This window comes from Pinus tabuliformis, chromosome 1_2 (genome assembly GCF_031772625.1).
Source record: "Pinus tabuliformis cultivar Carrire ecotype Pingquan chromosome 1_2, CPIR1, whole genome shotgun sequence".
NCBI classification, from domain to species: Eukaryota; Viridiplantae; Streptophyta; class Pinopsida; order Pinales; family Pinaceae; genus Pinus; species Pinus tabuliformis.
Genome location: NC_142298.1, coordinates 221,695,061 through 221,767,149, shown reverse-complemented (window position 1 = coordinate 221,767,149; position 72,089 = coordinate 221,695,061).

The window sequence follows — 72,089 nt, the reverse complement described above, 5'->3', positions numbered from 1 at the left end:
TCATTATGCGAAAATGCCTTTCGGTTTGAAGAATGCAAGTGCTACTTTTCAGCGGGCAATGGACTTGGCTTTCGCTAATGAGAAAGATGTATTCTTAGTGGTGTACCTTGATGATCTGACTGTGTTTTCCAAATCAGATGATGAACACTTGCATCATTTGAAAATTGTCTTTGAAAAGTGCAGAAAATATGGTGTGTCGCTGAATCCCAAGAAGAGTTTATTTGCAATGGATGAAGGTAAACTCCTTGGGCACATTATCTCAAAGGATGGCATTCATATTGATCCAGCATGTGTGGAAGCAATTCAGAAAATTGACTTTCCCAGGAATAAAAAGGAGATCCAATCGTTCAATGGTAAGATGAATTTTTTGCGTCGTTTTATTCCTAATCTTGCAGAGCACCTTAGAGAAATTACAAACATGCTCAAGAAGGACAGCCAAGTGTCATGGACGGAAGAGGCGGTGAAATCATTCAATTTAGTTAAATTGATTCTTTCTTCAGCACTGGTTCTAGTCAGCCCAGATTATACTCAGGATTTTATATTGTTTTCTTTTGCTTCGGAGCATACTATGGCAGCTGTGTTAATGCAGAAAAAAGAAGAGCATGAAAGACCCATTGCTTTCTTCAGCCGAACCATAAGAGATGCTGCTTTGAAATACAACATTATCGAGAAACAAGCCCTTGCCCTTGTTAAAGCACTCAAATATTTCCATGTGTATATTCTGCATTCTCATATTTTAGCTTATGTTCCTAATGCTGCTGTCAAAGATGTTTTGGTTCAGACCGACCCGGAAGGAAGACATGGCAAATGGATAGCGGCCTTGTTGGAGTATGATGTGGAGATAAGGCCTACTAAGCTGATTAAAGGTCAGGGATTGGAAAAATTGATGGCTGAACCAAATTTGCGTCTCTTAGACATCAATTTGATCGCTGCCTTGTCCGATGAAAATGATTAAATCTCTTCACTTCAGGTATCAGAAATGTTTGTTCTTTCTCCATGGTATTCAGATATCATATATGTTCTTCAAAATTTGTCTGCACCGCCTGGGATGGCTAGAAACAAAGCAAGAACTCTTAAGTTGAAGGCTGCTAAGTTTTGTGTTTTAGATTCTGCACTTTATTGGAAGGATCTTGGTGGCGGTTTGTTAAATTGTTTGGTGGAAGAAGAAGCAAAACAAGTCATAGAAGATTTCCATAAAGGCGATTGTGGTGGTCACCTTTTTTGGAAAACAACGGCAAATAAAATTTTGAGAGCTGGATACTATTGGCTGACATTATTTGCTGATGTGTTTAGGGCTGTCAAGAGCTGTCAAGAGCTGCCATAATTGCCAGATTTTTGAGTGGAAACAAAGACTACAGCCGTTGCCGCTTAAGCCCATTGAGGTGAGTGCTCCTTTTTAGCAGCGGGGGCTAGATTTTATTGGTGAAATTCATCCTTCTTCTTCAGGTCAACATAGATGGATCCTCACAGGTACAAATTACTTCACAAAATGGATCGAAGCAATTCCCACCAGGCAAGCTACGGATGCGGTAATAATTTCATTTCTTGAGAATAATATTTTGTCTCTTTTTGGTTGCCCGAGTAAGTTAATCACTGATAATGCAGCAGTTTTTAAGTCAAAAAAGATGGTCGAGTTTTGTAATAAATATCATATTACTTTGGGACACTTAACTGCCTATCATCCGTAAGGAAATGGATTAGCTGAATCTTCAAATAAATCTTTGGTTAACATCATTAAGAAAATGCTGGAAATGAACAAGAAAAGTTGGCATAAGAAGTTGGTCCTTGCACTCTGGGCGGATCGGGTGAGTCAAAAGAAATCCATTGGCATGTCCCCCTTTGAATTAGTTTATGGAATCGATACAGTGTTCCCTACTTCTCTTGCAGCTCCGGTAGTGAAACTTCTTCAAGAGGCTGGTAGTGAAGAGGATCCAATGCAGCGAAGGCTAAATCAAATGATCCACTTGCAACAGACATGGGAAGATGTTTTTCAGAACACCTGTAAGTTGCAGGAGCGTATTAAAAGGATTTTTGACAGAAAAGCAAAGGAGGATACATTTCAGTTGGATGATGTGGTGTTAAGGTGGGATGCAAGAAAGGAAGAAAAGGGCAAACACCGCAAGTTTGAAAATCTATGGAAAGGTCCTTTTAAGATTGCAACATTTCGAGGTCAGAACACTTTTCTTCTTAAGGAAATGAGCGGGGATTATTGTCCAGGAGGGCCGGTCAATGGTCGGCTGCTCAAGTGGTACATTTTCTGAGTTTTTCTGTTGTCCTATTAGCATTGTAAATACCATTTCATTTCAGTTTCGATGCAAGTGTGTGATGTGATCATTTCTTCAGTCTGGGGCCCGAAGTGAAGGCCATAATTCTGGGGAAAGATTTCAGTTTGAGTTCAGTTTGTCGAGTCGGTTAGTTAGTCATATTCTTGAGTCATTTGCAAGTTAATTTTCAGTCAAATAAATTGGGTCAACATATTGGATTGTTTGTCGAAATCATGACTCCATAGCCCAATGGATGAAGGCACTGTCTCGCTCTCCCAGAGATCTGTCGTTCTTGGCATCTCCAAGGAGCCACCATCCCCATTGGAGCCAATGTTAGAGTCGGTCCTTACAGCCCTCCGTCAGAGATCTTTTTGCTTTTGCATATCATTTTTAGGTGTCTTGCTCGTTCCACTTCGTTGCATTTCGCTAGGGGCATGCCATTGACTGACGAGGGGGTCTGGTTGTCTTGTGTTTCCTCATGCTTGTCCCTGCAGGGTTAGTAAAAAATTTCTCAAAAATCACCGAAGTACATGATCATTACATTCATTGTCATAAAAGATTAGTTTCGTAAAAAATTCTTTAGTCCTAGAGTCTAGGGTTGTCAGTCCTTTCCATACACATAATAAAAGCCCGCAGGCCATGAGGTTGGTTTCAACTCATTTAATATTTTTCTCAGAAAGCATTTAAAACATTTTTAGTCCAAACTCTGTTTTGGAACTAAAAATTGTTATTGTAAATAATTGTACTTGTTTCATTTCAAAAAGCTTTAGAGCAAGCCTCTAATCTTCTCCAAAGCCAAAATGCCGGATCCCTGCAAAAATCAACAAAATATTATCAGTCCAAACCTCAGAAAAAGCAAGAGAAAGTCAAAAAGTAGCTGATTATATTAAAAGACCAAAGATGTCAAAGTGCCAAACATTATAAAGTGGGTTATTGAATCAATTTAAATCAAATCTGATTTGGTAAGATATTTTGTTCACATATAAAAGGGGAAACAAGTCCATTTGTTCAAAAATTCCCAAGGAAAAATCGTGTTTGAATTTGTGAAGGCCGAAACCGTGTTTGCATACTTGTGGATAGCGTTTGGAGGTGTGTGCTACGCGTTGGATCTGTGCACTACGCAATGGGCCTCACTGGCCAGTGTAAAAATATACAGGCGCTACGCACACAGGTGTGCGCTACGCGTTGGGTTTGGGCGCTACACACTCAGTCACAGCGCCAATTTTTTTTTGTTAATGCGTCCAGATCTTGCCAAATCGACTCCAAAACTTGCAAGTAGGTGTTTCATGGTTGCTCAGTCAATTTTAAATTGTTCGTAGTATGTTTGAGGTGGGAAATTTGATGTATTGGGTGTAGAAAAATGAAACCCTATGCTCATACCAAAATCATTCCTTAGGGTTTTTAAAAAAAACATGTGAGTGGCTTTGTGAAGATTTTCCCATTCTCCATTGGTGAAATAACTCATTTGTCAAGTTTTAGCCAACATCACCAAGGGTGCACTTCACATTTTTTTTCATTTGTCAAAACTGTCCTTGTGATCAAAACAGTGACTGTTTTATGCCAATACACTGAAAACAGAGTTATTACCATTATGGCTTGGTTCTTATGATGCTGTGGTAAACATATGTGGGTTTTGGGTATGCATTGAAATTCTGATTTCACCACCCCTATATCAACATACATATTGCAGACATTGTGTTTTCAAAGCCATGTTAGACACAGATTCAGTTTATGAGCAGGAGAATGACAGTGATTCCACAACAGAGGGTAATGTGCCACGGAGGCCTCGCAGAGGTGGCAAAGGTGGTAAGCATCTCAGGGAAGAGCCCACTTCTTTGGTTCAATTGCAGGCTTGCCCGCTTGCAATGGATTGTTTTCGCTATCAGTCATGCTATCACTATTGTGAGCTAATTTCACAAATCCAGCATCATCGTGAACTAGCTCGCTTGTTTGTTCTACATTTACATGATGGCCATGTAAATCTTGTCGGAGTTGATTTCATTTTGTCACTGGAGACTATTGCAGAGGCCACTGGGATACCAAATATTGGAGAGCAGTGGAATAAGCGTCAGCAGTTAGAGAAATCATACTATGAGCCATACATCAAACCCGGGTATATGAGGCATTTGAGCAGGGTATTTCCTTTCCAATGCCTGAGTGATCACTTTGCACCTTTGATGAAACTCATCATTTGGTATTTCAGTTGTGAGGGCAGATTCTCACGTCTTTATGCGTACCATGTCCGTTTGTTGATGCATTTCACAAGGGTACGTTTGATGAACATTCCATACTTCATGTTTCACAACATAGAGAGGATGGTTGTCTTAGTACAAAAGAAGACCCCAGCACAGCAACATAGAAGTATTTATCATTACGCGCTGATCAAGATCGTAGTGGTTCATCAGTTGGCACAGCAGGGCATTACTTGGGAGGATTTTATTTCTCGTGACTTTTTCACAGTGCCACAACCACCTTCAGATATAGTTCATGATTAGGGAGAGCCTTCACATCGTTTGACATTCCTGAGATCGAGCATGTCAATGCTCTAGCATATGTGACATATCAGCGAGGCCACAGGGCCTTATTTATAGCTAGACGACGAGTACTATCTCCACATGGTGTGGAAGGGGTCTCGCCTTCTTCTTCAGTAAAGGTACAGGTTCAGGACAGAGGCAAGAGGTCAATTTATGAGGAGGGCAATTCAGGTGGTCATGATGTTGATGTTGCATTGAGTGATGAGGATAGGAGCTCTCCTAGCTCGAAGCTGAAAGAGATCATCCAAGAACAGAAGGTCGATATTGACACCTTGAATGAGAAGCTACTGAAGGCAGAATGTCTGATCAAATACTTGGAGCATCGCAATAAACAGCTAGAGGATGAACATACACTTATTGAGCTGCGACAAATCCGTGAAGACTGAAGGTTGGCCTGTAAAAGACCTGGTGATTTGACACCTGTTGAGAGGCAATTTTGGCTTGAGAAAGTTAATCAACATCTGGAGGAGTTGTTGGCAAAGGCCAATAGAGACAAAGACATGCTTCGTCACATGAAAAATCATTATTGGGCTCGCATGCATGTCGGTAAAGCAAAAATGAAGATTTTGAAAAAGAGGTTGAGCAAAGCACTAAAACGGCGAAAGAGGCTAGATCCACTTCGAATTTTGGCCGAGGCTTCGCTGGCTGAGCATGACACATGATGGAGGGTCTTCGCTCCGAATTTGAGCAAATTCGGAGAAATTTTTGTCATTTTTAAATTTTTGGTCCCAAAAATAGTTTTTTCCGGTCTATGAGTAGCGCGTCGGCACGCTCGCTTTTGATTGGGACACTTGCTGGAGGAAAAATTTGTATTTTTGGGTTTGTCATGGTAAGTTATGCATGCTCAGTTATTGCTGAAGCATTTCATCAAGTTCTGGATGATCAAAAGGCCTAAAAACACCATGAAAACCACCTTGTTGCCACCTTTTGCAACAGCAGGAAGTACTTCTGGGCAAATGCAATTTTTAGGGGGCAAATGAGCTCCAAATTGGGAAATTCCACTTGGGCTGGATAGTAGACATCCAGAGCTTTCCAGCCAACTATTGTGAGCTTGATTTTGATGTCGGGAAGTGCCCCAAAAATAGGCTGAAAGGTGCGCTACGCATAGGAATCAGGGCGCTATGCATAGAGGTTTTTGGTTCAGTTTTCATCCTCCAGCTCAGGAATTCGGCCAGTTTTCACTAGTTTCACTTCTTGATGTGATTTTTGACCCAACATGATGTAATTTGATGTGTGTAAGGTAACATGGCACTTATTTACCTTCTTCTAGATGATTCATTCACATATTAGCAAGAAATTAATGTAATGAATCGGTTTCCTTCTTTTTAGAAGCAGGTTGTTTTGGTCACCTAGATTCTTGCTCCATGTTTAGAATTTGTTCAAACTGCTCCTAGAAGGAGGAGATCGACCCCTAGAGGTTAGGGAATGAGTTGGATTGATCTATATATGTAAATTTTTAGTCAGTAGCATAGGTTGGACTCTTGGGAAAAGCTTAACACTCTATTTTACATTCACTTCTGCATTTTTGGCAAAGGAAAGACCAGGGTTTTGCAGCACTGTTTGGGATCCTTGTGGCTTTGTGTGTTGATGGTGTGCTTCTTTCTGTAATTGTAAGTTGTTAATGTGTATCATTTTCATTCTTTCATCTTCTGCAATTGAACAAATGAAGTGTTAAGGTAGAATCCATAGATTGTTATGCTCTGCCTTTAAGTTTGTTTGATTTTCCATGTTTTCGTCTATTTAAGGAGAACCCTTGAAAGTTTCTTACTCGCCTTAGCTTCTCACCAGTCAGATCTAGCCATTCATTATCTTTAAAGCATCAAGACAATCGCCTACCTCGCCCCAAGTAGACCTCTGCAAAAACTGTGTCTCATCCCTGTACCCAAAATTGCCTTTTCCTTTGATTCAACAAAAACCTCAAAAATCAACCTCAAACTCCTTGTACTTCATACCTAGCCTAGATCAATTGCCAATTTAGTCATCTCGAGCCTCATTGATCACATTTTGCCGAGATTGACCCGGAGAGAGCCCTCTCCTGTCCTTGTAGGGCTAGCTACGAGGCTGAGCGTGGTTTGATGTGGACCTAGAACCTTGTCTTTTTAGCCTGAGACAAATCTAGGCTCTAACAGTGATGAACAAATTCTTCTAGTTCTAAGCATTCGGTGGCAAGATCTATACCACATTTTTAGGGATGGCCTACAGGGCACTACCCAGAATTTCCTAGAACTTTATAGAGTCAAGTCTCAAGTGATAGCAAGTCTAAAAAACCAATACTCAAGAAATATCTTGACCAGGATATGCTTAATGCATGATGCACATTTAATCAAACAAATAGTAAATATAGAAGCTATAGGTCATTAATTCATATATGATCATAAACTTTTGAATTTCATTAGAGAATCATCAAGAAGACTCAATTCCCTCTCAAGCTAACTGAAACAACACTTTTTATCCCCTGTATACATTAACCATTCCGTAAGTAATCAAATCATGAACACGATCCATAGCAAGAGCACATCATATAACCATGCATATAACTAGCATATAACCAACATAGAATCTATGACAAACCAACCATAATATCAACATAATAACTATTAGAAGTGCTCATGAATCACAATAATAAAATAACTTATATTAACATATGCAAAAGGCAACCAAGCCACAAACTTCCACGTACCACCCGACCATAGATTGGGTTGAACCAAATCTTTCTTTCAACCAATCACCCCCCTGGAATATTCCAAGCATTAATGTGGGATCATATGGGTTAAACCAAAATAGAACCAACTAGGGATTTCATAGGCCAAACCACCTCAACACTCAACCACAATGATTTCACCTAAACTGATCTAGATATCACTAACATTAAAACAAGATTGGATGCCTCTGACTTCCTTCACCAACTTTAGAGGAGTTTTCTTATCTCCACCCATTCGTCAAGAGTTCCAGGAGAAATCCCATCTCCACCCTTGACCCTTGGGAATTTTCCCGAGACCACCTCAAATAGGATCCAAGTCTACTGGACATCCAAAGCTAAATCAAATAAATAACCCATTACATCATGGATAACCAAGAAAACGCAAGGTAAGGATGAAACCACTGTCAATCTAGGAAAATCCCATGCCAATGAAAACAAATAACCAAAGAACCACATGTATGCACCATGCATCCAAATCTCAACAAGGAAATTACACATGCAACCTATGTTACCTGCAATGAACTCCAACTATAGTTGTTGATCCAACCTTATTTTCCATCATCCTCCAATTCCTTGCTTGTTATTTTCTTGATTCTCTCCAAGTCCATGTGAATGCTAGGATGCTCCAAGAATTCTCTAAGTGTGCAAGACTGTATGGAAGAAGAGAGCCAAAAGCTAAACTGACCAAAAGTTGTGAACTATTTCTCTGATGCATTTTTATCATTGATGTCTAATCTCTTCCTTTCCTTTCTCCCTTTTCTTCACTTTCCTCTAATTTATCTCTAATTTCCCTTACATGTATATTTGTGTCTCTTCATCTCCCTTTTTTCCTATTTTACTTTATTTCCTTAATTAAATGTCATTTATTTCCTCTTTGTCTTTTCCAATGCCTTTACAATTTCCATAGCCATTATTAAACCACTAGTGATGCCCACTATATTTTTTTCCCACCATTCAACTTGGAATACATGTCCCATGACCTTGGTCTTATTTTATTTAGATGGAAAATCAACCAGGGGTTGTTACAAACCCCTCCCCTTCAGGGGAACACCATCCTCAGTGTTTGATGACACTTTTGAACAAAAAAATATACTTCCCATGGAGCTTTATAACACAGTTGGATGTAGTATTTACAATAAACAACTGCTGAAACCCATGGCCAACATGACAAGCATAACAAACATACCACTTATTTGAGATTTATAAAACAACTTGATGTGGTATTTACAATGACACATACACATAGATATATAGACATATAGATATATAACAAGAGTATGTATACAACATAACTTTCATATAAAGCTTACAAGATAACATGACTGACCCATGAATGCCTATGCTCCCGAAATCACTCAAATGTGAATGATCGAGTTCTCCGATGATCTCTTCACTTTCTCATATCTCTATATATACATAAATTAATTAGTTATCTAGTTACTAGAAACCTAAAGATGCCAGTAAAAAGGGAAATATCCGACTGACAAAAGGCGTTTTAATACTAGAGCATTTTTATACATAGTGGATGGTTTAAGGATAAGCCCACAAGAACCAAATGTAAAAAGAAGATGATTTTACGGAAAATCCTACGAGAAATGCGAGAACCTTATCATGAAGAATAATTGTACAAGAATAATTCAGAACGTACATAATATAGGCCCACCATGCTTGCTTATGGAGTTGGTACATGATACAGATACTCTGTAGATGGTGACCAATGTAACTCGACATGCAGAGGCATAGCATAAAAACACAGATAGTATGGTGATCCAAATAATTGAGGTACTTCATCATGATGTCGTATAATATCACCATAGTACCATGATCTTAATTTACAGGCTGGAAATTGATTTTCCCAATGAACAAAGAATATTTCTATACAAAGGCACTCCAATTGAAAACAAAACCATGAATTAAATTGTCTCATGACCTGATTTATTCTCTCAAATAAGTCATCATATCTATTGGTGGAACATGATCCATGTATTCATCACGAGGGCATAATTTATACACTAAAATTTTGAACCAAGGCAACCAGTATAAATTGCAAACTGCATCACGCTCAAAGAAAATTCTTATTGTTCACTGAGATCTTGTAAACTACATTAGATGATCAAAATATTCATAAGAAACCTAGGAGTCCTCTATGCAAATATATACAGTACGAAACATGGTTCTATATATTATAACACTTTGATACATGACCTGTGAATTTAGGAAATAAGTAATATATGGAGCAGGATTATCCTTTACATTTTCTAAATGCATAACTATCTTCTCATAGAAAACCCATGGAAAATTCTGAATTTTGTATATAAGCCTTTCTTGCTACAACTTTGTATGACAATATGTACAAACTGAAAGAAAATGAAGAGACTGATTTAAAGAATTGGTTTGAGATCCTGCATGAAAGCAACTTGAGAAAGAACATCCACAACCTTTAATATCAATTTGTTTGACTTTATTTGCTCCTTCTCTAGTAAGCAAATATGCCAGATGAATTTTTTTCCTTTTTTATATTCAATCTCAAACTCAAATCCATCTAACTGTACAAACCATACTAGTATCATGTTGTTGCCATGCTCAAGAAGTTTCGTTTTCTGCAACATCCCTTTCATATGTTTAAGATCATTTCTAACAGTAAAATGAACATACTTTAAATATAAGTGATACATCTTGATACATTTTTTACTACTAAAATTTCTTTATGAGAAGAAGGATATTTAAATTAGTCTCAGAGAAAGAACTCGATGCATGAGAACATAATGCTTCCTTTTCATGATGCTTTTGTAATAAGACACTAGCCCATGTTTCATGAGATGCATTTGTCTCAAGAATAAATGGATAACCTTCTTGAGGCAATTTAAGAATTGGAAGATGCTGAATTTATTTTTTATAACTTGTACTACTGATGTCCATCTTAGAAGTCCATTCTACTCCTTTCAAACACTTATGAAGCACTTTAAAATATTTAGCCTAATTTTCATAAAATTGTCTGATATAGTTTAGACATCCCATAAATCTCTGCAACTTCTTCTTTTCTAGAATCTCATCAGGAAATGCTAATAATTCTTTTAAAACATGATCTTGTAAAACAATTCTTCCTTGATATAGCACTAACCCATGAAATTAAATATTTGTCTAAGAAAATACAATCTTGGATTTACTTAGAATGAGGCCATGATTAAAAATTCTTTCAAATACAATCTCCAGATGTTTCTTATGTGTTTTAATATCTTTAGAACACATGAGAAAATCATCAATATAAATAATAACAAGATTCATATCTCCAAATATATCTTTCATCCGCTTTTGGAATTCAATTGGAGCATTTTTTAGATCAAATGGCATGACTTGCCACTGGTATTGACCATGTGGAACAACAAACCCTGTTTTATATGTCTTTTGTTGTTATACCTATTTTCCAGAATCCACTTTTAAGATCAAGGTTAGTAAAAACATTATTATCCTTGATCTTTTGAAATAATGTTTCTGTTATAGGAAAAGGATATCTAATAGGCATAGGGCTGCATTAAGAGCTCTGAAGTTAATTACCAACCTGGGTTTTCCATGTTTTTGTTCATAATTCTTGTGGACATTAAAAGTTGGACATGCCCAAGGGCTTCTAGTTGGCTCTATAAATTTTCTTTCCAATAATTCAACTATCTCCTTTTTGCATATTTCCAATTCTATAGGTGACATCTGGATTGATGAGCTTTTTTGTGGAGTCCCACCAAATCCTTCTTTATAAGGGAAATCTACAAAATATTTTTCTTGTGACCAAAAGGCATTAGGAGTTTCTCTCGTACATTGTAGTTTAATCTTTTCTTTAAGGTCTTTTAGATAACTTTCAACATTTAATTCTACATTCTTGATAGTCTTATGGATCTTTAACAACTTATCTACAGAAAGATCCAAATCATCATCTTGCTTTTTAGGAACAACAGACTTACATGAAGAATTACTTTTTACCTGTACAATTTCCCCTTAAATGTTCAATTTTATACACTTTCTTTGAATAATCAGAGGAAGATGCCTTCTAACAAAATCTTGACCCAATAATATATCACAACTAGTATCAAAACTATACAAAGAAACTGAAGTATGAAATCCTTCAATAATCAAAGGAAAATCCGGTGTAACAACTTTTATTTGCATAGGAGTTTTATTTACTGCTTTAAATTGCAAATTTGTTGGTTTCCAATAATATTAAGGAATAGCACCATACCTGGCACATGAAGATATTACACTAGTATCCAACTGAGTATATAGAGAATACTGCTTATAACCTTGAACTTTGATATCCACAGTAGTGTAGATTTTCCCTTCAAAGCCTTTGATTTATGGTTCTGGGATCTCTTCAAGAGATCTTTCTTCATTCTCTTTCTTTTCTCCAAGAAATTATTTTAAATATGCCAATTCTTGATTTTGTAGATCCAAAAGTTATTTTCTTTTCTTTGAGATTAATTCTTAATCACTTTTGATGCTAGTTAGAATTTCTTTCATCAAAATTTTCTTTTCTTTAATATAACCTTCAAGATCATGTATCTCTTTCTTTAATTTATCACTTTGAGAATCTTCTTCATAATCTTCAAAATCTGGTAATTCTTTAAAATTAACCCAAGGTTGCTTACCTTTCTTTATATTTTCCCCTTGCTTCCCAAATCATCTTTCTTGGCTCGACATTGTACATATTCTAGGATATGTCTTCTAAACATTTGAGACCGATGATGGAATTTCTTTGGAATTTGGCGGACAATAAACATGAAGGTTCACCATGTTGGGCTACGTGTATGAAGTATACTATTTTTCTAGAAGATCCAATTGAGCTTCATATCTTTCTTTTAGAGAAAATTCACCAAGGCAACAAGCAACAATTTTGGCTTTTAACGTTGCAATTTTTTCAGACAAACTTTGTATATTTACAGTAGTAAACATCTTTACAGAGAGATATTCATCTTCATCCTCTTAAGATCTAAATAAATTATATAAATAACTATTTACACCATCAATATTTACATGAAAATCAACATCTGAATCTGAAACAGAGAATTAATCACAGTTTGGGTGTGGAGTCTTCACTTATTCCCATTCTTCACGTTCATAAGTTGTAGTGAAGATATAAAAATGTTTAGACTGAAACTTTGATTTGTTTCTAGATGGAAAACGATAATCCGAATGGCCTTTCTTACCACAGATATAACAAGTACTAGATAATGGTGAAGACTTTCTCCTTTGGAAATACCTTTTCTTTTCCTGAAAATTTTTCTTTCTTACAATAGGAAAAGGTCTTTTAAAAAAATTTCTTCTTGTACTTTGAAAATCTTCACACGAACAATTTTTACCACGCTTTCTTTTTCTTTTAACCTTCTTTTTAGACTTTCCATATCCAAAATGATAAGTTCCAGCAAAATGATTACAGAACTGTGGAACAAATCCAAGATGTTTCTTGACATATTTTTGAACTTTTCTATTCATACAAGCCTTTTGAAGAGTAAACTCTATTTGACCTTGTAACCCAACAAGAGATAATTCTTCTATATTTATCTTTTCTTCATGAAGTATTAATCTAACTAGATCAGGGATCCTTCCTAGCATATAAATATTTCCTAAGGTAGGATGGATTGGGTGGATCATGAGACTTGTATAATAGATTTTTCATCATACATAAAGCATGGAAATATCACATAGGCCCTGACTCATAAATAGATATGAATAATGATATCCTTCTGTATTAATAGAACCATAAAATTGATGAACTACTGCTTTAGCAAGTTCATTAATAGGTTTTTCAGCACTGAGTATAGCTAATTTTGAGGATTCTTTTACTCTTTTCCACCATATTTGTAAATTTCCTTGGAAACCCCATGTAATTCTTAAAGCTAAATCAACCCATTTGATAGAAGGATTCAAATCTTTCTCAGTAGAAGCCCATGCATTCCAATAATCAATAGCATTTATTACTTCTTTCCTTGGCTTGCAATCAAATTATTTTATTGGGCAAGGATCAGAACAAGACTTAACATTTGTATTACCCACATTTGATGATGTAGTTTTAACCCAATCTGCCCATGTAGAAGGAACATATGGTTTTCTTCTTTTATGATCGGAAGTACTTCCTTCTTCAAATGTATTTATGGATTTTTTTTTAATACAACTTAAAATTTTCTCTTGCTAACCCAATAGTCTTTTTATATTTTTCAAGTTTGCCTTCTTCAAAACTTTTTAATGAAATGGAAGAAGAAGGATCATAAAAATCAATTTTTTACAATTGTTCTTCAATTTCTTCTCTATCAATACTTGGAGATATATGTACATATTCGGATTGAAAACTATCTTTAATATCTTTCATAACTTCTAGAATAATTTCAAGCTTTTCAACATTTTCTTTCTGTACAAAATCTATCTTGTCATGCAGCTTGATAATATGAGTATGTACATTCAAGACTTCCTGATTCAGTTCATCCAGGTTTTGTGCAATGCAAGTGACTTGGTAGTTTGTATAATTTTGTAGTCTAATGTTTTCCGAAGATTTTTGCTCATTAGGATTTTTGAACTGCATAAAATCCATATCACCAGTAATACTACCATCTTTTGAATTTTTCTCAGTATTTCTTGGATTAAGTCTTCTTTCTAGAAGTTCTCTAGAAACGAGCGATGAAAATTTCTTAAAACTTCTTGATGAGACTAATTCCATACACTCAATACAACCTATATGTTATCCAATAGGTTCAATTACTGGTCTCCCCAATCTTTCATATCTAACAGTAAGTGTTAAAACTCTAGGAGACGTAGTAGCTTGACAATATTTACAAACTTTAGACTTGTTTTACTTATGTTGCTTTAAATGAAGATCTAACATATTTAAATTATTCAAATTCGGAGAAAATGTGGAAATTTTCTCTAATCTTACACGATGTGTAACTGTTTTTGACCTTTGAAATCCGATAACAGGACTATATGAGTTTTCTGCCACTTGTAGTCTTGTTGGAACAGATGTGTCTGCATATTTTTGAGAAAGAGGATGATACTCAGCAGGCATACTAAGCTCGGAAAAACCTAAAGTTAAAGGTGTACAATTTCCTGGACCTACCACCATGCCTTCTTGTATTGCACAAGAACACAATTTAGATTAAGGGCAAGCATAGTAGTAGACACAAATCTATAGCACACAATAGTTTGAAGTTGTGCTACATCAGAACCTTGACTCATGTCATAGCCACTTATTTGAATATAAGCCTTTAAAAGTTCATTAATAAGTCTATTAGTTAAGGAGACAGAATATCTGGGAACAACTGATGACCAGGCTTCACCATTATGCAAAGGTTCTTGAAATCCACCTATTAAAGCATCTTGAAATTTTATGCCTTGAATCAATGACACAAGCTAGACAAGAAACATTCAATTGAGGTCTGTTTAGAGGATTTATGCCAAATTGAATTAGTCCCAAATGAATATATTTCTGCCCATGTTCTAACCCCCATTCAATATCTTTAGGATGAAGTAAGGGCACTTGATAGACTTATTATTGACATCAACAAGAATTTTCATAGAGAAATATCTAATAAGATTTATTGCTTTAAAACCAAATATTGATAATCAATAAATCTTATGAGATTATATTTTGGTTAAAGTCCAATTAGGATTAGTCTCAAATTCTTGTGGAACAATATGGACGTCATATATTGGACCCTTTAAACTTGAACCAATAAGCTTATATATCCATTTTCTGGAAGATTTATGTGTTTTAACATCAATAGAGAAATAAAATCAGGCAATTACAAAGTTCAACTGCTTATTAAGCTCTCAATATCAAGCAATATAAGGACCAGGAAACTAGGAGAGAGAAACACTTGGTTTTAATGACACTTTATCAACTCACCAATAATCAATCTACATAACCTCTAACCTAAACATGGAAACAAGCCTACAGGCTCCCTATACTCAACAATCAATATGCCTACAAGTCCCCAACAATTAAGCTATTCTTGATACGATTCCTAAGTTCACAATTAAAATCTCATAATAACCAGAGAATGTTGTAATATTTACAGAAAGAACCAAATCATATTTTGGACAAAAAGCAAGAATGATAGTAACTTTGGTATATATATATACAAAAAATCATATACTAAACACGTTTTCTCAACCAGCAAACAAGGAAGGATACAAAGCTCGCATCTGATCAACCATCTCCCATGTAGCTTCATCAGGCCCAAAGCACTTCCACTACACTTTAACCTGCTCTATTGCTCGTTTCTGGAGCATGAGTTTTTTTCTACTGCTATATGCATTGTGGCTTTGGCTGGAAATATCCCTTTAGTTCCACCTGCAATACAAACCAATCAATCACATGATCAACATCTTGCACATATATATTAAGCAATGAAACATGGAAAACATAATGGGCTTTCACTATTGGAGATAGTGCAAATTTGCAGGCCATTGGTTCAATCTTCTCTAGGATCTCAAAAGGCCCACAATACAGATGTGCCAACTTAGCACATGGCCCAATCCTCAAGGATCTCCTCTTAGGCTTGATGTGCAAATACACATGCTCCCCAACCTAAATCTCCTTGAATGCTCTATGTTGATCTACATAACTCTTCTTCTTGTCTCGTGCTACCTTCAAATTACTTCTAATACCTACATGTCCCGCTCCATCTCATCCAACATATTCAATCCAATCACTACCCTATTCACTAGATCACTCCAACTAATAGGAGTATTACAAATCCACCCATAAAGAGCCTCAAATGGACTCGTTGTCAAGGATTCTTGATACCCATTATTATAATCAAACTTCACCAGTGGAAGATACTCATCCCACTTCCTCTACAAATGCATGACATACATCCTCAACATATCCTCAAGAATCATGTTAACCCTCTCTATCTATCCATCTGTCTGTGGATGATAAGATGTACTGAAGGTTATCTTTGTCCCCAAGCCTGCAAACAACTCCTTTGAAAAATTGGAAGTGAACTTGACATTTCTATCTGATATAATCGTCTTGGGAATACCATGCAATCTCAGTATCTCTGTGATGAAGATATATGCCACCTAACTAGCTAACTTAGTAGACTTCACTACAATGAAGTGAGCTTCCTTGCTCAACATGTTAAGCACAAACATGATGGAATCATGTTGTCTCGATGTCTCGGAAAACATGTAATGAAGTACATGGAAATGAACTCCCATTTCCATTATGGAATCAAAATAATTTGCAATAAGCTAGTTGAATTCTTACACTCTAGTTTCATCTGGTGACAATCCGAACACCTTGCAACAAACACAGCCACTTCTTTCTTCAAATTTGGCCAATAGTAAAACTTCTTAACAAATTTCAAATTCTTCTAGCATCCCGGGTGGCATGAATATGACTTGACATGAAACTCTCTCAAGATAAGCTTCTTCAACTCACCACTTTTAGGCACGTAAATCATGTTCTTAAATCTAACCAATCTATCGGTCGTGAGATGATGCTCCTCATCCCAATCACCTTCACCCTGGTGTTGCAATCTATGCTTCAATTGCTAGTACTTCTCATCATGTTTCCTTACATGCAAGATCTGCTCCTGCAAATTTGTCCCATAAGAGTTCACAACTGAAATATGGTTCACTTGTACTCTCCTACTAAGAGCATCTACAACCATGTTCCCTTTTCCCTTAATGTACCACTTGATCTCAAAGTCAAACTCATTGAGGGTAGAAAACCATATAGATTTCCTGAAATTTAGATTAGGTTGGTCAAACAAATACCTCAGTCCATTGTGATCACTTATAAAAAAAACCTCCTGCTTAGGAGATAATGTCACCACGTATTCAATGCATGAATGATCACTGCCAATGCAAGATCATGAGTCACATAGTTTTGCTCATGCTGATTCAAGTTCCTTGATTCATAACAAGCCACCGATCCATCCTGTATCAAGACTCCACCAAGTCCTTCCTTACAAGCATCTATACAAACCAAAAACCCTTTATCAGGATCTACAATCTTCAAGGTCGGAGCATTTGTAAAAAAATTCTTCAACTGCTCAAAACTAACTGCACACTCCTTAGTCCATTCAAAATTCTTCCTTTCCTCTATAGAGATATGATAAGATAACCGATATTTGAGAAGTTCCTAATGAACCACCTATAGTAGCCTGCTAGTCTCATGAATGATCTAACCTCATCCACATTCCTAGGAGTTGGCCACTCCATGATAGCTTTAATATTTTCTGGATCCATTTCCATCCATTCCTTGGAAACAACATGTCCCAAATAATGAATCTAGGTTTGAAATAAATTTCACTTGTTGATCTTAACATACAACCGATGCTCTCTCAACAACCTCACTACCACTGCCAAGTGCTCTACATGCTCTTCGTCATTCTTTGAATATACCAAAAGGTCATCAACAAAGACTATCACAAACATATCTAAATAAGGGTGCAACACACTATTCATCAAACAAATTATGGCGATTGGAGCATTGGTAACACCAAAAGAAACCACCAAAAACTCATAGTGCCCACACCTTGTATGAAATGCAACCTTGTAGATATCTTATTCTTTGATGCGCACCTAATGATATCCTGATCTCAAATCAATCTTCGAAAACACTGCAACTCTCGTCAATTGATCAAACAAATCATCAATCCACGACAATGGATACCTTTTCTTGATAGTCACTTTGTTCAACTGCCTATAATCAATGCTCAATCTGAGAGTACCATCCTTCTTCCTTACAAACAAAATTGGTGCACCCCAAGGAGATACACTTGGCCTAATGTATCCCTTATCAAGCATTTCTTTAAGCTACAACTTCAATTCCACCAACTCCAAAGTACTCATCTTGTACGATGCTTTAGATCCTAGTGTTTCTCCGGCATCAAGTCAATAGAAATTTCCACCTCTCTATGAGGAGTAAACTCCAGAATATCTACAAGAAACACATCTTAAAAATACTACAAAATATGATATCCCTTTAGGACTTCCTCATCCTCAACCTCCTTCCCTTTTTCACTAGAAATATGAATTGCAAACAACACACATCCCTTCTTATAATTGCACTTTGCCTCCATAGTTGTAACTATTCTCATTGATATAGGATTTTTCTTTCCCTACAAAATTCTTCTTTCCCCATCATCATCCATACACTCAATGTCCTTGTCATAGCAGTCTACCTTGGTCCTATGAATGAACAACCAATCCATTCCCAACAGCATGCTATATTATCCCAAAGGAAGAACATTTAGATGTGCTGATGTAGACATACCATTAAGCTCAAATGCACAAGATCTCACCCACTGATGAACTCTTCTCTTGGTTCCTGTAACCAATTGCACCAACCAACAATTTTCATGCACTTATTTACTCAATCAACACTGATCCACTAAGTAAGTACTAATATAGCTATAATTATATATAGGATCAATCAAAATAGAAACAACTTGATCACAAAGCTTTCCTTCCATCTTGATAATATATTCCCAATGTTTTTCCTACCTATTATCCAATGCTACATAAATCTGGGGAATACTCTAGCCTACATCCCCAACTGTCCATGCATCCTGAGCATTGTATATCTGAGGCTTGCCACCCTAATGTGATGGACAATATCTCCCGTGATGTTCTCCACCACAAGTCCAACACCTCAAAGGTTTCTTGTCATCGCCTGTATTCTACTTCTCCTTAGGCTGAGACCTGTCCTTGTTGGGTTCTTCATTTTGAGGGTTAATTTTTGGCATGTCTCGATGTTGACTACATTTTGACCAAAGGTGACTATTGGGAAGTCACTGAGAAGATAGCTAGAGGAGGAGAAGGGACCTGCCAAAGACTAGTAGTTGCAGAGTATTGGCCAGAGAAATTAGGGCTTATGCAGTGGCAACCGAGCTAGAAGGTTCACTAACAGTCAAGGAAGCATACACAATCGAATAGCAGAGGCAGTTGAAAAGGAGGAACATCTAAGGGAGAATCAACAATCCAAGCAAGCGAAGAGATTAAAAAGGCCAAAGGAAAAAACACAATCAGAGGAGAGGAGATAAGGGAAGCGAGGAAAGTATCAACATGTTGTCACAGAGCCCATTGAGCCCGCCATATTCCATACTATTCTAGTTATGTATTGCCTTGTCTGGTATCTCTAGAATTTGCTCTGTTAATGAGGCTCTGAGCTGAATGTATTCTTGTGATGTTGTTGAGCCTAATGAAAGAAGAAGTTGCAAGGATATATGAGAGTCTTCTTATGTGACTTTATGTTCCCTTTTAAATTTTTTGTTGTGAATGTATCTGCATAGTACTTGTTCCTTTGTAAATGCTTAATCTATTATGGTTGTATCTTTGATAGTCTTGTTTTGGGTTTATTGAGTATTACTAGTTCCATGTGATTTGTCCCTATGTTTAGTTCCATCGCCTTACTTAAGTAAGGTTGCGACACTCCTCGGGTGAGATGCCTTATTCTTTCTGAGTGAGGTGAAAATTTTGGCGCTACACTAACCTACGAAGGAAATTTTGTTGGCCCTTGTGCCTGAACCAAAGGTCTCAACTTGTTCATCATTTTTCTGCCAACAAATGGTTCCACTGAAACTTTCCAAAGGGCTCTGGAATATAGTGTTGAAGATATTTAAGAAGGATCTGCAAATTGGTGGCATGAACAAGTAGAATGGTTTATTTCCCAACAATCTTAACTCTGTCTTTGAAGTGACAAGGGGCTGAATGAAGAAATTTTGTACACGGAACTTGCAAATGATCAATATGAGATATTCTGGTGCGAGTTCCTAGAGGAAATCTACAATTGGTTTTGGAGGCTGCATATCAAGGAAAAGACTAACGGCTAGAGAAAAATCCTCATACCTAGACTCAAGTTGATCTTATTTAATTAAATTGGCTTGAAAAAAATCTAACGCGAGTTATTGACTTCTGGGTGTAAACCACTTTAGAGGGGTAGATTATAGTGTTTGATGCAGAGGGCCACCAATCATTCTCTAAGGATGAGGTCGTGTCAAATCAAGGCTGTGAGGGAGACTGATGAACGAAATCGCATTGCCGATTAAAGTTATAATGGTAGAAGAGAACATGTTGGTGTTCTAGAAGCTACCTACGACAGCTTAAAGCCTCTGTACTTGGGGAAGGAACTAAATGGGGGGAATTCTACCTTGACCGAGAGCCATGAAACTATTAGCAAAATGGATGCAGATGGTTTTTGGAAGGATAGAGATATGAGAGCTCAAAGGATGGAACATATTATTAAAGAATGGTAGGAGAAATATTTTCAGGAGATCCATATATAATCGAAGAAAATACACCAAGCGAGAGTGGTTTTGAGTAGTCTGAGGGCGCAAGAAATAAAAGGGAGCCAATTGAAATTGCAGAGTGATGGAGTTGACACTAGAGTGAACCCTAGCCCAATAGGAGAGGCTTAGACTATTGTAGTAATAGAGGTTTAGAGAAGCAATAGAGAGTCCGCCTTGCCATAAGAGATGGGAATGCCAAATAGATCGAACCATACAGGGCCTGAGGAAAGCCCAAATGATGACATGCACTTCACTATGAGAATATTATTTTCCAAAACTGACATGTCTCTAGTTAGTAGTGATTCGTTTCCAAAAAACTCAGGTAGTACCTCCCCCACCCTTCCCCTGGTACTTTATAACAACCCTAGTCATTTTTTGTCTAAGATAGTTAAAGTTATCAAGGTCCACATTGTACACATTGCATACAAGTTTGGTCTCTTTATTGCTAGAAATAATAGTTGCAATTTGGGTCCCCAAGGACATCACAACCAGGTTCTCAAGGATGTGTACTCGTTCCGTCAGTGCAATCGTGTATGGCTAGGAATATGGCAGGATCCTTTACTAGATATCCTGAATTCTCTAGGAAAGGGAATTAAAACGTAGAACAACATTGGTATCTGTGTGAGGCCATATGGAGATCCCTCTAGACTCTATATGTGTAACACCCTCCTCCCACATTTTCCCTAGTTGACTGGTCTATTGGGGTAAACATGTGACTAGAGGCTACTATAATTTGATTCAACCTCCTTAGTGCCTTTAAGGAAGTGGAATTGTTGGCTTGATGGGCCCTGACCTAGGTTCAACATTAATTAGCCAAGAAAATACTTACACTACTGGCCCTTTTGGCATCAATCTGTGGAGCTCGGACTGAAGTCTCACTCGAAGCAGTATGGGGGGATGCAGGAACCAATTTTTTGCACCCAGAGATGGCAGTGATGTCACTTTATACCCTAACCCTTCCTTCACACAAATCGATAAGCCTTTTAGGGCTTATCGATATAGTTCCCTTAGTCATCCTTTTGATCTCCACGAAGGTCTATGACTGTCTTTCACGTACCCTAAACAGGTGATTCAGACACTTACACGTCTCTGTAATTACTATTAATACTGTATTTACCCAGATTAGCTTAAGTAGTGGATAACTTCAACATGCATTATGATTATCTTCATGTAAACATATGTTCCTACTTGCGTTCATATAACAAAGTAAAACACATAGATTTGCGCATCAATACAACATTAGATCATAAACCCAGTATTCAACATAACATAATCACATGCATTCATAACAGAAGTAAAATAGATCATAGACAGGTAATTCCAGAATAATTCTCTTTATTGACGTTTAGATCTCCTTTATAGACCCTAACTAACCTGCGCATATAGTTGCAGGGGTCCGCGCACTCAACTGCAGAATTATACCCTAGGCCTTTGCACACACAGCTGCATAGCCTCTCTCCTACGCTAAGACTCTTCACTCTTAGCTCTCACAGACCCATTACATCAATGACTCTTCAAAACATATTTGAACTGAACTAAAACTCTGCCTTAGACTCTTCTAAGACTTCCCTTTTTATATAATCCCATGGCCCATGGACCAAGGGTGGATCTCATAAATCCGACACAAGTTACATAGATTAAGGGTGGAAACCCTTGATGACTCGTTATATCTTTGTGCTTTGCGACCACAAAATGTGGAGACTTTACATTGTTTATACAAAGCTTGGGCCTTTAACCTTGAAACTTGGGCTTTTAACTCGAAAATTGACCCTAGGGCACCTGTTCCCAACAGGCCCCCAACACAAATTTGGTGAATCGCCCCCGAGTCATTCGGTTGGCGGGGAGATCTTGTCGCGAAGACCTCCCAGCTCCACCTGTACTACTACAACCTCGACAGCACATTGCATCGCCGCCTGCTTAACTTGCTTGATCAGTCGCTCCGTCGTTTATCCTGCACTATCTGCTTGTATTTTTTGTTGTGTTGCCTACAGACTAGCTAATTTTCCTTCAATGGAGGCCATGAGCACATAGGCTTCATCTATCCAAGGCCCTAATTTGGCCTTCAGTAGTGCCTCCTTGTGCTGTGTTGCGTCCACCTGTTCCTTGAGTGCCTTTGCTTCCTGTAGCTTCGCTAACCTCTGTGTGATGGTGATAGTGCGCGCCGTTGCTTTGACCTCATCATACTTGTGTTATAGTTCCCTTGCCTCTGTTTCTAGCGGCACGGTGATATATAGATTTTCAAGTTGCGGTCCTTCAACTTTGCGGTGACCTTCAGTCTCTCGGATGTTAATGTTCCTCGGGTCCTCGTCCTCTTCTTTGACAGTCCCATTGTAGCACTCCAGTGCATGGCTGAGCTGGGTGGTCCAGTCCTGTTGAATTAAGTCCAAGGGATCCTCTAGTACTCTGAAGAATGCTGCCTTAACTTCTTGCAATGCCTCGTTAATACTTTCAAACCCATCCTCAAAGCTAAACGTCATCAAGAATCCCTATCGTGAAATGTCCCATTCTTCAGTGCCATGGTGGAGTTCTGCTTCTAAGTACTAGTTCATTGGTATTACATCTAAAGTATGACAAAAAAGATGCACCCATTCAAGCTGAGGCTCCACTCCATAAACCTTAGTCCATTTGGCCAGGTGATAGCGCGAGTCATTCCTTCCATCATATTTCCTTGTTAGTTATACTTGTGGGTGACCAAACCACAATCTCATCATATTTCATGCGCTAATCGTCAAAACTGTCTTTGTGCGTACGCCACCATCTCGCGGGCATAGTGCGTAGTGCCCAATCTAAGGCCTGGAAGTGATGCTTCTCTCGCACTTCCCTCTCAAATGTATCCAAAAATTTATCAACTTCAGTTAAACCATAATAATAAGGCAGATTCCTTACCTTTGATGATACACAGCACAACAACTTGGTCATCATATTGTAGCGCAATATAGATACTTCATGCAGTCGGTTCGGCCATTGTTCCAACTCCTCACCTGAATCTGAAGTGCAAGACCTTTTGTGGTCTCATGCAATACGTCCATCCACTGTCGGATTCACCAAATCCTGATCTCGCGCCGTTATCTTATAAATATGGTCTAAATCATCCTCGCTTTCATAATCACGGAACGATTCAGTATAACGCGGTCCTTTTGTAGGGTCCAGGGGCACTACTACACAGAGCGATTTCTTCTCAAATATCATCTTCCGCTTCTTCAATTTTATTACCCCATTCATGTCAGTGGCCCAATCAATCCCAAGGAGCTTAGGGTAGGGATTGCTGTCATCCACAATATTTATCACTTCAAAATCAACCAATGTGCTCGCGCCCTCAATATCCACTGTGACTCCCTACAATATTCCCATGGGGATAATTTTATGTTGATTTTCCATCCTTAACTAAATCAGAGACCACTGCAACACAGATCTCCCCATCCTTTCCCATGTCTATTTAGGTAGCACATTTGCATCCGACCCCAGATCTAGAATTACTTGATCCATCTGATACTCTCCTATCTGCGTAGTGAGCCTCATCTCACGCCCTGTTCTTGCCTTATGTTTAACAATATTTGTGACTACGTGTGGTCCATCAGGAGCATTTTATTTCCCGACACACTTATTTATCAGTTCCTGTAGTCCTTTCATAGCCTTTCTGTCGCACAACAGCTTCATACAGGGTCTCCAAGAAAGTAGTGAGCATGGAAGGGTCCATCACTTCAGTTGGCTTATCTTGACTTCCTGAGGTAGAGGCCTCAACAAAGCTCTTCTTTGCTTCCATAAATGTTTCTCATGCACACTTTAGATCAAACTCGACCTCCTTTTCTGGAGCTTTGCAAACCCATTCACTTCCTTCAGACTGCTTCCCCTTATCTTCGCTAGTTGTCATCCCACTATGCAACACAATATTTACCTTGGGATCCTCTTCGCTAGGCTTAGCTCTCATCATTTGTAGGTTCTGAGTCGGCTATGGAGGCTTCGACCCCTTTTCATGTATCTTAGCTAGCAATACCGGGCAATCTTGAGTTTAATGGTCAAACTGAGCACAATATCGACATGATAAACACGTCAGATTTAGGCAGTCTTGCGCGTAGTGTCTCAGTCCTCCATAGTTGTAACAAATGACATGTCCTCGACCTCTACCTGGTCCTCCTCGACCTCGGCCTTGTCCGCACCTATGATATTTACCTCGCGCTCCCCCAGCACCTTGGTTTGGAGGTTGGGTTTGCTTTCACCCTATATGCAGGTGTTCTATCCATCATCAACTCGTAACTATGGCAATTGCACTCATAATGACCCACTGATTGACAAAAGTTACAGAAGAGCTGTTGCGGTGTCTGTATGAATTTTTGCAGCAAATGTAAATTGTCTATTGCATTTTTCCTAGCTACCTGACAGATAGCACACCATAGCTCGGGCCCTGCACTTGGCCCTGCTTGAGCCTCCGGCCTTAGAAGCATTGGTCCTCCTACTGCAACATAATTTGCGAAGACTGGGAAGTGATCTTTGTCATGCCCCTCACTTTTGCATTTCAGGCACAAAACTTCTTCGCGCACCTCTAGCTGGACTGTCCTATCCTTCTTCAGACTCTGCATTTCTAGGCAAAGGTTCTGCAACTGTGCATGAATCTGCTGAACCCCCAAACTAGCATCTTGCATTGGCGTCTCAAGGAATCTCATCGCAATTTCCAGAGTTTCTGCCTGGGTCCCAATCTTTTGCTGTGATAGCGCAACCCTTAGATGAGGCAGGAGTGAAGCCACAAACCATTCGCGGTGCTACCCATCTGTCAGATTCATGTTAGCTTCACGGATTCTACACTTCAATCTATGATCTAGATCCTTGGGTGTCTTGCCAAGCTTCATCATGATCTCTTTGAATCCCACAATTGGTTGCGCTTCAGACTTAGGTCTACTAAATTCTTTATTCAGCGCAGTCTGAATATATTCCAACGCAGATGTTGCATTATCAGTGCAGTACTTAATGTACCACGTTAGCTTGTGTTCTTGCAAAGCACTCACCATTGTTGCTTGCTTCATTTGATCATCTGTGATACCCTGAACTTCGCATACAACCTTCGCGATGAACCAAAACTGGTTCGAATCCTCATTTCCCAAGCCCTTGAACATAAGTAGTTTTACCAAGTTCACCATACTGAATGGTGGCGGTGGTGTAGGCGAAGGTGTATGCGGCGGAGGTGAAGATGGAGGTGATGTGGGTGGATGGGGTATTTGCAGGAACCCTTTCTTTATCAACTGAACAATGCTTTGCTAAGAATCCTATGCTACTTCCTCATCATCACTAAGAGGAGGTTCAATCAGTGGGCTATATTCAGGGCCTGTTTTCCCTCTATTCCTGAAGGTATTTCTACTTCGCGTAGCTCCTAACATCAAGGTAGCTGCATAACCTGCTTTTCACACAAAAGCATATTAATCCAAGTCTTTAAAGACCTTAAATACTTACCTCACAAACCCTTGAAGAAGTGGCACTCTACTTCGCTGTAACTAATTGAGGTATCGACCGCGAACTATGTCACGAATCCTCCTATGATATGATTGAGCCAATGATCGACAACGCGTGCGATCTTATCTTCAAAGGCTTCTAATCTCCACACTAACTTCAGGGTTTAGACTATTAGACGGTCAAGCCTCCACATTCCTTGGCCGTCTGCCAATTGCGCGATCCACTCATACAATTCGATCGGGAAGGAACAGAGGAAGATATCATGTATCTCTGTGTACAGATATCTGTCCAACCACTGTTGTTTTGTCAATCACAGATTCCCATTCTCTTGTGTTGTGAATTTGTGGATATTTCTATCTAACCAGTCTTCAATCTCTTTCTTAGTTGGATTCCAGTGATGCGACATCACACATTTCTTTATGCAGATCCCGGTCCCAACAATAGAACCATTTGTTGGCTTGATGGGCCCTGACCCGGGTTCAATTTTAATTAACCAAGAAAATCCCTACACTTATCTCCCTTTCAGCATCAATTCGCAGAGTGTGGACTGAAGTCTCACCCAAAGCAGTATGGGGGAATGCAGGAACCAATTTTCTGCACCCTGAGATGGCAGTGATGTCACTTTATACCCTAACCCTTCCTTCATGTAGAACGATAAGCCTTTTAGGGCTTAATGATATACTTCCCTTAGACATCCTCTAGACCTCCGTGAAGGTCTACGACTGTCTTTCACGTACCCTATACAGGCCATTCAGACATTTATGCGCCTTTGTAATTACACTTACTATTGTATTTACCAAAATTAGCTTAATTAGTGGATAACTTTAACATGCATTATGCTTATCTTTGCGTAAAAAAATATTCCTACTTGTGTTCATATAACAAAGTAAAACACATAGATTCATGCATCAATACAACATTAAATCATAAACTCAGTATTCAACATAACATAATCGCATGCATTCATAACAGAAGTAAAATAGATCATACATAGGTAATCCCAGAATAATTCTCTTTATTGATGTTCATATCTCCTTTATAGACTCTAACTACCATGCGGACACAACTGTAGGGGTTCGCACACTTAGCTGTGAACTTCTACCTTAGGCCTTCGCGCACAGAGCTGCATAACCTTTTTCCTACGCTAAGACTCTTTGCTCTTAGCTCTCATAGACCCATTACATCAATGACTCTTCAAAACATATCTGAACTGAACTAAAACTCTGCCTTAGACTCTTCTAAGACTTCCCTTTTTATACAATCCCATGGTCAGCGGACCAAGGGTGGATCTCATAAAGCCGATACAAGTTACATAAACTAAGGGCAAAAACCCTTGATGAATCTTTACATCTTCGTGCTACACGGCCACAAAATGCGGAGACTTTACATTCTTTATACAAAAATTGGGCCTTTAACCACAAAACTTTGGATTTTAACCCAAAAATTGACGCTAGGGGACTCGTTCCCAATAGGAACTAACATAACACAACCAATCTAACCTTCTACACATACCACAGAACCTACAAGAACCAACCAACCCTTCTAGGTGATCAACCCTTGCAAAAAATTAACACTTCACTACCCTAGAGGCTCAGTTTATCCCATGACATGGGCATGCATGCGACTGGGGCCCTCTAGTCGCTATCACAACATGGGCATGCAAGAGGCTAGGGTCTTTTTCAGCTAGTTCTGATCCTACAACCCAAATTCTGTACCAGTTTTTCAGGGTCAGGTCTCAGGCCACTGCCCAGAACTCCATGAAACTTTTAGGAATGAAAATTAATATTGAAACAATGATACAAATGAAAATACTTGAACAAATACTCAACTGGACCCATACTAGCCATGATAAGCATTTCATCAACGATGTCACAAATATGAATTCTACATGTCATAACAACAAATCTGAGCATAGGGGTCTCATACTTATATGAGAATCCCTAAGAAGAATTGATGCCTTATCACATTATATACATTATCATATATTAGGTCATATATTCATTGTACATTCATTTACAAATCAAAACATGATGAGAGCCATACATCATCACTGTTATACAACATGCTCATAACCAGCATATAACCAATAGAAATATCAAGGATACATCAGCCATAAATGTCTCATATGAACCAATACATTTTCTCATAAAATACCAAGGATAAATAGTTCTCATTAATGAATGCAAAATCCAACCTAGTATGGGACTACCACAGTCCACCCCACCCTAGATTGGCTAAGCCAATTCTCCCTCTATCCAATCACCCTAGTGCCATATTCCAAGCATGAATGTGGGACTTATTACCAAAATCAACCAGTTCTTGTCGAGGCTACACCACCTCACCCTCAACAATAGAATCAGGCTTTACCGCAATCCCCACCAGATCACTAGGCTGTAAACAATAAACATAGAATACTAGGGTTACCACAATCCTCACCAGATCACTAGGACAAAAACAAGTATGGATGCCACTAGATCTCTCCACCTACACCATGAGGAATTTGTCCATCCCAACCTCTTGGATTTACTGTTTATCCCACCATTATAGTTCAGGGGATTCCTAGGCCTATGAGGTCTCCATCCTCTGGGCTTTACTGTGTATCCCATCTCGGGATTGCTAGGGCCAATCAACGGTACTCACCACTGAGATTTACCATGTATCCCACCATTACCGATCAAGGTATTCCTAGGCTTAATCAAGGTGTTCACATTCAGGTTTTACCGTGTATCCCATCTCGGGATTCCTAAGCCTTGTGAATAATTTTGGGACCACCCCACTTAGCTTCGAGTCCATCCAACAATCTAAATCAGCCACATACAAAAGAATCCACCACACCATGGTTATCTGGAATTGGGAAGGCTATGTTGAAAAACACTGTAACCCCTTGCAAAACCCATGCCCATGACAACAAGAGAACCAAGAACACACATGCATAAATGTGCATACTAAATCTAGCAAGGAAATCACACATGCAAATTAATACTTGCAAATAATCTCGTTATAACTGCTAAATATTTCTCTTTCTTGCTTGATCTTTGCATCCTCTTGCTTTCTTTTCCTTTCTTGATCTAATGCTGAAGTGCTCCAATAAAACTCTGTGTGTCTAAGAGTGAGATAGAGAATAGAGAGAGAGCTCCAAAACTGAACTAAAAAACGGTACCAACTGATCCTCATAAGCATTTTTATTAATGAGGCCTCTATTTTCTTCATTTTCCATTATTTTCCTTCATTTACACCCTCACATGCAAGTTGTGACCTTTCACCTTCCTTTTCTCCTAATTTCCTTTATTTTTGTAAATAAATTTCCAATTAATGCCATTTTTCCTTTCCAAATCCTTTACCAATCCCTTAACCATAATAACTAAAATGAATACCCACTAGGATTTTTTTGGTCAACATTTATCTTGGAATAAGTGTCACATAACCGTGGCTATTATTTTTCCTTTATTAACTTTTATTACATGGAGTTTTCAGCAGTGTATTACAAAACCCTCCCCCTTGGGGGAACACCGTCCTTGGTTTTAATGACACCTACACCCAACACGACTACTGAAAGAAAAACATATTGTCTATGGAGCTTTATATCTTATCTCGATGTAGTCCTTACAATGATAAACCTGCTGAGAAACAAACCAACATGTCAACATAATAACATAACAATCATACTAACATGACCCCCATACCACTTATTGGAGCTTTATATCACAACTCATGGAGGTATTTACATCCATATACATATGTTCATATACCAAAAGCATCATACTGAGCATACACCAAAAAAATTCACTCAACAAATGGATAGAGAAGGATATATAGCCCACGTATGATCCTCCATCTCTTTTGTAGCTTCATCAGGCCTGTTGGGTGTGTGTTATATTCTTTCCACGACTAGTCGCATGCATGGGGGGTCACAGGGGGGAGGAAACCCCCCTTATTCATTGGGCCAGGCATACCGGGGGGGCTGTGCCCCCCTGTTGGGGGGTTTTGAAGAGGGTGGTAGTCTCCCTGAACGGGGTCTAGGGTAGCACCTAGGGAATTTTTTTTGGACCCTATATTAGGTGGGCGGACCGACCTATGGTTTTGTGCATGGGCTTTGCACATGGTTTTAGGCATGATGGTTTTCTACCCACGGTGTTTTGTAGATCCGGTTAAGGGAACTATGGTTATGTTCTAATCCAGGGTTAATGGATTGGGGTTTATGAATGCTTCGATATGTATATATATCTATTGTAACATTGAAAGAAACATAATGAAAGATCAATATGGTAGTCCCGGTTTTGGTATCCAGGGGAAAATCTCTATGTATTTTTTTTATATTCTCATCATTGTTTATTTTCTACTTTTTATAATTTTCCTGTAGGTAATTTCTGTACAGGGTTAAAACCTACAGGGCCCAAAGTGCTTTCACTGCACTTTAACCTGCTCAGTTGCTCAATTCCATAGCATGAGCCTTTTTCTCTGCAATATACCAGCATATAACCAACAGAAATATCAAGGATACATCAGCCATAAATTTCTCATATGAACCAATACATTTTCTCATAAAATACCAAGGATAAATAGTTCTCATTAGTGAATGCAAAATCCAACCCAGTATGGGACTACCACATTCCACCCCATCGTAGATTGGCTAAGCCAATTATCTCTCTAGCCAATCAACCTTGTGCCATATTCCAAGCACGAATGTGGGACTTATTACCAAAATCCCAAAATCAACCAGGTCTTGCCAAGGCTACACCACCTCACCCTCAACAATAGAACTAGGCTTTACCGCAATCCCCACTGGATCACTAGGCTGTAAAAAATAAACATAAAATACCAGGATTTACCGCAATCCTCACCAGATCACTAGGACAAAAACAAGTATGGACGCCACTAGATCTCTCCACCTACACCATGAGGAATTTGTCCATCCCAACCTCTTGGATTTACAATGTATCCCACCATTATCGTTTTGGGGATTCCTAGGCCTACGAGGTCTCCATCCTCTAGGCTTTGCCGTGTATCCCATCTCGAGATTGCTAGAGCCAATCAACGATACTCACCATTGAGATTTACCATGTATCCCACCATTACCGATCAAGGTATTCCTAGGCTTAATCAAGGTGTTCACATTTAGGCTTTACTGTGTATCCCATCTCGGGATTCCTGATCCTTGTGAATAATTTTGGGACCACCCCACTTAGCTTCGAGTCCATCCAACAATCCAACTCAACCACATACAAAAGAATCCACCACACCATGGCTATCTGGAATTGGGAAGGCTAAGTTGAAAAACACTGTAACACCTTGCAAAACCCATGCCCATGACAACAAGAGAACCAAGAACACACATGCATAACTGTGCATACTAAATCTAGCAAGGAAATAACACATGAAAATTAATACTTGCAAATAATCTCGTTATAGCTACTAAATCTTGCTCTTCCTTGCTTGATCTTTGCATCCTCTTGCTTTCTTTTCCTTTCTTGATCTAATGCTGAAGTGCTCCAATAAAACTCTGTGTGTCCAAGAGTGAGATAGAGAATAGAGAGAGAGCTCCAAAACTGAACTGAAAAACGGTACCAACTGATCCTCATAAGGCTATTTATTAATGATGCTTCTATTTTCTTCATTTTCCATTATTTTCCTTCATTTACACCCTCACATGCAAGTTGTGACCTTTCACCTTCCTTTTCTCCTAATTTCCTTTATTTTCATAAATAAATTTCCAATTAATTCCATTTTTCCTTTCCAAATCCTTTACCAATCCCTTAACCATAATAACCGAAATGAACACCCACTAGGATATTTTTGGCCAAAATTAAACTTGGAATAAGTGTCACATAACCGTGGTTATTATTTTTCCTTTATTAACTTTTATTACACATAATTTTCAGCAGTGTTTTTACAAAACCCTCCCCCTTGGGGGAACACCGTCCTTGGTTTTCAATGACACCTACACCCAACACGACTACTGAAAGAAAAACATATTGTCTATGGAGTTTTATATCTTAGCTCGATGCAGTCCTTACAATGATAAACCTGCTGAGAAACAAACCAACATGTTAACATAATAACATAACAATCATACTAACATGACCCCCATACCACTTATTGGAGCTTTATATCACAACTCATGGAGGTATTTACATCCATATACATATGTTCATATACCAAAAGCATCATACCAAACATACACCAAAAACATTCGCTCAACCAATGAATAGAGAAGGATACATAACCCACGTATGATCCTCCATCTCTTTTGTAGCTTCATCAGGCCTGTTGGGTGTGTGTTATATTCTTTCCATGACTAGTCACATGCATGGGGGGTCACAGGGGGGAGGAAACCACCCTTATTCGTTGGTCCAGGCATACCGGGTGGGGCTGTGCCCCCCTGTTGGGGGGTTTTGAAGAGGGTGGTAGTCTCCCTGAACGAGGTCTAGGGTAGCACCTAGGGAATTTTTTTTGGACCCTACATTAGGTGGGCAGACCATCCTATGGTTTTGTCCATGGGTTTTGCACATGGTTTTGGCGTGATGGTTTTCTACCCATGGTGTTTTTTAGATCCAGTTAAGGGAACTATGGTTATGTTCTAATCCAGGGTTAATGGATTGGGGTTTATGAATGCTTCGATAAGTATATATATGTATTGTAACATTGAAAGGAACATAATGAAAGATCAATCTGGTAGTCCCGGTTTTGGGATCCAGGAGAAAATCTCTATGTATTTGTTTTATATTCTCATCATTGTTTATTTTCTACTTTTTATAATTTGCCTGTAGGTAATTTCTGTACAGGGTTAAAACCTACAGGGCCCAAAGTGCTTCCACTGCACTTTAACTTGCTTGGTTGCTAGATTCCGGAGCATGAGCATTTTTCTCTGCAATATACACTACAGTTTCCACTAGAATTCTTCTTCTGGCTCCACCTAAAATACAGACCAATCCATCACATGATAAACATATTTAACATACTTAAGCAATGACACATGGAAAACATCATGGACTTTCACTGTCAGAGGTAGTGTAAACCAATAGGCTATTGGTATGATCCTTTCGAGTATCTTGAAAGGTCCACAAAACTGAGGTGCCTGCTTGGCACACAATCCAATTTTCAAGGAGATTTTCTTTGGCTTGATGTGCAAGTAGACATGTTCTCCAACCTGAAACTCCTTAAACAACCTATTATGATCTACATAATTTTTCTTTTTTCCCTGTGTTGACTTTAGGTTCTTTTTGATTACCTGCATTTCCTGTACCATCTCTGCCAAAATTGTTGGAAATAATACTAAGAGGGGGGAGTGAATCAGTGTTATCAAATCAATTATTTTTCATTTCACAATCAGATTTGTATATGCTACTTCATCTATGGGAAATTGTGTATATACACTATTGAGTCTGAAGAAACCAGCGTATATAAGAAAACTTAATATTCATTAATTGTTGATCTTTAATCAGTGCATCAGGACTTCATTAATCATAAGAACAGTAAACAAGAGTAGTAAAACATAACAGATCACCACACACATGGACACAAAGATACAAGGTGGAAACCCGATGTGGGTGAAAACCACCTGCTGCAATTCGTCTCTATCTTCTTTTAATTAGAAACTTCTTTTTACAATGATTCTGTATTGGTGCAGACTTATACCAGTACGCAGGCTGCTACCTGCAAAAGGCTACAACCTTCTCTCATTCTCTAGCTTCTTCTAGAAGGGAGCTACAACCCCCTTAGCTCTTGTACTAGCTGAGGTACTAGTACGTAGGTGTTGACCTACATAAGGCTACAACCTTCTCTTTTATTTCAGGGACCACGTTTCATAAATTTTCAGACTGGATCCATGAATAACATCAATCAAACCTCAAGTATATCTGCATCAACCAATCTCCTTTGCACTAAACAAAACTGATTCAAATAATCACTTCTCTGAATGTTGTACCCAGAAAATAGTAACAGTAACCAGACACCAATTCTGAACCCAAAACACTGCAGCAATAAACAGAAGTATCTAAAACATATTTCAAGAAACGTACGCTACTTCAATGTGTACAACTTGCATGCATACGCTTCTGAATTAAGGCCAACCAACGTATACACTATTCTGCATTACAGAACCAACGTGTATACACGCCTTTTCTTCGTTGAACCTGTGTACAGATCTATAAAATATAATTTATCCTTTTCACTTATTCAGACATAAGTCAGATTATTAGATTTATAGATCAAGTCATGCGCCAAAATAACAGATCAAAATCACACAAAGATACTACTATTCAAGCCTTAAGATCTTGATCCATCAATAGTACTTATCCTTCCTCTTGTGCTCAGGTTCCTCCTTGATTCAGATCCAACTATGCACCATAACCCAATGACCAGTATTTCAGATCTCGTTTTTCTTAAGATATTCAATGCTTGAGTCAATACCTTTGCCTAATGATTTCCTTCCCCTTTTATCTTAGACCTTACACAATACCATGGTCCAAAACCATAAAGAATCAATACCTTGGACCAAATACTTGGGTTCAACACTTTAGACGAGATACCATGGTCCAAAACCATAGGTCCAAATACCAAGGACTAAATACCATGGACCAAAAATAAGTTTTCCCACACGTACGCGCTTTTTTGTTCATGAAAGTGCATGCATACGCATACGCGACTTTTTATCAGAAATCCTGCGTGTACGCGACTTCGTCAAAGGGATCCTGCGTGTACTTCTTTTCTTTCATTCTGAGAGCCTGAACAATGATCTGCCATCTGAGTGAGTTTCCATCAAGGACAACACCTGTGCCATAGTGCCAAACCTGTGTCATAATGCCAAAAATATCCCCCTTCGGACTTGATGGCAACCCCAAGTCACTCAACGTCATTCTCTCACTTTGACATCAAGGGAAAAGGGTTTTACTCCCCCTAAAGACATGATGAAATCTCTGCTTTCTTATGTTGTCCATGCTCCCCCTGACTGTAGGCAAGGTCTGCAAAAAGATGTTCTACAAAAAGAACATGACTCTATACATTATAAATGACCTTAATATCAATAAAGACTCATATATACATCCATCTCCCAACCCAGTGGGGATATACCAATATTGACTCATCCACCCAACCAAGTGGGGATACACCAGGAATTTACACATGATAAAACAAGAACATTACATCATTCATCCCAGGCATAGTGGGGAAACCAAAATAGGCCGTTATATGACCTTGATAAGAAAATAAATACATGACATAGAGACGAAATATCTACAACAAGAATATGATAGTTATCAACAACTATCATCAGCAACATCTGTCAATCATTATTCAGACCAACAACCATGTTCTTCCTCTGCACCTGTTCCATCTGAAACCAAAACAACTGCGAAATTGAACCAATATCTTCTAAGATAATGCCAACAATGCATTATTAGAAGAATATATGCTCCCCCTGAACCTGTGCCAGATGGTCTCTGTTAGACCCATGTCAGATTATTTTCATGCTGATCCTGGCCCACTGTTTGTCTCACAACCAACATATATGCGATTGTATCCACCGAAACCGGCATATGTACACGGATCCTCCTGATGAAACTCGTGTACAACCACTTTTCTCTGAAATAGACAAGTTTCAACAACAAGATGATGCGTCAACTACTCCCAACTTCTGTCTGAGGTATACAAATGTCTACCTGCGCAGTGGTTTGGTGAGTATATCAGCAACCTATTCCTTAGAGGGTACATACTCCAATTTGACCTTTTGTTCAAGCACTTGTTCCTGGAGAAAATGATATTTGGTAGGTATGTGCTTGGTTTTTGAATGCATGACTGGATTTTTTGGAATGCTGATTGCACTTGTATTATCACATAAAATAGAGATAGGTGAAGTACAAGTGATTTGAAAATCTTGCAAAATTTGCATCATCCAAAGGAGTTGTGTGCAGCAAGATTCAGCTGCCACATATTCCGCTTTAGCTGTAGATAAAGAAATTGAACTTTGTTTCTTGCTGAACCAAGATACTAATCTGGAACCCATAAAGAATGCACCACCACTAGTGCTTTTTTTTCATCCATGCTTTATGCTCAATCTGCATCTGTATATGCATGAATTGTGAGATCTGTATCTCTCGGATACCATAAGGCATAGTTTTGTGTCCCTTGAAGATATTTGAAAATTCTTTTAACTGCCCGAAGGTGTGCTTCTTTCGGATTTGCCTAGAATCTTCCAACTATTCCCATTGCATGCATGATGTCTGGTCGAGTACCTGTCAGATAGAGTAGACTACCAATCATGGATATATAGGTTGGTTGATGTACTGCTGCTGAATCATCATTGGCGCTGAGGCTACATCCTCTTACCATAGGGGTAAATATTGGTTTTGAATCTTCCATGCCATATTTCTTCAAGATCTCCTTGAGGTACTTGTTTTGTGACAAAAAGATACCATCTTTATTTTGTTGGATTTGTAAACCAAGAAAATATGTTAGCTCACCAAGCAAGGACATTTCAAATTCTTTCTGCATAACCAAAGAAATTTTTTGACTCATGGCTTCTTCATTTCTACCAAAGATGATATCATCAACATACACAACAAGTATTAACAAATTATCATTATCAATTTTTACATATAGATTGCTATCTGCTAATCCTTTTGAAAAACCTTGTTGATGGAGGTATTTGTCCAGACGATAATACCAAGCCCTTGGACCCTGTTTAAGACCATAGAGTGCCTTCTTAAGTCTGTATACAAGTTTTTGATCATTTCCAAGGATGAATCCATCTAGTTGCTCAATATACACTTCTTCTTCCAAGTCTCCATTTAAAAAGGCAGATTTTACATCCATTTGAAAAACTTTGAACTTTTGAAAGCTAGAAAGAGCAAGGAACATTCTTATGGCTTCAAGTCTAGCAACTGGTGCAAAAGTTTCTTCAAAGTCTATACCTTCTTATTGAGTATACCCTTTACAAACAAGTCTGGCCTTGTTTCTAATAACATCTCCATTTTCATTTAGGTTGTTTTTGAATATCCATTTTGTCCCTATGACATTCTTATCGTTTGGTCTAGGAACCAACTCCCAAGTGTTATTCTTTTCAATCTGCTCAAGTTCTTCATTCATGGCTTTGACCCAACATTCATCTTTGCATGCTTCACTTACATTTTATGGTTCAGTGGAGGAGAGCAATGCTAGATAGCTTGAAGCTTCTGAAATAGTTCTTCTTGTTTGTACACCTGCCTCTTTCGGCCCCAAAATTTGAGTTTCTGGATGATTCTTTTGAACGTACCTGGATGGAGTCTTTTCTTCTATCCTTATTTGTTCTTCTGGTGCCTCATGGGTTTCTTCTTCATCATAAGTCTGATTTGATGTTGAAGGATAGTCCTCATCATCTTCAAAATCTTCAGATTTTACCTGCCTAGGAATGTTTCCTTCTTCATCAATCACTACATCAATACTTTCAACAATTTTTCCAAGTATTTTATTGTAACACTTATATCCTTTGCTGTGGGGAGAGTAACCAAGGATAATTCCTTCATCTTCTCTAGGTTCAAACTTGCCAAGGTTTTCATTAGTCCTTTTGATGTAACATTTGCTTCCAAAAATTTTGAAGTATTTAACCGTGGGAGTCTTACCATACCAAAGTTCACGAGGAGTTTGAGTGCTGTTCACCCGGATGTTTGTCTTGTTGAGAATAGTAACCGCAGCAAATGCAGCCTCACCTCAGAAGGTTGTGGGAGTTCCAGACTCATCAAGCATAACATGAGCCATTTTTTGAACTGTTCTGTTCATCCTTTCCACTACTCCATTTTGCTAAGGAGTCCTTGCAGTAGAGAATTCCCTTCTTATTCCATGTTCTTCACAAAAATCGAAAAATTCATCCGAGGTAAATTCCCCTTCTCGATCAGACCTGAGGCATTTGATTCTGTGATCTGATTCGTTTTCAACCAAGGCTTTGAATGCTTTGAACTTCTCGAAAGCTTCGTATTTATGCTTCAGAAGTCCTATCCAACACATCCTTGAAAAGTCGTCAATGAACAATATGAAGTATTATTCTCCTCAAGGTGACCTCTTCCTAGTTGGACCACATACATCAGTATGGACAAGTTCAAGTGGCCTACTAGCTGATCCTTCCTTCTCAGGGAAATTAGTTCTGGTTTGCATCCCAAACTAACATGATTTTCATATTGTATTGTCTGGAATTTTGATGTCAGGGAGATCACGAACCACCTGATATTTGCATGCTTTCCTTATCTGAGAGAAGCTTAGATGCCCCAATCTTCTGTGCCATAGCCAGTGTTCATCATTCTTGCTTAGATAACATTGTTGTTGTATTCCCTTGAGTATGTATAAATTATTTGGTGTTCTTATGCCTTTGATCATTGTTTCTCCTGTATCAAGCTCACGAACAATACATCCATTTGATAGAAATATTACCTCATTTCCTTGATCACACATTTGACTTACACTCAGTAGATTATGCTTTAAGCCATCAACATACATAAAATTTCCAATTTTGACCTTTTCTTTCAAAAGAACAGAACTTTTACCTTTTACGAATGCAGGGGTGTCATTTCCAAATGAGACCTTCTTTTCCTTTTCTAATGCACTATGTGATTGAAGTTTTTCTTTATCACCTGTCATATGTTTCGAGCATCCACTGTCGATGTACCACTGATTTTCCTGCCCTTCCACGTATAATGCTATACCACATCTTTTTGGTTGCGGTTCTTTCTTTCTCCATGTTTTGGGACTTAATGAAGCTTGCTCCTTCTGAGTTGTTTGCTGAAACCTACTCCTGCATTTAGAATCTTCATGAACGAATTTGTTACAAATAGAACATTCTATTTCATTTTCAAGCGCAGAAAAGTTATTGTATGTTCTTTTCATGATTGCAGTCACACTCCTTTGGTTTCGTGCTTCTCTGGTCATGATGGTCTTGTAGGCAACACATTGAGCTGCTTTGTGTCCAAAGTTATGGCAAGAGAAACATTGGCCATTGAGTAATTTCCTGCGATTACCAAACCTTCCGTCTAGATGATTGTAATTTCCATAGCCATTCGTTCTTGAGGCAAATTGAGAATGATTTACCTACGGTTTGTTGTAGCTTCTGTTCATTCTTGAAGTAAATTGTCCCTGATTTACCTGGTGATCTGCATTGTGCCTTTGCTGTTGATTGTCAACTTGTTCACTTCTCCTTGCTGCTTCAAGATAACTTTTGGAGGTAGATGGCTTCTGTGCTTGAGATTCTTCTTCAGTATACCCAAGACCTGTCTTGATTAGAGGAGAACACTGCACTTTGATAATCTCATCTAAAATTTCAGATCCTTTAGCAAATCTAAGATTAAGAGCTTTTGTTTTCTCAATATCTTTTCTAAGTCCCACAATTTCACATTCTAACTTTTCATTGTGTTTTTCCCTTTCAGCAAGTTGGAATGTCAGAGTATCTATAATCATATTATTTTCTTCTAAACACATTTTAAGTTTAGAAATTTCTTCATAAAGACCTTCTTCATCTATAGCATCCAAGAAATCATCATCTTCAAAAGCCATCAAAAGTCTATAATCGTTACCTTGTTCATCTTCATCACTATTTGAAAATCCATCACTATATTCATGTGTATAATAGCTCTTCTTACTTACATTCTGTTTTCTGTTCCATCGAACTGGTTCCTTACCTTTGTCAAGCTTATCTTTATGTGGACACTTGGCTGCATAGTGACTGACTCTTCCACAAGCAAAGCATTTAAAAGGTAGCTTACCTCTGAATCTTCCAGAAACATGTTGAAGGTTCTTGACAAAGTTTTATTCTTCCTCTCCTTCTGACATATGTCCTGACTCATTGTATTCTCCTTTTCCTGAGGCTTTGAATGTAGATTCTCTCATGTTTAATGGTCCTCATTTTCTCATTTCGAAAGCAGTTAGAATTCCGTGCAGCTGTGACATGGTAATGCTTTGAAGATTCTGCTTTTCTTCTATGGCCAAAACTTTTGATTCAAACTTAGAAGATAAAGATCTTAGAATCGTTTCAACCAAAGTAACCTCTTTTATCTCTTCACCCAAATTTTTCATACAATTAACGATCTCATCTATACGTAGGAAATAAATAGCCACACTTTCATCATTGTGCATTATGAGATTTTCATATTGAATTCTGAGAGTTTGTAGTTTTGCACGTTTTACCTGATCATCTCCTTCATAGCTCAGAACGATCTTGTCCCATATTTCTTATGCGGTTTTGAGCTGCATAACCTTGACGAATTCTGATTGAGATAAACTCCCTAATAGAGTATTGACAACCTTTGCATTTGTTTCATATTGCTTCTTACCAGCCGCATCTGTAGGAGTTGCTGATGGAAATGTGTATCCTGTTTCCACAATATCCCAAACTTTTGTACCAAGAGATTGAAGATAGGCTGTGATTCTTACCTTCCAATAGATGAAGTTGCTTCCATCAAAGATTGGTGGCCTGCTAGATGCCTCCTTTTCGTAGTTGCTCATGCTGATAGATCTTCCTTCAAGCGATCAAGCTTCTTCTGAAGGACCTGCTCTGATACCAATTATTGGAAATAATACTGAGAGGGGGGGTGAATCAGTATTATCAAATCAATTATTTTTCATTTCACAATCAGATTTGTATACGCTACTTCATCTATGGGAAACTGCGTATATACGCTACTGAGTTTGAAGGAACCAGCATATATAAGAAAACTTAAGATTCATTAATTGTTGATCTTTAATCAGTGCATCAGGACTTCATTAATCATAAGAACAGTAAATCAGAACAAATCATCACACACATGGACACAAAGATATAAGGTGGAAACCCAATGTGGGTGAAAACCACCCACTGTAATTCGTCTCTATCTTCTTTTAATTAGAAACTTCTTTTTACAATGATTCTGTACTGGTGTAGACTTATACCAGTATGCAGGCTGCTACCTGCAGAAGGCTACATCCTTCTCTCATTCTCCAGCTTCTTCTGGAAGGGAGCTACAACCCCCTTAGCTCTTGTACTAGCTGAGGTACTAGTACGTAGGTGCTAACCTACAGAAGGCTACAACCTTCTCTTTTCTTTCAGGGACCACGTTTCATAAATTTTCAGACTGGATCCATGAATAACATTAATCAAACCTCAAGTATATCTACATCAACCAATCTCCTTTGCACCAAACAAAACTAATTCAAATAATCACTTCTCTAAGTGTTGTACCCAGAAAGCAATAACAGTAACCAGAGACTAATTCTGAACCCAAAACACTGCAGCAATAAATAGAAGTAGCTAAAACATATTTCAAGAAATGTACGCTACTTCAATGTGTACAACCTGCATGCATACGCTTCTGAATTAAGGCCAACCAGCGTATACGCTATTCTGCATTACAGAACTAGCGTGTATACGTGCCTTTTCTTCGTTGAACCTCCGTACAGATCTATAAAAGATAATTTATCCTTTTCACTTATTCAGACATCAGTCAGATTATCATATTTATAGATCAAGTCATGTGCCAAAATAACATATCAAAATCACACAAAGATACTACTATTCAAGCCTTAAGATCTTGATCCATCAATAGTACTTATCCTTCCTCTTGCACTCATGTTCCTCCTTGATTCAGATCCAGCTATGCACCATAACCCAATGACCAGTATTTCAGATCTTGTTCTTCTTAAGATATTCAATGCTTGAGTCAATACCTTTGCCTAATGAATCCTTCCCCTTTTATAGCCTTAGACCTTACACAATACCATGGTCCAAAACCATAAAGAATCAATACCTTGGACCAAATACCTGGGTTCAACACTTCAGATGAGATACCATGGTACAAAACCATAGGTACAAATACCAAGGACTAAATACCATGGACCAAAAATAATTTTTCCCACACGTACGCACTTTTTCGTGCATGAAAGTGCATGCATACACATACGCGACTTTTGATCGAAAATCCTGCGTGTATACGCGACTTCGTCAAAGGGATCCTGCATATACATCTTTTCTTTCATTTTGAGAGCCTGAATAGTGATCTGCCAGCTGAGTGAGTTGCCATCAAGGACAACACCTGTGCCATAGTGCCAAACCTGTGTCATAATGCTAACAAAAATATCTAGTCCAATCAACAACTTGTTCACCGTTTCACTCCAATTGATGGGAGTATTACAACTATGCCCATAGAGTGCCTCAAATGGACTCATCCTCAAAGACTCATAGTAATATTATTGTAAGAAAACTCAACCAATGAAATATACTTCTCCCATCTCCTCTACTCATGCATCACATACATCCTCAACATGTCCTCCAATTTCTGGTTGACCCTCTCTGTCTGTCCATCTGTCTGCGGATGATAAGTTGTGCTAAAGGCCAACTCTGTACCCAAAACAGTAAACAACAATTTCCAAATTATAGAAGTGAACTTAGCATCCCTGTCTAACACAATATTCTTCAGAACACCATGCAATCTGACCACATCTATAATGAAAACTTGTGCTACATCACTGGATGAATAAGTAGACTTCACAAGAATGAAGTGCTCTACCTTTGCCAACCTTTCCAACACAACCATGAGGGAATCATGTTGTCTAGATGTCCTCAGCAAACCTGTAATTAATTCCATGGAAATGACCTCCCATTTCTACTCTGGAATCGAAATCAGATGTAGCAATCGACCTAGATGTTTACACTATACCTTCACATGTTGAAAATCCAAGCACCTAGCCACAAACTCTACCACATCCTTCTTTAGGTTTGGCCAATAATAGAACTTCTTCACTACGGTCAATGTCTTCTGATATATTGGGTGTCCTGAATACGGTTTCACATGCAACTCCCTCAAGATAGTCTTCTTGAGCTCACTACCATCTGACACACATATCATGTCCCTAAATTTGATCAATCCATCTGCTGAGAGATGATAGTTCACATCTTGTGCACCTATAACACTACCTGTACCTATACTTGTACTCTATTGTAACATGTACCTATTATCCTATAGAATTTCCTGTAAGATCTGATCCTTTAGATCCGTCCCATAAGAACTCATAACTATAATGTGATTTACCTATACCCACTTTCTAAGAGCATATGTAGCCCTGTTATCTTTACCCTTGATGTACTTGACCTCAAAGTCAAACTCACTAATCATGGAAAACCATCTAGCTTGCCTAAAATTCAAATTCGGTTGGTCAAAAAGTATCTCAATCCACTTTGATCACTCATCAATACAATCCTCCTGCCAAGAAGATAGTGCATCCACATCTTCAACGCATGGATGATCACTGCTAACTCAAGATCATGAGTCAGATAGTTCTGCTCATGCTCATTCAATTTCTATGACTTCTATCACACTACCCATCCCTCTTGCATAAGGACTCCACTAAGTCCTCTCTTGCAAGCATTTTTACATTCCACACACTCTTCATCTGGATATGCAATCTTTAACACTGGAGCATTTTTCAACAACTGCTTTAGCTGCTTAAAACTTGTTGCACATTCCTCTGTCCATTCAAATTTCTTACCTTGCCTCTACAGTGACGTAATAGGATATGAAATATAGGAGAATTTCCTGATGAACCTCCTATAATAACCTGGTAATCCCATAAATGATCTTACCTCTTCCACATTTCTAGGATCTAGCCACTCCATGATAGCTTTTATTTTCTTTGGATCCAGTGCTATGCCTTCCTTGGAAACAATATGTCCCAAGTAATGCATCTTTGTCTGCAAGAAACTACATTTTAAATAAATGTCTTTCGGATTAATCACATCATTAAGATTTGGTCGACGTTTTGAACCAACTAATGTGGTTCATCCTCAGAACAAGGTGAAAAAATCAATCAATCATCAAGAACAAATAACATGGATGCATCGTTGCCCAGAGTTAGTTGTTAAAACCTAGCCATTAATGAGTTAGTTAATAAGGTAGATAAAATATTCTAAAATTGGGAGTTAGGAATTATTTATTAAAATATTATATAATTAGTTATAATATGGCTGTTAGGAATCATAATTAATATATTGATTTTTAATTTAATTAAAATAATAATATAGGGGTTAAGAATTGGTTACAAAATAATTATTTATTTATAAAGAAGTTGTTTGGAGCTTATTTATTTTAATTATATAAATTAATTAATTCCTAATATAGTAAGAATACTTTGTAAATTAATTAAAATGATGCTCAAGGGGTTAAGAATAGGTTCCAAAATATTATTTAATATAAAGTGGTTGTTAGGAGTTTATATATTTTAATTGTATTAAATAAACTGATTATAATAATGCAAAAATTAAAAATAATAAGGACGGGTGCCTTCCCTTCCTCGACATTCTCCTCTCTAGAATGGATGATGGTCCCATCTCTCACCCAATTTTTCTGCAAAAAAACTCATACGGAACAATATCTTCATGGTAGTTCTCATCATTTTCCTGCTCATAAATTTGGTGTTCTCATCACTCTTGCTACCCGGGCTCTGAGAATATCTGATGAAAACCACCTAAACCAGGAGAAATCACATCTTCTTGAAGTTTTTAAGAATAATGGGTATAGTAGAACTCAAGGCCTCAAGACCTTTCAAAGAGCTTGTAAAAGGTTAACAATTAAAATTTCTCATGTTGATCCTATCTCTAATGTTCATCTCTCGTTTAACCAAGGGACCATGGACATGATTGCCCATATCCTTAGAAACAATCATGTCTCCTCTTTGTTCAAACCTCTCAATACCCTTAGAAATTCTCTTGGATCTGTTAAAGACCATATTTACCCTAAGGACAGAAGAGTTGTTTACCTAGTTCCTTGTTCCCGTGGTATTTACTATATTGGAGAAACGAGTTGGTCCATTAACCAGAGAATACATGACCATGCAACAAACAATAGGCATAATCGTTCCCGCTCATCGGCTCTATCTGAACATGCGGAAAAATCCAGACACCATGTCTCTATTGAGGACTCCAGAGTCATTGCGAGGGTTGATCACTTCCACCATAGGAAGCTTAGAGAGGCTATTGAAATTGGGTGGCATGCTAGAAATATTAATAGGGATGATGGTTGGAAATTGAGTAAGAGCTGGATTCTAACCCTCTCTTCGTGATTCCACCCCCTGTTTCTTCCTTTTTTTTTAGAGTTTATTTCTAAATATTTTTATTTGTAATATTAGTTACCTTTTGTTTTTTACCATTTATGGACCCCTAGAACTTTAATACTATTTTTTTTTTTATATTATGATTTAATTCGTTTAACATAATTAAAATAAATAATATTCTGGAACCATTTCTTAACCCTTTATCTTTATTATTATTCAAATTTTAATTAATTTACTCAATATAATTAATATAAATAAATAATCTCCATATATATATATATATATGGTACCAATTCTTAGCCCTATACTTTATTCATTAATAATATGTTGGAACCTATTCTTAACCCTATAACATTATTATATGATTTTTAATTTTTGCATTATTATAATTTATTTATTTAATATAATTAAAATATATAATCTTGTAACAACCACTTTATATTAAATAATATTTGGAACATATTCTTAACACTTTGAGCATCATTCTAATTATTTTATGAATTATTATTACTATATTATGAATTAATTAATATATATAATTAAAATAAATAAGCTCCTACCAACTACTTTATAAATAAATAAATTTTTTGTAACCAATTCTTAACCCCTCTAGTATTATTTTAAATATATATATATATATATATATATATATATATATATATATATATATATATATCTTAACAGCTACATTATAATTAATTATATAATATCTTAATAAATAATTCCTAATGGCCAATTTTAGAATATTTTATTTATCTTATTAACTAACTCACTAATGGCTAGTTTTCAACTGCTAACTCTGGGCAATGATGCATCCATGCTATTTATTCTTGACAATTGATTTATTTTTTCACCTTGTCTTGAGGATGAACAACATTTGTTGGTTCGAAATGTAGACCATATCATAATGATGTGATTAATCTGAAGTAAATTTATTTACAATATGGATCACAAAAGTCTTAGATCTAATAGAAATTACATCTACTGAGATTAACATACAACTGATGTTCTCTCAAAAGTCTCAATATTGTTGCTAAATGCTTGACATGTTCTTCCTCATTCTAAGAATATATCAAGATGTCACCAATTAATAAAATAACAAACTTGTCCAAATAAGGACTCAACACACTATTCATCAAGCACATAAAGGTAGCTGAAGCATTAGTCAAACCAAATGGAACTAAAAAAAACTCATAATGCCCATACCTGGTTCGGAAAGCTATCATGTAAATGTCCTCTTCCTTGATGTGTACCTGATGATATTCGGATCGAAGATCAATCTTTGAGAATATTGTTGCTCCCTTCAACTGATCAAATAAGTCATCAATCCTCGGCAACAAATACTTGTTCTTAATAGTCACCTTGTCCAACTTCCTACAATCAATACACAACCTAAGAGTACCATCCTTCTTCTTCACAAACAATACCAGTGCGCCCCATGGTGATACACTTGGCCTAATGTATCCCTTGTCAAGTATTCCTTCAACTACAACTTAAACTCTACTAACTCTGGAGTGCTCATCCTGTAAGGTGCCTTTGATGCTTGTGCTGCCCCTGGTACCAACTCAATAGAAAAGTCCACTTCTTTGTGAGGCAACAACTCTGAAATTTTTGTTGGAAACAGATCCTGAAATTGTTGTAAAACTGGGTACCTTCTCAATTCCTCCACATCCTCCTCCTCCTTACCTTTGTCACTAGAGATATTTACTGTAAATAATAAATTCCCTTTTCTGTGACTGCAGTTTTCCTGCATAGTTGTCACCATCCTAACTAATTTTGCCTTCTTCTTACCATGTAAGATTCTTTGCTCTCCATTGTCATCTAAGCATTCAATAGCTTTGTCATAACAATCCACCTTGGTCCTATGCATATACAACTACTCAGATCCCAACAAAATACTATATGATCCCAACAACACTACATTCAAATGTGTTGATGTAGGCATACCATTAAGTTCAAATGCACAAGCTCTTACCCAATGATGAACTCTCTTTTTTGTACCTGTAGCCAACTATACTAACCAATATTCTGCATGCACTTCTTTATTCAAACCAAACGTATCCACTAGGTCAGGACTAATATAACTATAATTAGATCTAGGGTCAACCAAAATAGAAACAAATTGATCACAAATCTTACTGTCCATCTCAATGATAAATGCTTGGTGATTTACCTACCTGTTATCCAGTGCTGCATAGATATGAGAAATGCTTTGCGCAACATCCCCAATATTCTGCACCTCTTGTGCACTGTAAATATGAGGCCTACCATCCTGATATTGTGGGAAGTATTTCTTGAGATGCTCTTTACCACATATCCAACATTCCAACTGTCTGATACAATCACCTCTATTTTGTTGTTGTGACCCATGTCCCTGTCTAGCTACGTTGAACTTCTTATATCGTGCAACATTCTCTTTCTCTTTTGCATTCAGAGGCCTTGTTCTTTTCAGCTGCCATTTAACTTTACCTTTATCTTTCCCTTTCCATCCTTATTGAGATTAATTCTTATGCTTTGACTACTCATGGCAATGCTTTAGTTTCATAATAACTTCCTCAAGTGACCGAGGTTCATCATACTCAATCTGATACTTAAAAGCTAATGGAAATCCATTGACAAATCTCTGAACTTTAGCATTTTCATCTTTAAGATACGATACATACCTCAATAGCTCTAGGAACTTAGTCGTATACTCCTCATATGTCGTCGATCCCATTTTTAGCTCATAGAATTCCTTGGCTTTGCTGTTGTAGTACCTCTCTGACAAGTACTTCTTCCTGAAAAGTCTCTTGAATTCATGCCAACTCAAAAATTCTGTTTTGATGTCTCTAAACCGATTCACATCTTACCACCAGATGTTTTCTTTACCTTTTAGGCTGAAGATAGATACTTTTCCCTTCGTATTATATGTGTAATTATGCAACTCAAAGAACTTCTTCATCCCAAGTAACGAATCCTATGCATCCTCCGACTTCTTCAAATATCCATCAAAGGTAGGTGGCTTAGCTGACTTAAAATCATCTAGAAAATATCCTCTATCACTTCTCCTGCAAGGATGATAACAATGACGATCATAGTGCTTGTTAGAACCAAAAATAGAATAGTATCTATGGCCATCACCTCTCTGATCCAAAGTGTCCAAGAACTTGCCATCTCTAACCATGTCATCTCTGTCTCACCTATGACCACCATGAGATCTATTACCATATGCCCCATTAGTCCTATTCTCCTGTTCATGGATGATCTGAAGTGGTCCTTGTCTCTCCATGTATGAAAACTCTAAAGGATTAATGCATTGACTTCTTCTTGTTTCTATTGTGCTTGCATGATTCAGTCATTATCTACCTTGCAACTACTTAATTCTTCCTTCAATCTTTTGAATGTGTCTACTAAGTCAAAAGAGTTCCCAACACCATGTTGCTCATCTGATCCATAGGGAGAGTCTTGCGAATTGTAGTCTACCATCTTACTAGTCATCTTGATCTCTTTCCTGCCAACCATACCATGTCAACTAAACCAAAATATAAACATAATCAACATACCTTAGTGTAGCTCGGGGAGTATAGATCGTCTGCAAGATCCACCATATTAGAAAAATAAATGTATAAACATAATCATAACATAATATAGATATCATCATAACCATAGTTGAGTCGTCAATGCATGACCATATGAACGAAACATCATGACCTCATGCATGACAACTACACCCATATCAATGTATGCATAATCAACATATGGATGACATGTATGCATACATGATACTTACAAACACTGACATGCATAACCAGTGCATAACCAACCTATACTCATGATAAACACATCCAACAACACACCATCCACTTTCACATGGCGACATCCCTGCAACCATGACCAAAACCATGCATAAGCAATAAGCACATAGACCCCAAGTGTAAGTAACACATATGCAACCGAAATGAATGCATGGCCAACACAAACTTCCCATCTAGTCCAATGGGTGAACCATGCTCTGATACCACTCTGTAACACCCTCCTCCCACATTTACCCAAGTTAACCAGTCTGCTAGGGTAAACATGTGACGAGAGGCTACTACAATATGACTCAACCTCCTAGGTCACCTTAAGGAAATGTAACTGACACAATACAACTAATCTGCCCTTCTTCACATACCACAAAACCTATAGCAACCAACCAAACCTTCTAGGTGATCAACCCCTACAAAAAATTGACACTTCACTTCCCTAGGGCCTTATCTACTCCCACAACATGGGCATGCATGCAACTCGGGCCCTCCAGTTGCTCTCCTAGAATGGGCATGCAAGCGACTAGGGTCTTTTTAGCTAGTTCTGAGTCTGCGACCCCAGATTTTGTGCCACTATTTCAGGGCCAGGACTCAAGCCACTCCCCGAAACTCCATGAAGCTTTTAGGAATGAAAAGTAATATAGAAACAATGATACAAATGAAAATACTTGAGTAGACCCCTACTAGCCATGACAGACATTTCATCAACTATGTCACAAATATGAATTATACAGGTCATAACAACATATCTAAGCATAGGGGTCTCATACTTAACTAAGAATTGCTAAGAAGCATTGATTACTTATCATATTAGTTGCATTATCATCTATTAGGTGATATATTCATTGTACATTCATTTACAAATCAAAACATGATGAGAGCCATACATCATCATTGTCAAGGGTACATCAACCATAATGTCTCATATGAACAAATACATTTGCTCATAAAATACCGAGGAGAAATAGTTCTCATTAATGAATGCAAAAGCCAACCTGGTATGGGACTACCATGTTCCACTCGCCGTAGATTGGCTGAGCCAAGTCTCTCTTCAGCCAATCACCCTCGTACCATATTCCAAGCATGAATGCGGTACTTATTACCAAATCAACCAGGGCTTCCTGAGGCTACACCACCTCATCCTCAACAATATAACCAAACTTTACCACAATCCCCACTGGGTCACTAGGCCATAAACAATAAACATACAATACCAGGATTTACCACAATCCTCACTAGATCACTAGGCCAAATATAAGCATGGATGCCATTGGATCTCTCCACCTACACCATGAGGAATTTTTCATCCCAACCTCTCAGATTTACCGTGTATTCCACCATTACTAGTCAAGGGATTCCTAGGCTTACGAGGTCTCCACCCTCTGGGCTTTACTGTGTATCCCATCCCAGGATTCCTAGGCCCAATCAAGGGTACTCACCATTGAGATTTACTGTATATCCCGCCATTATTGGTCAAGGGATTCCTAGGCTCAATCGAGGTGTTTGTTGATCTAAAGATGATCTGAGGTTGTCATTGATGTAAACCCAAGAAGTACCAGGGGCTACCCTAATATTGCAAGGGAATTTTGATCTAACAACTTAATATATTTTGAGTCAAGGATCTTTTAGATGGATTCTACTCGTCGAGATGTTCCCATTGATATGTGGCACGCAAAGTAATTCCTCACGGTTTGAGAGATATTCATGTTTGAAGTTAGTAACCCCAGTTAGTGGGCTAAAACCATATGGGGTTGTGGCATGGCACTCATAATTGGTTTTTGTCATTGAATAGTCAATAATTAATAATTTTTTAAGCTCCTAAAATCCCTCCAACATTCTCTATAGAAGCCCCTCTCAACTCTATAAAAAGAAATATCATATATCCTCCAAATGAAGTGATCTTGGAATTTTCGCTATAACTTCATTTATGAGAAGTCATAGATTCTGAAATGAAAACCCAATTGATTCGTAACCCTGATTAACGTCGTGACCGAATTTCAAATCTTGGGTCGCTATATTTTCGGAGATATGATTTGTGGAATTTAGGGTTTTTGCAGGCTGCCAAATTTCATATCAAAAAAGTGACCTTGGGAAAATCGTCATAACTCTCTCTCTGAGAAGAGGATTGGAATTCTGTAAAGAGTGGTGGATAGAGCACAGATTGTAGTTTTCTGTTTATGAATTTCAGAGCTGAAGGAGGAAATAGTGACACGTGGCATGCCGTACAAGTTCACTCTACTAAACTAGTCCATAATTAGGTCATTGTGAGAGATTGGGGATAACTTTGCCTTGAAGAGTCCAAATTGGGTTAGACCTATGGCATTGGAAAGAAGAATCAGAGGGATACTACAAGACTGAAGATCACATATTGGGGATCTAAAATCATACCAATACATCATATTAAATATCATGCTCCTAGAAGGCAAGAAAAACTAGATCAAGTGTTGTCAAGGGGTGCAAAGGACCAAACTTTCTAGGGAAGCAAAGAGCAAGGTGCAACAAAATGATGTAGCAGAGGTAAGCTACAGGTAAGTATCTTCTGTATATGTATGTTCATCTCTTAATTTCATTAGGTTCTTTGTATTCTAATTTGTTGTTTTTGTTTAGCATTGACATATGCCCTGCAGGGTGTGCTCAAGCTTGAGCAAGAATTGTATTTCTTATCTATTCTCTAATTAATGCAATATAGATAGTAAGGGGTTTTGAGCCGTTTCTTTCCCCTATATAAATCTATGTGCATGTGTGATGTTTCCTTTTGCATGTTTATGATTTTTGTTTGATATGGTGAATTAACTTCTGCAGATCAGTAGAATAGATTTGAATGTTGTGTGTTATGAAACCAGCTCAAGAAAAGATAGAAAAGATAGATCAACGCCTTAGAATTCAGCCTCTTCGAGGGGGAAACATCCTTTACATTACATAAATGAACAATTCTTGGATGATACAAATGACAAAACCTCCTTTCTATAGATAGGAGTCTAAGGAGTCACAATATAACCCAACCGACGTAACAAGAATACTATAAAGCCACAAAAATAACAATAGAGGGTTTCTATGGGGCACAATAATAACGATATGGGGGCAATAGGGGCACAACAATATTAATAAGGGATACAACTACAATAGTAATGGGGTAATCACTAGTATTATAGGGATCTAACATGCCCCTCTCCTTCAAAAAAGTGTTGTCCTCAACGCTTGAGTAGTTCTGGATGCTTCTGTATAAAATTCTCATCCTTCCATGTGGAATCTTCAGTGGATAATTTCTTCCACTTGATGAGATACCATGAAATTGATCGATTTCATAGCTGTCTAGTTCTTGTCTCTGTGACTGATTCCAGTTCCAATATAATTTTCCCTTCCTCGTCAAGTTATGGAAATATTGTTTGAATTGGGAGCTTGTCGCCTATGACCTTCTTTAAACATGAAACATGGAAAACTGGGTGCACTCCAGAAGCTGCAGGAAGCTCCAATTTGCATGCCATAGTACCAATCTTTTGCAACACCTTGTACGGACCATAATACTTTGGTGATAATTTATTATCCTTCTTAGCTTGCTTCAGGGACATTTGTTTATATGGTTGTAGTCGTAGGAATACCCAATCACCTACATCAAAACTTCTTTCGCTGCGATGTTGATCTGCCTGTTGTTTCATTCTATTCTGTGCCAACACGAGGTTATCCTCTAAGAGTTGGAGGACTTGTTGTTGATGTTCGATGTGATGTTCCATTGCTTGAACCTTAGAATTTTCTCTTAAATATGATGTGATGGATGGTGGCTGATATCTGTAAAGTGCCATAAATGGGGTCATTTTTGTTGCTGTATGGAAGGATGTGTTATACCACCATTCAGCTAGAGGCAACCATTTGACCCATTGTGTCTGTTTATCAGAGACCAAGCATCGAAGATATCCTTCTAGACATTTGTTTACTATCTCAGTTTGCCCATCAGATTGAGGATGATAAGATGAGCTATGAGCTAACTGAGTACCAAGACAAGAAAATAATTCTGTCCAAAAATTTCTAGTAAATATGGGATCTCTGTCACTTACAATAATCTTTGGATTTCCATGTAGCTTTTGGATTGTTTCCATAAATGTAGTAGAAATTGTATTGGCTTTAAATGGATGTGATAATGCACAAAAGTGTGCATACTTGGTAAGTCTGTCAACTACCACCATGATGACATTCTTTCCCTCAGACTTGGGTAAACCTGTGATAAAATCCATTGAAATCTCCTCCCAACATTGGCTTGTAATGGATAAAGGTTGTTATAGACCCGGGGTCTTAATTGTTTCAACTTTTTTTTGTTGGCAAACCAAACATTCTGCCACAAACTTTTGAATATCCGATTTAAGGCCATCCCAAAAAAATTCCTTATTAACCCTGTGGTAAGTTTTTAAAAACCCTGAGTGCCCTCCTAAGGGAGAAGTGTGCAATTCCATAAGAATATTTTGTTTGAGTTGGGAATTCTTACAGAGGTATAAGCAATCTTTGTACGATAACAAATCATTTTGCCAGCTAAATGTATCGGATGTACTGGAATCTTGTTGTAACTTTCGAATAAGTGCCCACACATCTTCATCATTCTTCCATTCCTCCCTTGCTTCATTTATCCAATCGGGTTGGATAATAGAAATGGCGCACAACAATGCTTCCACATCCTCATCCTTTCTTGAGAGTGCATCTGCCACCACATTTTGCTTCCCTTTTTTGTAGATGATTTCAAAGTCATAACCCAACATCTTTGTGACCCACTTTTGTTGCTCTTCAGAGGATAAGCTTTGTTCTAAAAAGTATTTAAGGCTATCATGATTCGTTTTTACCTTGAAGTGTCTTCCCATTAGGTAGGGTTGCCATTTCTTAAGTGCATGTAGTATTGCCAACATTTCCTTCTCATAAATAGCTTTGTGTAAAAACTTTCCCTTGATTGGACAACTTTCAAAAGCAATGGGTCTTTCATCGTGCATTAAAACAACACCAATTCCATCTCCTGAAGCATCACATTCCACAATAAAGGTTTTTGTGAAGTCCGGTGTAGCTAAGACCGGTGCTTGGAACATTGCCTCTTTAAGATGTTTGAAGGCCTTTGTTGCTTCTGGAGTCCATGAAATTGCATCTTTCTTCAATAATGTTGTTAGAGGTGCTGCTATTCTGCCATAATTCTTAAAAAACTTGCGATAATACCCTATCAACTCGAGAAATCCTCACAGATGCTTTATGGATGTGGGGATTTTCCATTCCTTAATGGCTTTAATTTTGCTAGGGTCTACCTTAACTCCTTCATGAGATACAATATGACCCAGATATTCCACCTCTTGTACTCCAAAGAAACATTTGGATCTTTTCGCATATAATTGTTTCTCCTCCAATAGTTGTAGCACCCTGTCAACATGTTCAACATGATCCTTCCAAGACTTGTTGTAGATTAGTATATCATCAAAAAATACTAACACAAATTTTCTAAGGAAGGGTTTGAAAATGGAATTCATCAAACCGTGAAATGTAGAAGGTGCATTGGTAAGGGCAAAAGGCATGACTAAAAATTCATAATGACCCTCATGAGTTCTAAATGCTGTTTTTGGAATGCCTTCAGTCTTCATTCTGATTTGATGATATCCTGAATGGAGATCCAACTTGGTGAAGTAATATGATCCATGCAATTCATCCAGTAATTCATCAATGACAGGAATGGGAAACTTATCTTTAATAGTGAGCTTGTTGAGCTCCCAATAATCTGGACACATGCGCCATGATCCATCCTTCTTGTGCACCAATACTACTGGAGCAGAGAAAGAACTTTGACTAGGTTGAATTATACCAGCCTCTAGCATTTCTGCAACCATACGTTCAATTTCGCTCTTTTGGGCATAGGGATATCTGTACGGCCTGATGTTTGGAGAAACACTTCCTGGAATCATATGAATAGCATGATCATGATCACGAATAGGTGGGAGACCTTTCAGAGTCTCAAATACCTTGGAATGATTGTCCAAGACTTTTTGGAGATCTGGAGAAATATATGGTTCCGATTTGGAAACATCTAGCGAACATAATTGTGCAATTACACCTCTTTGCTCCTTTTTTAGAAGCTTTGTCATGCTATTAGAGCTGATTATCTTTCCTGGTTTCCCTGCAATACCCCTTAATTCAACTTCCTTTCCTTCTGTAGAAAATTTGATGAAAAGTTCTTGAAAATTAAAAGCTATTGTACCCAAGGATTGTAGCCATTGGACTCCTAGTACAACATCAGCACCTCCCATTGGAATGGAAAGCATTGGGCTAGTCAATACATATTCTCCCATGGATAGCTTGATATTATGGCACTTTCCAGAGCAATTTATTGTTCCTCCATTTGCAATCATCTCTTGACACTCTGGTGCTGGATATAGGAAGCAATTCAATTCTTTTGCTTCCCTACAATGAATAAAATTTTGGGTGCTTCCTGAATCAATCAACACTATTACCTTTTTCTTCTTGATTTGTCCTTCTATCTTGATGGTTTGAGGAGTGGTAATTCCCGCCAATGCATTACAAGATATGGTCAGATTAATTTCTTCTTTATCTAGGATTTGTTCCTAGAGTATATCCTCCTCTTTTGACATTTCTTTCTCCTTTTCTTCTTCCTCTTCACAATCTATGTAGAATAATTTCTTCTTAGCACACTTATGACCTTTAGTGTATTTGCTATCACAACTGTAACAAAGCCCTTTTTCTCTTTTTTCTTCCAATTGTTGTGGTGTCAACCTTATAGGTTGTGGAAGACTAGGGGCAACAACACTTCCATCTTTATAGTTGTGAGTGGTATGCGTCCTGGTTGCCATAATTTTGCTTTCCATTTTTCTTGCTAACCTGAATGCCATAATTTTGCTTTCCATTTTTCTTGCTAACCTGAATGCCTTCTCTAATGAATCAGGTTCCAAAAGGTGAACATCATGTTGGATATCATCCTTTAAAGTCCCTATGAACACATCAATCCTATGCTCCTCTAGAATATTTTACCCTTATGTTCAATTTTTGGAACTCCTCAATGTGCTCCATTATTGAACCCTTTTGTTTGAGACTTATCAATTGGCTAAAAAAGGTGTTTCTTTTTGTATCCTCATAATGTGCTGTCAATTCTTCCGTAAAAATTGCCCAAGTGATAATTTGTTTACGAGAGAAAAGCCATTGGTACCATAAAAATTTATTTTGTTCCAAATATAAAGTTGCAATACGTACCTTTTGTGTGTTTTGCACATTATTGAGATCGAAAAATTGCTCCATCTGTAATATCCATGTCGCGGGATCCTTGCCATCAAACTTCCTCATATCGATTTTTGGAATATGGTGGCTCTTCGATCCAACATTAGAGTCTATGAAATCATGATTAACATTTCTTTTGTTCTCATCATGAGTTTCCTTTACTACCCTTTCACCATTAGTAAGCATTCCTTGTAGAAACTTTGTCAAATCTGTCTTCAAATCTTCCATGTCTGTCTTTAAATATTCCATGCTTTTCTTTAAAAAACCCATCTTAGCTTATACACCTTTCTTTAAACCATCCATCTTAGCTTCTACATCTTTCTTTAAACCATCCATCTTAGATTCTGTTGCTTTTTGTGCAAGTGACACTTGTTGCACTTGGTCTCGTAATTTTGATATATCATGTTGCATTTCTTCCTCTTCTTCATGAGTCATGCTAGAGCTTTCAGGTTGCCTACTAGGTGTTTGAATTTTCTTCCCTCGGGTCATCAGTTACCGATAATAATGCTTTACTATGCCCTTTGAATTCCTTCAAACTAATTTTTCAAACCAAGCCTATGAAAAAATTTAAAAAAACTACACACCTTTTTTCTCTTTGTAGGAGCTTGATATTGAATCTGATGTATCTTTGTAATTTCGAATCATCTAGTTCTAAAATTGCAACCTATGATAACCCTCTGCGTCCTCTTGCCAATGCCACCAGCCTGATCCAAATTGGATTCTCCACGGAAGAGTTATTCCAAATCTCCCACAATGACCTGATTATAGACTAGTTCAGTAGAGCGAACTTGTATGATGTGCCACGAGTCACTGTTTCGACCTTTGGCTCTGAAAAATATATAAAAGAAAACTAAAAGTTGTCCGTTTTCTGTACCTTCTTATGAAATTTCAATCCGATGCTCAAAGAGAAAGTTATGACTATTTTCCCCAGGTCACCTGTTTGGAATGTAATTTCGGAGTCTGCAAAAAGACCAACTTCCTTAGATCATATCTCTACAAATATTGAGCGAAAAGCTCTGAAATTAGGAAATGAGATTTAGCATGATGTCTTCTCAAATGGGTTTTTTTTTTTGCATCTTAAGCATCGCAGAAAAAATTTATAGCGAAAATGCCACGATGACTTGTTTGGAGCAACGAAACCCTAGAATCCAAAGCTCTGATACCAAATGTTATGAAACCAGCTCAAGAAAAGATAGAAAAGATAGATCAACGCCTTAGAATTCAGCTTCTTCAAGGGGGAAACCTCCTTTACATTACATAAATGAACAATTCTTGGATGATACAAATGAAAAAACCTCCTTTCTATATATAGGAGTCTAAGGAGTCACAATATAACCCAGCCGACCTAACAATAATACTATAAAGACACAAAAATAACAATAGAGGGTTTCTATGGAGCACAATAATAACAATATGGGGCAATAGGGGCACAACAATATTAATAAGGGATACAACTACAATAGTAATGGGGTAATCACTAGTATTATAGGGATCTAACATTGTGATTTAGTAAATTTCATGAGAAGTATTGAATCTACACATTAATTTCTACATGTTGTAAGAGCTGGAATCACTATAGAGATGGGATTTCGAAGTTTTCATTGTAGCAGATTCGAGTTTGAAGATCAATGTTGCAAGTTTTCTTAAGGACTCAGAAGATGAACGTCAATGGACTCAGGCTCGAGTATGCCTTGGAAGGCACATTAAACTTTGTTGCATGGAAGGACTGCATGGAGGCAATATTTGATGATAATGGGCTGCTAGAACACATCAAGATAGATGTGGAAAAACCCCAAGAATCTGATGCCTAGAATCTTGCTCAGTGGAAGAAGGATGTGGCCAAAGTGAGGGGAATCATATTGGAGGGAGTTCAGGGTCATATTGTCTCGAATCTCCATGGAAAATAGACTTCGTTCATGATGTGGAAAGCATTGACAAAATCTTTGAGAAAAATAGTGACCACTGGAAGCTGACACTCAAGGACATGCTTCAAAGTATCAAGATGCAACAGAACAACATAGTTCTGTAGTACCTGAGCAGGTTTACATAGTGTTGGGATGAACCTGGCGGGTCTGGTGTTAATGTATGTAAAGAATAATTGGTAGCTCTATCCCTTTTGGGGCTTCCTAAGAGCTGGAATAACTATTAAGATTCGATAAATGGTAGATAGAAACTACTGAGTTGGGAGTGGTTATGGTATGATCCAATGCAAAAATAAATAAGGCAAAACACTAGAGACAAGACCTTATCAAAGGGAGAGGATGGGGAGAATTGTGCCTTGGATGGAAAGAAAAATAAAGGGAATGAGAAGAAATCCCAATCCAAAGAAATTCGAGTCAAGGGGGGAAGAAGTAAGAATTGTCTAGAATCAAATGCTTTCACTGTCATGAATTCGAGCATTATGCAATGAAGTGTTCACAAAACAAGGAAAATAAGAAGATTGTAGGAGGAGAAGTGGGTGAAGCCTTGGCTTTATAGTTAGAACTTGATTTTATCCTCATTCCATGCATGGAAAGCATAGTGATGGGTAGTGTGTGGTATCTCAATAGCGGTGCCTCATTCCACATGATGAGGAATAAAGAATTTTTCAGCGACTTGGAGGAGAAGGAGCTCTAGATGCACACCGAGATGGGAGATGATTAAATATATAACATGACTGGTATTGGTACAATTACTTTTCAGAGGGAGTCTGGATCCCCTCTCAGGCTTAAGGATGTGATGTTTGTATTGGGTTTGAGGATGAATTTAGTTTCCATGGTTGTGTCGGAAGACCATGTCTATGATGTGATATTCAACAAGGGGAAGAATTTCTTGATACACATTCCCACGGGACAAGTGAAGTAGATTAGGGTTCGAGTGAAGAACCTCTAAAAATTAGATGTGGAAGACTATGCAAAAGTGAGCACAAAAGTAGAGAAGGTGCAGAGTTGAGATGCAGGTGAATTATGGCACAGTAGAATTTCCCATTTGCATCATGGCACTTTGAAGATCATGCAATAGATTACTACAGTCCTCTCCAAAGGAGAACTAGAGCAACATGATACATGAAAAGGGTGTACATTGGGGAAATACACAAAATACACCTTCAATGATTGAGACAAAAGGGTGCATGAAATCCTTGAAAGCATCCACTCTGAAGTCTGTGGACCTTTATCAACAACCTCCACTTCCAATCACAGGTATTATGTTATATTTGTAGAATATTTCTCATGAAAGTGCTGGATCTAATTCATGCATATTCTCCAAGTTTGTAAATTTAAAGCACTTGTTGAGAAAGAAACTGAGAAGAAAGTGAAGTATCTCATGAGTGATAACGGAGGTGAGTACATGTCAAATGATTTTAAAAATTTATGTGCAAAGGAATACATTCAACAGGAGTTGACAACACCCCATAACCCACAATGGAGTGGGGCGGGTTGAGAGGAAGAAAAAAAGTATTGTGGGAGCAACAAGGGCAATGTTGCATAACCAAGGCCTATCACTACACTTGTGGGCTGAAGCATGCAACACAATGGTCTATTTGCAGAATAGGAGTCCTCACAAGATTCTTGGCATGAGTACACCAGAGGAAGCTTTTTCAGGGAATAAACCATATGTGTCACACTTCAGGATCTTTGGATTGCCAGTTTCCTGTCATGTTTCCAAGGAAGCAAGGAAAAATCTAGAGCTGACTTTTAGTCCCCTAAATTGTCCCAATTATTGTCGTTTTTCCCTTTATAAACCACAACTATTTACCTATGTTTTATCCTTTTCACATACCCTCATCCTGCACTAGTCCAAGCATGGTGATATATTTCACATGTACTTTATTTTTCATATTTTATTTCAATTTAGTATTTAGTTAATTATTTAATTCAGATTTCTTACTTTTAAAGCACTTTTGTAACTTATCCTTATCTCCGATAAATACTTGGTAAATAGAGCCACTTAATGTGGCTGCTGATTTAAGTGCAGGATCAGATCTCGCACTATTGCCAGCGCAGCAAATCCGCACAACAGATCCTGTTAGGGCCCTATACTACTAGTTTAACCCCTTCTTGTTATTAGTACAACCCCCTTATTATATTGTTGTACCCATGTAGTCCCCATATTGTTATTATTGTGCCCCATAGAAGCCCACTATTGTTATTATTGTGCCCTTACATTATTATTGTTATGTCGGCTCTGATTATATTATGACCCCTTAGACTCCTATATATAGAAAGGAGTTTTTTTCATTTGTATCATCCAAGAATTGTTCATTTGTGTAATGTAAAGGAGGTTTCCCCCTCGAAGAGGCTTATTTCTAAGGCGTTGATCTATCTTTTCTATCTTTTTGTGAGCTGGTTTCATAACATTTGGTATCAGAGCTTTGGATTCTAGGGTTTTGCTGCTCTAAACAAGTCATCATGGAATTTGGGCTATAACTTTTTTTCTGCGATATTTCAGATGCTAAAAAAAAAACCTATTTGGGCCGAAATGGTTATGAAACTTGGGTCTGAATTTCAGAGATTTTAATGCTATATTTATGGAGATATGATTTGAGGAATTTGGCCATTTTGCAAACTCCTGCATTACATTCCAAATAGGTGACCTGGGGAAAATAGTCATAACTTTTGCTTTGAGCATAAGATTCAAATTTCGTAAGAAGTTATAGAAAGAGGATGGACTGTAGTTTCCTATGTATATTTTTAAGATCCTAAGGTCAAAACAGTGACACGTGGCACTTGATACGAGTTCTCTCTTCTTAAAAGGTATATAATCAGGTCATCTTGGGAGATTGTGCATAACCCTTTCTTGGAGAATCTAAATTTGATCAGACTGGTGGCATTGGAAAAATGCATAGGGCTACTGCAGGTCACAATTTTAGAACTTAAAGATCCAAAAGTACAAAGTTACAATCATTTCAAGATCGAGCTCCTAAAATAAAAAAAAAATGGAGATGAGGAAGTTTGATGGCAAGGATCCGGTAAATTGAATACTACAGATGGAGAAATATTTTGATCTACATGGTGTACCACTATTACAAAAGGTATGTATTACATCTTCACATTTAGAACAAGATCAGTTTTTATGGTATAAAGGGATTTTTTCTCATACACAACTTGTTACTTGGTAAATTTTCACAGAGGAAATTATAGCACATTATGAGAATACAAATAGCAACACCTTCTCTAGAGCATCACCACAACAATTGGAAGAAAAAAGAGAAAAAGGGATTTGTTACAAAGTGGAAAGAAAAATTATGGCAACAAGGAATTTTACCCCTCACAACTATAAAGATGGAACTGTTGTTTCTCCTAGCCTTCCACAACCTACAAGGGTTACACCACAACAATTGGAAGAAAAAAGAGAAAAAGGGCTTTGTTACAATTGTGATAGCAAATGCACTAAAGGTCATGGGTGTGTTGAGAATAAATTATTTTACATAGAGCATGAAGAGGAGGAAGAAAAGGATCAAGAAACATCAAAAGAAGAGTATATACACCAGGACCCAACCCCAGAGAAAGAAGAAATGAATCCGACCATATCTTGTAAAGCATTGGCAAGAATTACCACTCCTCAAACTCTCAAGATAGAAGGATATATCAAGAAGAAAAAGGTTCAAGAAGTGAAAGATCACATCAAGAACGAAGAAATGAATCCAACCATATCTTGTAATGCATTGGCTGGAATTACCACTCCTCAAACTATCAAGATAAAAGGACATATCAAGAAGGAAAATGTTCAAGAAGTGAAAGATCACATCGAGCATCAAGAAATGAATCCAACCATATCTTGTAAAGAATTGGAAGAAATTACCACTCCTCAAACTCTCAAGATTGAAGGACATATCAAGAAAAAAACGGTTCAAGCAGTGAAAGATCACATCGATATTCAACAACAAGTTCTCCAACTTTTAAAGGATAATGCCACTTTGGTGCAAAATCGAATGAAACAACAGAAATGGTGACCTTACCGAATGGGAAGACACTTCAAGGTAAAAATGGATCATGATAGTCTTAAATTTTTTTTAGAACAACTATTATCTTTAGAAGAACAGAAAAAATGGGTCACAAATATGTTGGTTTATGACTTTGACATCATCTATAGAAAAGGGAAGCAAAATTTTGTTGCAGATACACTCTCAAGAAAGGATGAGGATGTGGAAGCATTGTTTTGTGCTATTTCTATTATCCAACCATATTGGACAATGAAGCAAGGGATGAATGGAAGAAGGATGAAGAAGTGTGGCCAATTATTCAAAAGTTGTAGAAGATCCCAATTCAAACAATATTGCCAGAACTTGAAGAGGAAGAAAAAATCATATTGGAACCTGGAGCAATCACAGAAACAAGAACCCGACAGCTAGGAAATCGATCAATTTCAGCATATCTCATCAAGTGGAAGAACATACCTGCTGAACATTCCACATGGGAGGACAAGAATTTTATACAGAAGCATCAAGAACTACTCAAGTGTTGAGGACAACAATTTTTGAAGGAGAGGGGCATGTTAGGCCCCTATACTACTAGTGTAACTCCTTATTGTTATTAGTACAACCCCCTTATTATATTTTTGTACCCATGTAGTCCCCATATTGTTATTATTTTGCCCCATAGAAGCCCACTATTGTTATTATTGTGCCCTTACATTATTATTGCTATGTCGACTCTGATTATATTATGACCCCTTAGACTCCTATATATAGATAGGAGGTCTTTTCATTTGTATCATCCAAGAATTGTTCATTTGTGTAATGTAAAGGAGTTTTCCCCCTCGAAGAGGCTTATTTCTAAGGCGTTGATCTATCTTTTCTATCTTTTTGTGAGCTGGTTTCATAACATATCCGGACTTACCTAACCACTGCCACATTTTGTGCGTCATTAGCCATAAAGATCAAATCAGCCAAAGGCAGCTAAAGACAAGACTGAAGTTGCAGATTTCTTGAATGGAGGCTGAAGATTTGGCCCATAGCCAACAAGTTCAATTGTCTATATTTAAAATCCGAGATGCTAAAATCTACATTTTGTTATGTAAACGGTTGACCGAATGGCCTGTACTAAGTTTAGTAGTTACGGCCTTGCACCGACAGTCTATAAATCATAGAATATAAATAGAATTAGGAGATTAGCAAATAGAGGAGATAACAACACTGTGTTCCAAGCATATTGCATATCTTTTTTATCGCCCAAATCTGGGCTGGACTTTGTATTCCATGATGTACTTTGCTTTGCGAATTAATAAAAAGGAGCTCCACCTCATGATTTTTCAAATCTTATCTGTTCTTTTAATCCAATGAGTCTGATATGAATTACTGAGTAGCTTCATTTCTTAGATGGGAAATGAGTTGGTTGGCTAGGGCCTAGCCAACCCAGCTCGTTTACCCTATTTTCAGTTTTGTATTTATTTATGTGTTATTGTTAAAGTGCGATTTAATTGAATTCTATTTCCATGCACATTTATTCCTGCCAAAGTGTTAGCTGATCCGTCGTGTGAATTAGTTAGATTTACTTTCCTGCAATTTCCTTTCATGCAATTTCTTTCAGTTGGTTTTCCCCTCCTGGCCCAAGCAGGAGAAATGAACCTGCACTAGTGCACGTTGGTGTGATTAATCCTTTCCTGCAATTTCCTTTCATGCGATTTATTTCAGTTGGTTTTCCCCGCTTGGTCCAAGCAAGATAAATGAACCTGAACCAGTGCACGTTGGTGTGATTAATCATTTCCTACAATTTCCTTTCATGCAATTTATTTCAGTTGGCTTTCCTTGCCTAGTCCAAGTAGGAGAAATGAACCTACACCAGTGCACGTTGGTGTGTTGCAACAAGTATTTTTAGTCTCTTTCATGCAATGTTTCTTTTCCGTTCTCCTAAGTAATATATATATATATATACATATACATATACATATACATATACAGATACATATACATATACATATACATATACATATACATATACATATACATATACATATACATATATATATATATATATATATATATATATATGCAGATGGTAGGTTGATTCTTTAGTGGTTGTTTCCAGTTATGGTTATTTACTTTTATTCTACATACAGTTAAGATCGGAAACATCTACATGTGAAAATGATTTCTGCAATTAAGTTTCGTTTGCAATAGTTAACGCTTATTTTGAGAACCGATAATGAAGTGCAAGGAACTCTACTCAGGTGCAAGAACTGGTTTCTTGTCACAAGATCCGAGTGCTCAGAACCCTTGAGGTTCGAGCCCTTGCATGAAGTCAAGAATATTTGGTAAGACACAACTTATACCTCTCGTATAAATCTTTGTGCATGCACTAGTGCAAGCAAATTGTGATAAGTGCAGGACTGACTAGTGCAAGAAGGAAATATTTAAGAAAGCAGGTTTAAGGGCCACTTTACGAGACTACTAAAGTGTTTCTACTAAAGATAAATATAAGCATATACTCAGTGATTAAACATTGATCAGTTGGAGTGATTGTATTTTTATTTTAATTCCTTTACAAATGCATTATTTCTTGTTCCAACACTAGATTACTTTGATGATTCAGTTGTCTTTTACTCTTTCCAATTTGATTATGCAATTTCCCATTTAAGAAGGTAGGAATTTACATTAGAAAGGTTCATACCATCTCTGGCATTTCCTGTGTTTCGTCTCTAAGTTTATGGATCCCCCAGGTTGACAATTAAGTGTTGAGGAGTTGCTTAAGTGCAATTCCTGCACCCAACATTTTGGCGCCGTTGCCAGGGAGGCGATTTGATTTGGTAAGAATTTTCTGTTTGATGTAATAGGGGTAAGTATGCTTTTATCTTTTTCTGTAGTGTGCTTCTATTGTTTGGGAAAGTTTTTTTGAAATAATTTTACTGGTGTTGAGTATTCTTTGCAGCATTTTATTAGAAGTTTCTTTGTTATTTTTCTTTTGAGATGAATGCCCATAAGAGAGGTCTGAAGCCCACTAAGGGATGAGGAAATATTGATAAATCTGAATTATTTTTTCATATTGGGTCTTCTCCTACAGGAAGGAGGTCCAAAATTCAAACCCATCATGTAGGAACAATCCACTTGGACTCTGGTGACAGTAGCTAAGGTGTGGTTCAACCCAAAGAGGGGAAGGAGGAGACTACTAGTAGTCAATGTTCTCAGCTTCTTGAGAGTGGTTCGCATGAAGGGGAAACAATGGAAGATTGTGAAGATCATACAAAAGGAACTGGCGAAAACCGGGTAAATGAGGAACAATCCACTTTTGAGTTTCTAATTGTGGATCCGATACTATTTCAGAGATGAAGAATATTCCACCATCGACTCTTCCTCATTTCCATGGCAAAGTTCATGAATATCCTGACTCTTTTTTATTCGAGTTTGACATTTTGTGTAGAAGTTATGACTATTCAACTGAAGCTCAGAAGTTGAGATTATTTCCCACTACTCTTAAAGACTCAGCTTTGCACTGGTTTATGGGGCTAGGAGGGAGCACCATAACTTCCTGGGATCAGACGAAGAGAGTGTTTTTGTCAAAATATCATGAATATTGCAAAACTTGGGACATGCAAGATGAAATATTTACAATTGTTTAGAATGATGATGCAACTCTTGAGGATTACTTAGAAATATTTTTGTATATTTTACAAAGGTCGAAGCTTAAGTTTGATTCTGGTACTATTAGAACTTTGATCTTGCGTGGACTTATTGATGATGCTAGAAATAATTTGAACCTGTTAGGAAAAGGTGAGATTTCTCATAAAACTTTTGATCAGATCTCTGATTTGTGTAGGAAATTTTCAAGGAATCAGTATAGATCCGGTAGAGGAATTCGGAGTAGAAAATGAAAAACCAAATCTACTGATGCTATGATTATTGGACTAGAAAATAAAATGGAAAATATGAAGATTGAAATAATGAACACTGTTAGCAAACAATTAGACTCTTTGAAATTTCAGAAAAAACTTATAAAAGAAAAAGAGTCATTGTGTATTTTTTGTCCTAAATGTAGAGATAAGCATCCTCCTAAAGAGTGTCCTTTTAATTTGAAGGAAACTAATAAATGTGATATTTGTGCAGAAGACCATACCATAGAAAAGTGTCCCTCTATACAAAGACTTAAAGCTGTAATCAAAGGGGAACAACATGAAGCTGAATACTTATATGCCATGGGAGCAAGGAGGAATTGGCCTCAGGTAAGTGTAGGTATGGCTCCTAACTTCTCTCCACACTATTTCAGTTATAATGCACATGCATATTTGTATCCTAACACTAATCATTCTTAGTAGTGGTAGTGTGGGAATCAATTTCAGCATGGAAAACCTTCTCCACCATGGAAACAAGGTTGGAGAGGGCCAAATCATCCTCAGTATCCCTACCAGCCACCTATGTAGTCATATCCACCTACATGTGCACCTTATCCAATGTCTCAGCCATCTTTACCTCAGAGTTAGTCTACTCTACCTTTGCCTTTACCCCCACCATTTCAACCTCCTCATTTGCGTGCTCAATCTCTACCCAATCCTATTAATAATAAAGTGGTGTAAATGATCTATGTAACGAAACCACCTTTACCATTCGAGTACTAGTCTATTCCAGTTGGGGTTCATGATATCCAATTAAAATCGGGGAGAACTGCAACTTTGGAAAACCAGAAGCAACCTATGGTGATTATTGAAGTGAAAGGAGAGGAGGAGACTCCTAACCATTCTATAGAAGTTTTCACCAAGCAGCCCATTCCCTTACCTTTTGAATCTTTACCATCCTCTTCCAACTAGTCTCCCTTTCCAGAAAGGCTAGTTTTGGAAAGAAGTGAGCCTATTTCTATGACTAGCTTGGTTTCTGAACTCAGGAACCTTTTTATTAAGGTACCTTTGTTTTAGGCCATTAAAGAGATCCCCATTTGTACTAAGATCATTAAGGAAATTTGTCTCAAGAAACCAGGGAGGAAGAGATTAGAACCCCAAACCATTCAATTCATTTATAAGGTAGCAAAGTTGATGATGGGATGCATGTCTATGGAGAAATATACTGATCCCAGAAACCTTGTTGTCTCAGTTCAGATTGGTGATGTCCTTGTCTCTAATGTTCTTATAGACCTGGGGGTAGCCATTAATGTCATGACTAAACAAACCATGGATCAACTTCGGTTATCTCATCTTCATCCTACTCCCACTGTGCTTGAATTGGCAGATAGATCTAAAATCAAGCCAAAAGGAGTATTGGATGATGTGATCATTGCATTATATTCTTGGGAATATCCTGCTGATTTCATTGTGCTTCAGCCAAAGAACCCAGTAGGAGGACATCCCTTGATCCTGGTTCGACCATGGCTTGCTACAGCTGATGCATATATTGGATGTCGTTTCGGTGACATGTATATTTCTCATGGAAATTCTAGGAAGAAAGTTACCTTGTATACTCCTACTAGATCAATTCAAGACCTCCGAGATACCTTATGGTTCGATCAAAGAAGGGATGAGGAGACTCAGTCCATTTCTGTTATACATCATTATACTGGGTCTTCACAAGAAGATGAGATTCAAGATTTCCTGAATAATATAGACACTATGCCTAATTTTGAGCCACTGAGCCAGATTTTCAGCCTCAATTTTCAAGAGAATCATGATTCTCATTCTTCTGTATTTCTACCTTTGACAACCCCCTGGTAAACCCTTGCATATTAGTTCAGATCTAGACTCATCTCAGCAAGAGCAACTTGTAAACTTGTTGCAAAACCATTTTGGTGCCTTTGCATGGGGTTGTGAGGATATGAAAGGCATTCCTCCTGAAACCTGTACACATCATATTTACAATCAGGAAGGAGCCTGACCTATCTGACAGCCCCAAAGGCATATGAATCTAGCTTTGAAAGATGCTGTGAAGGAAGAATTACAAAAACATTTAGATGTTGGTTTCATATATCCTATTTATGACAGTCAGTGGGTCTCTCCATTAGTGTTGGTTCGTAAAAAAGATGGGAGATGGCGTATTTGTATTGACTATAAGAATTAAACAAAGCCACTCTCAAAGATTACTTTCCTCTTCCTTTTATTGACGAGGTGCTTGATACCCTTGCAGGAAAGAAATACTTTTCCTTTTTGGATGGATTCAGTGGTTACAACCAGACACAGATTGCACCCAAATATCAAGACAAAACTACTTTTACATGTCCTTGGGGAAAATTTGCTTATAGAGTGCTCCCCTTTGGTTTTTGTAATGCCCTGACTACCTTTCAAAGGGTAGTCCTAGCTATTTTTGCTGATCTAGAATGTGTAGAAATTTATATGGTTGAATTTTCTGTGTTTGGTGACTCTTTTCAGGAGGCTCTAAAAAATTTGGAAAAATTACTTCTTCGTTGCCAAGATGCCCATATTTCCTTGAATGACAAGAAATGCAGGTTAATGTGCAAGGCAGGAGTGGTGCTTGGCCATCTTATTTCTGATAAAGGTATCCAGGTTGACGTAGCTAAGATTGAGATCATTTTGCATCTTCCTGTACCCAAGACTCAAAGGGAAGTAATAGGTTTTTTAGGACATGTTGGTTACTATAGGAGATTCATTGAAATTTTTTCTAGGATAGCTATGACTATTTTTCAACTTCTAGCTAAGGATAGTGAGTTTTCTTGGTCCACAACTTGCCAACAGTCCTTTGAAACGTTGAAGGAAAAGTTAGTACAGGCACCAGTTTTGAGAGGTCCAAACTAGTCCCTACCTTTTCACATTTGCTTTGATGCTTCAGATTTGGCTATTGGCACAGATTTAGGACAAGAGGAAAACAAGCAATCCTATGTCATCTATTTTATTAGTAAGAATTTGTCTCTTGCTGAATTAAATTATATAGTTATAGAGAAAGAGTTTTTAGCTGTGATTTTTTCAATTAACAAGTTCAGGCACTATAGTACAGGGTATGAAGTCTTTGTACATACTGACTATTCTACAATTAAATATTTGATGAATAAACCATTGACTAGCAGTAGAGTGACTAGGTGGTTGTTATTGTTGCAGGAATTTAATATTACTATTGTTGATAGACCAGGGAAATCTAATGTGGTAGCAAATTTTCTTTCAAGATTGAATAATCCTAGTGAAGTAACTCCTGTTAATGATGATTTTCCTGATGAACATCTTTTTTCTATGTCAATAGACTCCCCATAGTTTGCTGACATTGCTAACTATTTAGTCACTGGAAAGACACCACCCCACTTGTCCGCTCGTGAAAAGCGGAATATTATTCAGAAAAGTGCTGCATACTCCTGGATTCAAGGAGATCTCTTTTACACTGGTCCAGATTTGATTATCCGTAGATGTGTAAGAGAGGAAGAAGTGTTTGAAATTTTAAAATATGCCCATGATGAACCTTGTGGAGGCCACTCTACTAACAAGCGGACTGCATATAAGGTATTGCGCGCTGGCTACTTTTGGCCTTCCTTGTTCAAGGATGCCAAACAGTATGTCAGGTGGTGTGATAGTTGTCAGTGAATGGGCCAACCTAATCAAACCAATGAGATGCCTTTATGCCCCCAAGTTATGATTGAGCCTTTTGAAAAATGGGCTATTGATTTTATAGGGCCAATAAATCCAACTTCATTAAGTAAAAAACATATTTTGGTTTGTACAGATTTTGTTACAAAATGGGTAGAAGCTAAAGCTGTTTCCTTTGCTACAGAAAAGGTTGTTGTTGATTTCCTTTTTACTGAAATTTTTACTAGGTTTGGTGTGGCTAGAGAGATTATTTCTGACAATGGTCCGCAGTTTATTTATAATCTGGTGTAGGATGTGATGGAGCAATATAAGATCCAACATAGGAAATCTACACCATATCACCCACAAGAAAATGGCTAGGTGGAATCCACAAACAAAGACATCGAATCCTTCTTCACAAAAATAGTAAATATGTATCAGAAGGATTGGATTGAAAGATTACCGAAAGCTTTGTGGGCATACCGAACCACTTGGAGGAATAGCACGGGACATACACCATATGAGTTGGTATATGGAAAAAAAGTCTTGTTGCCAATTGAATTCCAGATCAAAACCTTCAGAACTGTAGTTCAGTTGGGGCTAGATCTCTCCAAAGTGCAACAACAACGTTTCCTGCAATTGAGTGAGATGGATGAATTTCCAAGGAATGATGTTCAGTAGAACATATTGATTCAGCAGCAACGCAAAAGGTGGCATGACAAGTCTATTCAGAAAAAACAGTTTCACCCAGGTGATTGGGTACTCCTTTATGATTCTAGATTTAAACATTTGAAAGGAAAATTCCATACATGCTGGATGGGACCTTATGAGGTGGTCCGAGTATTTGAGAATGGAGCCGTAGAGATTAAAACTATTGATGGACAAAGCTTAGTGTTATTGGTAAATGGACATAGATTAAAGAAATATTTTCAGCCACTTGCCAAGAAGGATTTTACACATCAAGTCCAACAACGATTTGGGACGGTAATGATGGATGGTAATACCAACATGTTGAAAACATGAACTCTTCTTCTTCTAAAAAAATAAAAAAATGTAACATATCTATCTATCTATCTATATATATATATATATATATATATATATATATGAAGAAAAAAATATTTTCCTGTAATTATGAAAATCAGTTTGCTGATATGATTACAGAAGGATCAACCTAAAAACTAGCTTGTTGGTGGGAAGATAAAAAATTTCTAATAAAAGGAGAATTTTGCTTGATATTTAGAGGTGCTAGTTGCCACCAAGAAGAAGCAGGTTCAGTAGAACCAACCCTTACACAAGTATGGGGTGACTAGCATGGATATTTTTATTCAAGTAACATTTAATTCTCACTACAATATTTTTTTTCTTGCACTAGTGCAATAGACTTTCCAAAAAATTTTCTGCCTTTCTTCATATCCCATTTTCGTAATTCCCCATCAGTTTTCTTCTTTAATCCCAGAATGATTACCTTCCCATATTTTTCCAAATTCACCCTATCCATTTCGTAAATCCCACTTTTATCCCTTGGATGTTTTCCCTATCCCACTTCTGTTTACGCCCTCTTAATGGTACTGTTCCTAGAATCCCTGTCATAAACTTTCTTCCCCTTCTGAATTTTTTTCCCTTTTCCCACTTCTTTGTTCCCCCATGAGCTTATTGCAAGATCTAGTGTAGAAAGAGAAAAATGATGTGCTCAAAAACATCAAAGAAATGGTGAAGCAAACCTTCCATATGATTGGGAAAGTCATGTTAAAGTCCAGCCTATGTTCTACAAAAATTTCCTGTTTTCTTCAGCAGATTTTCTGCTTGCACCGGTGCAAGCAAAGAAGCGCAATATACTGTAGTGCAAGAAGAACAGTGCAAGCAAATTAGCGCAATATAGGTGGTGCAAGCAGATTAGTGCAAGCACGCACCCTGTCAGAGATATAATGCATTTTGTTCTTTCCATCCAATATAGCATGCGTCATAAAGAAGTGGTTATTATGAAAATTTAAAAGAAGTCTTTTCATTCGATCGTTAAATACTTTATGTTATCATGTATTAATTAGGGAGAAAATTATTTAAGTACAAAGTGTTTATGGTTAGAAATCGTGATCATTTTAATGAATGCTAAAGGTATTTTTTAATGAATTATGAAGATGATGTGGATTATGTAACCATTGCTTGGCTATGATTACACCCCTTGCGAAATGATCCTTTATGTCCTCCATTTGAAATCATTATCTTACCCAACCACTAAATCACTGCCGCAAAGTACCCCTAATCCGCATGACACACCTTTCAAAGGATGCTACACGTCCATGGTGATTTAAGGGATGTATTAAGTGATCATTTAAATAATTGGAAGGTGAGTTGGAAAGGGGCGGTGGATGGTTGGGCCCCTATCCATAAGAATCTATCTT